At 38.6% G+C, this 72089-nt stretch overlaps 3 protein-coding genes across 3 annotated transcripts in view; 2 read left to right on the forward strand and 1 right to left on the reverse strand.

The window, feature by feature from the left end:
* Positions 1–1601: 1601 nt before the first annotated feature.
* Cggbp1 (CGG triplet repeat binding protein 1) lies at positions 1602–6038 on the reverse strand. The gene is made up of 3 exons (XM_059277216.1): positions 5879–6038; positions 5097–5307; positions 1602–2188 (listed from the first exon to the last, which is right to left on the reverse strand). The coding sequence occupies exon 3, from the start codon at positions 2166–2168 to the stop codon at positions 1665–1667; it is 504 nt and encodes a 167-aa protein (XP_059133199.1). The 5' UTR covers positions 2169–2188; positions 5097–5307; positions 5879–6038; the 3' UTR covers positions 1602–1664.
* A 51-nt stretch (positions 6039–6089) lies between these two features.
* Positions 6090–57725, forward strand: Znf654 (zinc finger protein 654). The gene is made up of 9 exons (XM_059276802.1): positions 6090–6687; positions 27458–27603; positions 35633–35714; positions 46553–46688; positions 49175–49377; positions 49931–50070; positions 53130–53271; positions 54394–56689; positions 57507–57725. The coding sequence occupies exons 1-9, from the start codon at positions 6247–6249 to the stop codon at positions 57512–57514; spliced, it is 3594 nt and encodes a 1197-aa protein (XP_059132785.1). The 5' UTR covers positions 6090–6246; the 3' UTR covers positions 57515–57725.
* A 9879-nt stretch (positions 57726–67604) lies between these two features.
* Positions 67605–72089, forward strand: part of C12H3orf38 (chromosome 12 C3orf38 homolog) — a 5821-nt gene continuing 1336 nt past the window's right edge. The window contains exons 1-2 of the mRNA XM_059277348.1: positions 67605–67843; positions 69374–69612. Of these exons, the coding sequence (XP_059133331.1) occupies positions 67717–67843; positions 69374–69612 (366 nt within the window). The 5' untranslated portion in view covers positions 67605–67716. The remainder of the gene's footprint in view (positions 67844–69373; positions 69613–72089) is intronic.

Below are 72089 nucleotides of genomic sequence, written 5' to 3' on the forward strand. Positions count from 1 at the left end.
TTTAAAATAGAAGCAGCAAGTGGTCACTTTGACAACCTGAATTGGGAATGTTAAATCTACAAAGGACCCTAAGACAAGCTGTTCTTAAAAACACAAATTATTGCTGGGTGTGGTGGTGTATGCCTTTAATCCCAGCACTCAGCAGGGAAAGAGGCAGGTGCAGGTGGATCTCTGTGAGTTCAAGGTTAGCCTGGTCTGCATAGTGAGTTTCAGGACAGCCAGGTCTATGTAGAAAGACCTTGTCTCAAAAAAAAAAAAAAAAAAAAACAAAAACCAACCCCACAAATTATATTACTTTTTACTAACTTTGGCTTTTTGTTTAATGGAAATTTGCGGCACAATGACCTGAAAGGTAACTCCAAGTCACACAGGGCATCTTGCCACTGATTTACAGTAGAAATATAACTTCAATGTTTTCAACTATTTGATTTTTTATTTTTATATTAAAGCTCTAACTAAGTCTTCTGTTACTAAACTTTTAAAAAATATAATTTGGATCTGATGAAGAGGACTTATCTGAGCTAACTTCCTTCTAATAAGCTTGAAGAACAGTCAGGTTCAGAGAACCTAAGCATGGTTGACCTTTAACAGAACTGATTCTTTCTGACTCAAACAGCTAAGCAGCATCCTGCTTATCTCTACTATAAAATTCTTGCCTCATTTTTTAGACAACTGTTTAGCATCCAAGTTTTAAAACCTGTATCACCAGAGGCAAAGCAGTAAAAGTCAAACTAAAACTCATTTCTAGTCTATTTACCTAAATAAACTCTTATGGAAAAATTAATGTATAGAAAGCAATTTTCTTATTTGCTGTCAGCCAAAAAGGAACTAATTCCCTGTCAAAAGGAAACTGAACCACAGTGTATTTAAATGAGAAAAAAAAAAAAACGTCCTGTAGTCTTTTAATACCAAGACATAAAAAGTTTGCAAATCCAAGATGGTATTTAACATGAAAACTATGGTTCAAAAATTTGTGTTCATAGTTCGAGACGAAAATCTCATCACTGCAAAATCCCCCATGGCTTTTGGCAAAGACATTAAGAGATTTTAGTCTTTTGGTCACTTGAAGCTGCTACTAAAGTACAAGTCTTTAAAAAGGCAAAGATGACCGTGAGGAAGTAAAGGTTAGGCAATTATTTCACATACAAATAAAATGCAGTTTGAATAGTCATTTCTCCTAGAGATCTCAAGCTCTAAGAACATTTCCCGCCTTCTATTTTGAAAAGAACTCAAACTTCTTCAAGTTCCTGTGAGGGTACAGCCTGGCAGCAGCTTCAATTTTCTAGGCTAGTTCTCAATCCAAATAATTCAGTAACCTCACAAGAAATAATCATATATGGCAACACGGCTACAGCGCAGGGCAGTTCTTCCATGCACAAACATTTCAGGAGAAAAGCCATCAGGTTTAAAGATAACCACCAAGTTTCAGATATCCTAATACACTCTACAGCTAAGTTTTGCTTTATACCATCGGTGACTAAAATTAGCAATACGTTTTGCAGTGAGGTTTTTTTTTCTTTTGCCTGCAACTATATACACATTGCAAAACTATTCTGTATCACATGATTTTAATGAAATAAATATAAAAATGAACCACACAATCAACACATTAACTTTAATACTCCACATTATTTATCTTGATCACAATGGTCAGAACTGCCTTGTCAACAATCTTGTGAGTTGAGGAGCTGATTTTCATTCTCATATCCATCGGGCAGATAGGCTCTCCTCAGCTGGTCTGACTTAGGTATGGATCCTCCGTTCTTCACATGTCGAGACAGGAACGCTCGGACTGCTGGATGATCAGCCTTCTCCAAGGGGATGTTGGCTTCCAGGCACATCTTCACAAAGTCCTGGATAACACTGACTTTCTCTGTCTGCGCAGTACTGTTGCACTGGAGAGATGCAGTCAGGGGCCTCTGCTTCTTTCTCACATTCTGCTCTTCAAATTCTGCCTTCCTCTTGGTGTGAGTCTTTGACTTGAGGTGGTCACTGATGGCAGACTTGCGAACATGATTCAGAACCACATTGCAAGAAGTGCAGAAGAGCTTTCCTCCATCTTCATGAAGCTCACCTCCAAATTCAGTGACTCGATCCAGAGGGGTCACATACAAAGCAGTCTTAGAACGATTTCGGGCAGGTGGGGCTGTTACTACAAACCGTTCCATTTTGACTGAGTAAGGTTCTTCTACAAGAGAAAGATGTAAGTATCATGAAAATAGTTCATTCTAGAAGTGTTTAACAATAAAAGGTAGGGTTATAAGTACTATATATATAGTATATATCTATACTCTTCTTTTTGAAGAGTAAAGATTTAAAGGAAAACCAATCCCTCCTCCTCCCCCGCAAACCCCAAACTTAATTCAATGATCTTCAATATCCCCCAAATGCTTAATTCAATTTGGCAGGTTGTACATCTTTTAAATCTTATCTGAAATACTCAAGGAAAACAAAACTAAACCAAATTAGCAGCAAACAACAAATGTCCATTCCTTGACATCTGTGTGTCTGTGGTATATGCCCATGTGTACACCTTAGTTTTTTTGAATAGCTTCTCTAACTGCACCCAGAACTGGGATTACAGACTGCTGAGACCAGCTTTTACATGGATGCTGGGGATCTGAACTCAGGTCCACATACCTGTACAGGAAGCAGTACACCTAAGCCAACTTCCCAATACCTTGACTTTTAAGACAAATAAATTAGATTTATGAATAATTCAAATTATTCTAGATATTTCCATTTTTTAGGAAATCCCAATCACAGTAAACATTCAGAGTATTTTTTATTTTTATTTTTATTTTTTTGGTTTTTCGAGACAAGGTTTCTCTGTGTAGTTTTGGTGCCTGTCCTGGATTTCGCTCTGTAGACTAGGCTGGCCTTGAACTCGAACTCACAGAGATCCACTTGGCTCTGAATCCCCAGTGCTGGGTTTAAAGGCGTGTGCTACCGCTGCCCGGCCATTCAGAGTATTAATAGCACTAATGAATAGCCCAAGGTAAAGTGTTTCTTGTGGGATACTGATTTTGAGAACTCAGCTGTGCACAAACTTGACAGCAAAACTTGTTTTAAGAGAAAAACAAAGAACATAAACACGTGCAACTATGCACAATGACATTAAAAGTTGAGGCTTATGTATAATTGAAAATAAGTATTTATTTATTTAAGGAAGGGTCTCACTGCCTGGTGGTGGTGGTGGTGTACACCTTTAGTCCCAGCACTGTGGAGGCAGAGGCAGGCTGATCTCTGAGTTCTAGCCCAGCCTAGTCTATAGATACAGAGTTCCAGGACAGCCAAGGTTACAAAGAGAAACACTTTTTCAAAAAAATGGACAGGGCCTCACTCTGTAGACATAGAGATCGACCCATCTTTGCCTCCTGAGTGCTGGAGATTATAAGTGTATGACACCAGGCCTGGAAATTTTTTTTTTTTTTTTTTTTTTAAGCTGAGGATTGAACCAGGGCCTTGCGCTACCACTGAGCTAAATTCCCAACCCAAGTTATTTTTAATACACGTTTTTCTCTAAGTTCTTTTAACGGGAGATAATCAAGAGAAGCCAGTATGTTCTTTAACACTTGGTTTCATTTCCACTGAAGAATAATCTTTATTTCTCTTAGCATAGTGACCAATATGTGACAGAGTCAATCAAAACTTGATGTTTGAAAGAGTAAATGAATGGCTGGGTGTACAATTCAGTGGCAGAGCAATTGCCTCGCAGGAGCTAAGTCCTGGGTTTGACCCCAGCAATGCAGAAAAACCCAAACCAAAATAAAACACAAAAAAAGCCAAAACCAAATGAACAAAAATCCCCGAGTAACCATTTATCCAAATACATAATTTAGAAGCAGCTTAATAACTCACTTTAGCCAAATAACAAACTTTAAAAACCAAAAAACCTGTTGTCCAGCCTGGTTTTCAATGTGAAATCCTCCTGCCTCAGTGTCCTGAGTAGTTGGGATTACAGGTATGTACCACCATACTTGGCTGCTTTTTACTTCTTACAGTTACATATATGTATGTATGAATGTGTGTGTGTGTGAGCCTCTGTACCAGCACATGTGTGGAGTTCAGAGGACAACTGGAGGGAGTTAGATCTCCCTTTCCACCAAGTGGTTGCAGGGACTGAACTCATGGTTCAATCAACCCCCCCCCCCCCCCCCCCCCGAAGAATTAGTTTTTATAAGTATAATTACAAATCACGGAGTATCCCACTGTATTAGTTTACTTGCTGGATAACATCAATATTCTTTCATTTTTTTTTCAGTATCTTAGCAAAAATCTATGGACCCAAATTAGAGGACTTAGCAAGTTATGAAAATTCTGAGCCAGGTGGTGGTGGCACATGCCTTTAATCCCAGCACACTCAGGAGGCAGAGTCAGGCGAATCTCTGTGAGTTGGAGGCCAGCCTGGTCTACAGAGCGAGGTCCAGGACAAGCACCAAAACTAGACAAAGAAACTCTGTCTTGGGAAAAGAAAAAAAAATTCTGTAAGGCACAAGAAAGTCTAGAATTTAACAGGCTTAATTTTTGTGGATTTCTGCCCCATTGCATCTTTGATACAAGTCTTGTCAGATATTGTGTTAGGCTAGATTTTCCATGACAGAAAAGACAGACATGTCAATGAATTCTGCCTAAAATACTCAGTGAGTATCAATGCAAATATTTGCAATTTCTACATGTATTCTATACCTATAAAACCAACCTGTTCTAGTAATAATGAATAGTTATAAGACAGTTATGAAAAATCCTGAATTCTTGTTTTGGGTTCCCCTTAGATTTTTTTTTCCCGCCATGTAAGTATATTTAAGTACTTGGACTGCAATCTTAGAAATAATGAATCTGTAATTCTTGTACTAAAGTGAGGTCTGAACTTTTCTGATCTTTTAACTTGAAAAGTTTGCTCCGGATGTTTCCGGTGCAAATATCCACCCTGTAGAGGGGTGACGATCTCAGTTACAAGTATTTTCAAAAGTCAGAAACATTTTAAACAAATGAGGAAGTAGAGAAGTTAAGCGCAAGAACTAGCTAACAAAAGCGAAGCCAGCAATTTACTAAAGCAAAACTAAACTCAGAAGTTTTCAAGTCGAAATGTTTACCGGCTTAATTTCCAGTTTTTTTTCTTGTTCCTTGATATTAAGCAGTGAGGGTTTTCCGGTGCAAAACGAGAGCCGCATCCAATCCTAGCAACTTTCCGTTTGTTCAGACCCGGAGACGCCTTCGAATCAGTTTTTCAACAGGTGGTGGTGGGGAAAGAGTTTCTGGGCTTGCACCCTATTTTCCCTGCGGCGCCGGGCAGTCATGCCTTTACTGTAAAACACAAAAACAAACAGAAAGGGAAGATGGTGGAGGGGCGGGAAAGGTCGACCGCGGGGCCCGCCGCCGAGCGTCTAGGGCACGCACGACACGACCCGGGGGGGGCTGCAGCCCTCCCGTGCGCGATCCGGGGTGGGGGTAGGTGGGGTGGGATGGGCCCTGACCTCAAGGCAGCACCGCGCCGTGCGGCCCCGGGGCGGGTGTCCCCGCGGCCCGCGCGCTCCGCAGGCCCGAGGCTCCGGTGGGGGCGGGGAAGGCGGGCGCGGGCCGCCCGACGTCTAGACAGCCTCCTCCCGCCGCGCCGGCCGAGGTGGCGCCGCAGCGCCGAGACCCCGCCTGCGGGCCCCGGGGCCGCGTCCCAGCTGCCCCGCGGGGGCCCGATCAGTCGGCCGCCGACTCGGTGGCTGTCCCTGGGGAGGGGGCCCGAGGCCGTCGCTGTCAGGTCGCCCGTCTCCTCCTCCTCCCTCCTCCTCCTCCTCCTCCTCCGGCCGCCGGCCCCGCCCCCGGCTCCCGCTCACGGGGCCCAAGGCCCCGGCCCGCCGCCCGCACCAACGGCCAAGCCCACCTTCCGTCTTCCCAAGCTCTCCGGGACCGTAGGATCGGGCCGCCGTTAGGGGAAGTGCACGAGCCCTCGGCGGGGAACGGGAAGAAGAGGAGGAGGAAGGGAAGGCAGAGCAACGGGATGAAGGAGGTCCCGTTGCGGCCGCCGCTGCTGCTGCCGCCGCTGCCGCCGCCGCTGCCGCCGCCGCCGCTGCCGCCGCCGCCGCCGCCGCCGCCGCCCGAGCGAACCCCGCCGCCGCGGCCGCCGTGTCCCCCGCCGCGCCCCGTCCTCGGGCGCGCCCTATGGCAGAGCTCGTAGGCGGTCCTCAGCAACCGCCGAGCGGCCTCGGCCAACCGACGGCGGGGCTGCCCGACAGACGGCTGGCCTAACCAATGGGAATGGAGGGCGGGCGTGCTTATGATTGGCGGCGCCCTTCCTCCAGTGAAAACTGGGGGCGTGGGTGGGCGGAGCCGGAAGTAGAGCCCAGCCGAGTGGCCCCTGTCCGGCTGGGGCGGAGGGAAAGGAGGAGGGAACTAGAGGAGGAGGAGGAGGAGGAGGAGGAGGTTAACCCAGGCAGCGGCGGCGGCGGCGGCGGCGGCAGCGGCGGCGGCGCAGGGGCTGGGTACGCGCTGGGCGGCGAGAGCCTCATGGCGGAGGAAGAGAGCGATCAAGAGGCCGAACGCCTCGGAGAAGAGCTCGTGGCCATTGTGGAGTCCCCCCCGGGCCCTGTGGGGCTCAGAGCTGCGGGCGACGGCAGAGGGGCCGCCGGCGTGAGCGGCTGTGGCGGCGGCGTCGGGATCAGCAGCCGGGATTACTGCCGACGCTTCTGTCAGGTGAGGCGCCCGTCGGCCGCCCCGACTTGTCACCGGGCTCCTGGGCCTCTGCGCGGCTCCTGGCCCTTGTGGCCCAGGGATCTGGGCTTGTGTCCGGGACTGATCCTCCAGCCGGACGGGGAGCGGAGCCCGGGAAGCCCCGGTGCCCTCTCTGGATCTCTCCGGCTCGGCGAGGGGGACGGGGAGCAGGTTGTGTGTGGGGGGTGACTTGCGGACTTCGGGGTGAGGAGAAAGTGAGTTTTGTCGTGGCGGTGGGTGGGGAGGGGGGACGGGACCGGGAGCAGGACGGTCAGCTGGAAAGCACCGCGTCCTGACATGTCCCTGCCTCACGCAGACCCCCTTCGTGCCCGAGGGTCCCGCCTTTCTACGTTGCCTGCCCGGTTCCTCTCACTTCTGCCGAGCTCCCCTGCCTTTCTCTTCAGACCCTCCCCCCCCCCCCCCCCGTCCCCGGCATTCTCGTTTTGGGAGACACCACGCATGCTATCACCCCACTACCTGCCCTCCTGTCATCCCCACCCCTCCCCCTCTGCTAGGGTCTCCTGTCATTCCCTCACTAGGTCCCTCTGGGCCGGTTCTTCAGTTGGCTTTGGCACTGACCCACCGTTAGCTACTTTTCCCCCTCCCCCGGGTGTGTGTGTGGGGGGGTGTTTGGGGTGTGGGACGTTGGTGGAGTGATTGTCATCTTTCCCTTTTTTGACCCCCCCCCCCTTCTCTGACAAACACAGTTTCCTAATTAACTGCACACAGAGAAAGTCGTTTTCCTGAAACTATTGCCCTGGTTACACCGCCCCTCCCCCATCCTTTAAGTTACACGTTTTTTGGTTAGTCTGTTACATTCAGTGTCGGAAAAGTGACAGTAAATTATTTCCTTTAGTCTGCGGACTGCTTTTAGGATTGAATGTAGTTTTGTATTGAGTTGTGAGCAAATATAGGGACAACCTACATGTTTAGGAATAGTTTATAAAATCTGCATTCTCATCCGCATTCATTTGTAATACACGTCTTTTTTTTTTTTGCATTCGCAACTCTCGCTTCTTAAAAAAAAGATACTTTTTCATACTACCTTTAAAAAATGTTTCTTATTGTTCACGGCCTTGCGCTACCATTTCTTAACTGTTTACCTGTACAAGTTACTTAACCTCTGTGCCTTAGTTTCCTCTTTTTGTCAATTGGGCTAGTTGCTAGCTGGGTAAATACATGAATGGTTTCCATCAGCTAGCCGTTAATTTCACTCAGGTCACAGGTGCGAAATAAAGCGAACAATGAGTGGGCATTAAATTGGTTGACATTTCATTTTGTGTCCTTCCAAGCATTTAAGGGGGAAAAAAAAGGATAAAGTTGATATTTTTGGATAAGTTACTAATGGTTGGATTTAAATTTTCTTTTGGCAAGTTTTTGCCAATGTCAAAGGTAAATTGGTTTGAAGGTCGAAACGGTCTGGGTGTGCACAGTGTATATCTTTAACATTTTTTTTTCTCTATTTAGTGACTTTCTTGAAAAAGTGTTTTCATCTTGACAGTTGATGTTCACTGAAGTTCACTGTCTTGATTTTTAGAGCATTTGTCTTCTAACTACGTGTTTAATATTCAGCAACCGTTATGTTTGTAGACTATGTACTTAGGAACTTCAAACAGGCAAATTAGCATGCATTTGATATTTTAAATATATTCCGAGACAAATGGTATCGCACCTTTCTTTTTTTACTTTTTAAAAGAACAACTTTTCTCTTTCTCTCTGTTTCTCCCCCCCCCACCCCCACCCCCTGTGTGTGTGTGTGTGTGTGTGTGTGTGTGTGTGTGTGTGTGTGTGTGTATACACTGGGCATTGAAACCAAGGCTAGATCTCCCATCAGTTCTACCCGCAGCTTGGTAGTGTTAATTTACTTGCTCAATGACTCTGCATTGCTGAACAGTTTGAGTGCCAGAGCATTTTTTGGAGAACTTTTACCTACCCTTAAATTTCTTCTTGAAGTAAATTTTTTAAGAACAAATGAGCAAATTTAGCTTATGAAAAACTGTGACTACACCTGAGGGAGGGACCCCAGGAGCACAAGTTCAAGGGTTGCCTGGGCTACATTGTGAGACCCTGAGTCAATAAACAAAACAAAATCAGATTCTGATAGTTGACTTTAAAATGTTTTAAGAACAGATGAAGTTGACTGTTCTTTGAAATTCTAACTTATGAGTAACCAAGACTAAAACTGAACAGGAAAAATGCAGTGAACTTTTATACAACTAAATTATGAATGTTATATTGACATACCTTCAGATTACCAATTTTTTTCTGAAAATTCATTACTTATTTTGGAGATCACTAATAGAGCTGTTTTTGAATTCCTGTTCTGGTTTTATTTTCCAAGTGATCTTTATATTTATATATGTTATTTTTACATATTTTAAATGGAATGAAAGAATCACTTAATGAATGACATTTTATCTATTACTTAATAAAATAGAAGTATATTTATTCTTTGATTTTCCAGTAAGGAAAACAGTGGCCTATATAACTGCATTCTTAAAGATCAATTCTTTTAAACAATTAAGATTCTATTATTTACTAATAGTGATAATAAATAACTTTCATTTATTAGCAAATTACCTAATCATGAGTAATTCTTAAAATAGATAATTTACTCTTATCTACTGCCTGACAGTAAGTTAAATATATGAATTATGTATACAGCTTAGTGATATTGAGAAGAAAATCCACAACTTATCAACTTTTTGGAGGGAAATATGAATCAAAATTTTTTGGCAGTAGCTGCTAGGGTTATGGGAGAAAGGAATGGAACAATTCTTTTAAGGGAAAGTAAAACAAAAGACTCCCTGGACTAATTGCCACTAATTACCTCCTCCCTTGGCCTATGTTAAGTTATCTGCGCAAGTAATGCTCCAGTAGCATGGGTACTAACCCATACTTATTTGCTTTGATAGGAGCAGGAAGGGAAGGCAACTTTTACTAAGAGCCTAGTAACTTTTCACCTTCAGATATCAAGTTACAAAGTAGAATTCGAAGCCTAAACAAGTTAACTTTTCTTAGATTCCAAAGGATGGGCAAGCAAGGATTTGAATGCCACTTCAATATCTACTGCAAGGCAAATAATCAAACACATACTTTGAATTGTGTGGTGTGGATGGGATAGAGTGGTGAAAAGTTAGTAACCGGCAGGGGGCAAAAATCCTGAAAGGACTCAAGGAAGCACAGATACAAAGTTTCAAAGAGCCAGGTGTTGTGAAGCGGCACACGCCTTTAATTCCTGCACTCAGGAGGCAGAAGCAGATGGAGCTCTGTGAGTTAGAGGCCAGCCTGGGCTACATAGTGAGTTCCAGGACAGCCAGGACTATGTAGACAGACTGTCTCAAAAAACAAACAAACAAACCAAACCAAACCAAAAGAAAACAAAAACCACCTAAAGTTTAAAAGAAAAGTTTAAAAGGGATGCTTTATTATACCATAGTAGTAAAACTTATTTCAAGAAACATCATTTTATCGCCCTTGACTTGTTAAGCGTAGGAAACATTCACTCAGTTCCTAAAACCTACAATAATTTGACTTTGGTCATATATTGTCAGGTAAACAAGTTAAAATACTTCATTCTTGGTTTTAGTAGCAGAATGATTATAATGAGACACATAGCTGGATCTGAGAGGTTCAAGTAGACTGTAAAATTATTTTGTACTACAGTGGGCTTAACAGCACCTAAGGAAGACGACAGGCGTATAAAATGAGGGAATGGACATAATGAACATAAAGCTCTCATGTTCCTACCTAGCACATAGGTAGGAGTAAAGAGACAGAAGCTATTAATATTTCTGTGATGCAAAATCCCCTGCCAGTTTAAGAGGGGCATTAGAGATAATCCTATCTTTGGAGCTGATAGCTTTTATTTCATAATGAACTTCAGAGAATATTTTAAAATGTTACCATCTTTAAATTTTAGTGTTTGTAAATATTGTCATAGCTAGACGCTCCTGATGAATAAGGCACGGTGATTTGCAAAGCAATTACATTTTCTTTCTGGTGGGTTTTCAGGAATGTTGTTTCCTGCAAGGGGCATTTGGCAGTCTCAGAATGGATTGTCCTGACAGGCAACTAGTGGGTGGGGGCTAGACATGCTGCCCAGCCTCCTCCAGCGCCCGACACGAAACCTGGTCTAACATGCAGGTGGCGCCTAGGTGAGAAAGCCTGCTCTACCTTTAAGTTTGACTTTGTAACGAGCTGGTTTTCCATTTGCGTTGTTCTTAGCAAAAGGTACTAATAATTCTTCAGTAAGTTTAACAGCAATTGTGCTTTATGCAAGACATCTAAAGAGATAGGTCTTAACAGAAAAGGGGTTTGCCTCATTATTTTATTTTATTTTTTGCAAAATAAATATTTAATGTCTTTTCAAAGAAATTCAAATTGTCTTAGAAAACAGCCTTGATATGTTGGACTTGGTGCAAAATTTACACAATATTTACACTTTTATGAAAGATTTCTGAGGGTGTATAATTCACTATTTTTATTATTAATTCTTGCTATTAATTGGCATTACCTTTTAATTTATCTTTAATCAATGTACATATTTCAAAAAGTCATATATAAGGCCTAAATATGAGGAATTCCTTTTTGCCGCATGTTCAGACCTGATTGCAGTGGCTTAAACAATTGTAGCTATTTACTGCTCATGTAAATGTCTTGACTCGATAGTGCAGGAATCTAGTCTGTAGTCTCATTATGACTGCACAGTTGCTGTTTCTTAGCCACCCTTCTCTTCCTGGTTTATCCGATAAGCAAGATATGTGCTGGGATTCCAGCTATCACAGCTGACTTTTATGTGACAAGACCAGGGTATTTCTGTGGGGTAACTGAAAAGTATCTTGCTGGGCAGTGGTGGGCCACGCCTTTAATTCCAGCACTTGGGAGGCAGAGCCAGGTGGATCTCTGTGAGTTCGAGGCCAGCCTGGGCTATAGAGTGAGTTCCAGGAAAGGCATAAAGCTACACAGAGAAACCTTGTCTGGGAAAACCAAAAAAAAAGAAAAGAAAAATATCTTGCTCTAAATCTTCTTCACGGGCTTCTTCCAGCTTTTTTAGGCATCCCCCATCCACAAAGAATGTTAGAACGTATTAAAAATGATTAATTGGTGCTTATGATTCTATTTAGTAAGTAAGGAAGAAAACAAGTTTGGGTATTGAATTATATAGGCAGCCAACTTCTTATTTGCAGGAGGGGAGCATAACTTAAAAAAAAAAAAATTTTCTTCCCTTTCTTTTCAGAGACAGTCACTTGCAACTTATACACACACACACACCACGTACCTACTTATGATTCCCCCCCTTAATTTTCAGTGTGATCAGGTAGCCTAGGTGAGGGAGAAAGTAGGGACCTCCTTGCCCTTCTGTTACTGAGTAGTACATCCAGCATGAACTCTTGTGTCCACTCATTTTCTTCACGTGTCCCTTATGGAGACCTTCTCTCTGTTTATTTTGAGTCCCTTTCTTACAGTTCTCTCCACAGAAACAACTAAGGGTTAGATTCCATTTTTGGGAAGGAGACCTGGGGGAAATTTTTATCCCATTTTTGTGATTTTTTTTTTTTACTCTTTTTACTTCCACTTTTACAAGTATGAAGTTCCTCACATTCCTGTAATCCCAACACCCCCTCTCCCACCTCCCCCCAGGATTGTTCCTGAACTTCCTCCACTGATGATTTATATTTTATCTTCCCAGGTCTCAAGCTAAGAACAGCTTCATCCAGCTACTTTCTAGCTCCTAAAATGTAGTCCTACGTTTTGACATCTTTGTGTGTTTAGGTCTTTTAAAACAAAAGCATTTTAACTCTTATTTTAGTTGAGTTTTCAAATGAGAACAGAAGTAAATGTGTGTTTATTCTGCCACATCTAAATAATTGTTGAAAATTAGCTCAGTAAAGATAATAAATATATATAAATAAAAATAAATACAAGGTTGAGCGTGGTGGTTCCCACCTTTAAATTCAGCACTTGGGAGGCAGAGGTAGTCAGATCTGTGAGTTCGAGGCCAGCCTGGTCTACAGAGTGAGTTACAGAACAGCCAGGGCTACATAGAGAAACCCTGTCTCAACAAAAACAAACAATAAAAACAAAAGAATAAATGAAGATGAAGGCAAGTATGGACAGTAACCAAGTAGACTCTATGGTCTATTGTATTGTGAGTGTTCAAAGCTACAAATCAATTACTGCATCACTTTATATGATGCACATGTTCCTTTTAATCTTTTTAAAAAAGTGGTCTTTAAACAATGGTTTTTCAGGAATTTGAGTATTAGAGACATTTCCAGTGTTCATAAAAGGTGAAGTTCATGAAAAGCTATTTACTTATTTATTAATAACTAGGGAGCACAAAACAAAATCAACTAGTCTCATGTTGTTCTTTAATACTTTTTAGGTTGACTTTCACAGTGAAGTCTAATTGTTGCTAATGATATAATAGCAAATTACTGAGAAGAACTTCAGTGACAAATGGTGTGGGAATCTATGTCCTCTCCCTCAAGGCATGTTTGTAAAGAACATTTATTCACATGCGAAACTGTTTTAGCAGGCTGACTAACTCTTATCCAAGATGCTTAAGACCAGATAGAAGTGTTTTTCATTTAGGATTTTATTTTTATTCATTTACTTTTGTTTGAGACAGGGTCTCAACATGTAGCCTTGGTTGGCCAGAAACTATGTAGAACAGGTTGTGTTTTGAAATCACAAAACCTCCTCTACCTCCTTCCCTCTACCTCCTAAGTTCTAGAGCTAGACTCTAGAACTTCTAAGTTCTAGAGCTAGACTCACACTATCCCCCTCAGTCCAATTTGGTGGTTACCCCCTAGATTTTAGAGTATTTGCATATTCCCATATGATACATTGCAGATGAGACCTAGATCCAAACCCTAAATTCATTTGCTTCCCATACACCTTATTCATAAGCTGAAGACAGTTGTATACCTTTTTTTCAGTGTATAGCGTTTCACTTTGAACCCTCACATGCAGACAAGTGTGGAATCTCTTGGTGATATGTTTATGGCTTAATTTTATTATTCCTTTTATCTGTTTATTTTCTTTATTAAAACCTACTTCATATTTTTTCTTTTTCTTTCTTTCTTTCTTTCTTTCTTTCTTTCTTTCTTTCTTTCTTTCTTTCTTTCTTTCTTTCTTTCTTTTTTTTTAAAGATGGGGTTTCTCTGTGTAACTCTGGCTGTCCTGGAACTCGCTCTGAGACCAGGTTGGCCATGAACTCAGAGATCCACCTGCCTTTGCTGCCTCCCAAATGCTGGGATTAAAGGTGTGCATCATCATGCCCAGCTCTTAAAAACCTACTTTTTTTAAATGAAGGGAAATTACAGGATAAAATTTATTTTATTTTCTTGCTTAGATAATTTTCAAGTGCAGTCATTTAGCATAATGAAATTTTCTCTTATTCCCAAGGATGACTGAAATACCTCCACTTTGGGGTGGGTATAGGGAAATGATAATTTGCTTAAGTGAATGTAGTAAAGGTTATTTTTTACATTTACCAGTGAAATCCTAAACGGAAGTAATTTATTGACCCAAAGTCTTTCACATGTTTACCACTGTCTTCCAAATCACTAGTTACCTGGCTTTGAAAAGCTATCTCCGGCTGGGGTTGCGGCTGTGTGACAGACACATCGTTTGTCTAGAATATTAGTTTATAGCTCTTAGTTTGATCCCCAGTTTTAATTTTGTAAATAATATTTTAGAAGGAAATACTTTTACGGAAGTTTATTGCTTTATGTTTTTAAATAATTTTTATAGTCTTGTCAAAAAAAGGTTATTAGTTGTACTCTTGTTTTTGGCCTATTTTTTTTTCTTGCCAAAATGTGCCAGATTATACCCTAACCATTAAGAACACACACACACACACACACACACACACACACACACACACACATTCAATCAAGTTGAAGAAATTTGTGTAGCTGGGTCTGATGATACAGGCGCTAACAACTAAAGTAGATGGCTTGCCAGTTCGAGACCTGTGTGTACTACAGAAGGAGCTGAAAAGCTAGCCTGGGCAACTTAGTTGAGACCTTGTCTGAAAAGCTAGCCTGGGCAACTTAGTGAGACCTTGTCTGAAAACAAAACATGAGAACGAAGAAAAGGCTGCAGATAGAGCTTAGCTGTAGAGAGCTAAGCTGACAAATTCCCGGTACTGCAGAAGAAAAACAAGAAATTAGTATGTAGTAAATTAGTAGTCAATATAATCTAGTTGATTGAATGCCATTTTAGGTGCATATTAATATGTAATGGTAAGGGACTCAGGAGATGGTCAAGCAGTAAGTAGTACCAACACAAATGCGAGAAAAAGTGATACATAAGATTCTAAAGTTGAATACATTAATACGCTGTACGATCAACTTCAAACCAGCAGTGAATCAGAAAAGAATGGAAAACTCTCCTCATCTATGTAGTAGACAAACTATTGATGTCAGTGGTGATACATGTTTATAAAGGCTTCTTGAGAAGGAGGTGTACAGTTATATACATGGAGCTAATAGACATGACTGTTTTTGGATTCTTACACAAGTTGAGCTCTGCTGAAGTTCTTTGGTTTAAGCATGAAATTTACAGTATATTGCCCCATTTAAGTTGAGTTCAAAGATAGCTGGGCATCCAGAAATCACAACTCAGCCAGGGAAGTCTGTTTTTTGTAGCTATGTGGATGGTATTTTATACCAGATATGATATAATATGATACCAGTTATTTTCACATAGGGAGAAAATAACAACGAGGTTCATAAGACGAGGAATCACAACTGAAGCTCTTGGAGGAACTCCACAATCAAATGGTCCATGGGAAGACTATTCTGTAAATGAAGTCTGAGGAGAGTTAATTATTGGAGAAAACCAGGGAACAGAAGACAAACTAGCTAAGTTTCAGGAAGATAGGGTGGTTACCAACAGCAGAAAACTTGATTTGTTGAGAGTTGGGATGCCTGGAGATAGAGAACAGAGGTCTAAAATGGCAGCTGCTTGAGGAGGTAGTTTGAATTGATAGACAGAGGATCATTGGAGTTTATTGATACTGGATATAGAGTGGCACTAGTTTATACCTTACACTATCAGTGCTCATCTGTCCCAGTAAAGGCAAGGAGGACATAACTCCCAGATGCAGGAATGGGGGACATACTGTATAATTGATCACTTAATTAACTTTAAGAAAAGAGGTGGACAGGCTTATTTTCTGGCTTCATGTAGGACAAAACAACAGAGAGAAGTGAAAGAATAATACAGAAGTGCTTATGTCAGTAGTGATTTGTGTTTAGGTGCAGAGCATTGCTCTGTATACTGTGGAAATCTGTAGTAGTCTATCTACATTATCTGTTGTGTCAACTTTTCCTGAAGAGCCATGAAAAAGTGTCTGTTCACTCCAGATAGGGAACCAGTGACAGACTAAAGTAATGATTCTACCAAAGTCAAACTTGCCCAACTAATGAGTTTATTAAGGTTATTTAGCAGAGTATGGATAAGGGGTTTTGTGCAGGACCATGGATGACTCATTCCTGAACCCCTAGCCCCTATGGTGATGATTCATGAAGGCTGCATCCTTGGAGACCCCTGCATAACTTGCAGATAGCTCAGTCATTAGGAGAGTCTCCTCTTGCAGAAGTTAACTGTCTGTATAAACTTGGGAGTCTTGTAAGCTTCAGCTTTGCTGAATTTAGGAGGGTTGTTTACTTCCTGAGTCTAGGAAGGAATCTTTCAATTATGAGAAAATTGCTGATCAACACTATCCCAATACATATCTACTCTGTTTGTTAATAAATATTTCTCCTACTAAAGTTGACATTTCCAGGGTATTTTCACTACTATAAGGTTTAAATGTTCTAAATTCTATTTAATGTTATTGTATTGATTGGCATGGACAATGATTTAAAAAAATACTTACGATAACAAAAACTTAATATTGTCTTAGTATATTTTCTGTTGCTAAAATAGATTACCACAGACTTAGGTAATTTATAAAGTCAAGAGATTTCTTTCATTTCTGGAAGTTAGCCATTACAAGACCAGAAGCTGCGGCATCTGGTTAGGGCCTTCTTACTGAATCAAAACTCGGTGGAAAACATTGTGTGTCAAGAGCAAGGGAGCATGTATACTAGGGTTTCCTCTTCTTTTTTGGGGGGAGGAATGTAAAACCACTAATGCAATCATGATTGCCCCATTGCAAACACCATGAGAAAGTAAATTAAGTTTCCAGAACACAAACTTTACAAGAGATATTCAAACTAAAGCAGTTTTAAATATCCAGAACATTTTTTAGGTTGAACTCTATGTATGTATACATATTACTCCTATTTTCAGTGTTATCCATGTATCAGAGATTTGGTAATTGCTTTACCCATTGTAATGCATTTATTTAATTTGCTGCCTTTCATGGTATGTGCCATTATTTTCATTTTATAGATAATAGAACTAGGATTGAGAGAGAGAGAGATGATTTAGCCAAGTTATGTTGCTAGTATGTGATAATCAGACTATATATAGCCTGGCTGGTCTTACTACTAAAAACCAGCCTGTACATTTTGGCTACTATGGTAGACACATAAACTGTATTCTATATGAGACAAGCATTTGACATATGTTATAGCGTTTAAAATTCATTATTGAGTAGAAGTAGGGTCATGGACACCAGTTTTATAAATAACACAAGACAACAAAACTGCAGCTGTTCATCAATGTTTGTATTACTTCCCTGTTTCTGTGATAAAACACCAGGACCCAAAGCAGTTCATGGAAGAAAGAGTTTCTTTGGGCTTACAGTTGCGGAGGGACAAGACTCCATCATGTCTGGGAGGCATGGCAACAAGCAGCAGGCATGGGGACAGGAGCAGACAGCTGAGAGACCACAACTTCAGATCCAAGCAGGAGCAGAAAACAAGCTAGCTGGAAGGGGCACAGGCTTTTAACTCGCAGAGCCTTCCTCCAGCGACACTTCTCCTTCAGCAAGGCCGGACTGACTAACCTCCCCAGACACCACCACCAACCGAGGAACCTGTGGGAAACACTTTCATTCCAGTCACTACCGTGTGGAAGAGAAAAAAGGGAAAAGGGAGGAAAAAGAAAAAAAGAAACAAAGCAAAATAAAACAGAAAAACCCCCAAGCCCCAAAACCCAAAACATAAGCTTTCTGAAATTTCTTACAAAAAATAATTAACTCTTATTCCATGTCCCCTATAAACCTACGTGAAGACCCATGTATCCCAAAAGCAGTGGTTTATGGCAGGAGTTAGTCTCAGTGTAAATGTTGTGATGATTTCAGACCAGTAGAAATTATGTCTATTATCTTCTTAAAAGAGGAAAATATGGAAGATTTTAAATATTAATAAATGATGAAAGTTTTATCTGTCCATGCTACTTAGAATACCTTAAAAGTCCCTACCAACTCTAAATAAAGTGGATATGCGTTTTTCTTCCTTTATTGTCTTTCAGTTTAGCACCCTTTAGGAACTATTACCTATGATCTTCTAGATTATAGATGTTACTTATAAATTTGTAAAATTTGTACTTTTTTTTTGGTTTTCTGAGACAGGATTTCTCTATGTACCTTTGGAGCCTGTTCTGGAACTCACTCTGTAGCCCAGGCTGGCCTAGAACTCACAGAGATCCACCTGCCTCTGCCTCCCGAGTGCTGGGATAAAAGGCGTGAGCCACCACCACCTGGCAATTTGTACATATTTTATGTATATAATAGTGGTAAAATTGTTTCTCATTGTCCTCTGAAGGATCAAAAATCACCATAATTTTTTGGACCATAATTAAGACACTTGCAAAATAATTTATGCATTTTAACTTTCTTTCAACTCTCATGACCTAAAACATTTTTATCCAGAAAACTGATGTTTTAATTAATATGTAGCAACCTAGAAAATACAATAACGCAAAAAAAAAAAAATCAAATGAAACAGTTCATTTGTAGTGGGAATACAAATCAGCTCATCCCTATTGTATTTACATCTGGAATTTAAGGGCAAAGGAAGTATTTTAAAGAATATTGAGATGACATATTTGACTAGAAAGAGGATGTCTTGAAGTCTCGAGCCTTCTTAAATTGAAATGTTAGAATTCCATTTTTTTTATGAGCTATGTTGAAGTTTGCAAGTTAGATTCTTGCCTTAGAAACATACCCCAGCAGTAATCCAAACACGCACAGTGGTGAACCTCTGCTGCCCATGGCGTGGCACAGCAACACTGCCTGTCTGTTTGCAAGTCAGCATTGGGGCAGTCGCGCCTGGGTTCATCTCTTTTCTGCTGCTGTCTTCATGAGGACCAGCGACGGGAGCAGCTAGGGTAGAGAATGTATGCAGCCCTTAAGCCACCTGCTGGTCTTAAGAAAAAAAAAAGGGTCACTCTGTCTTAGGTTCTTATTTATTATTTGCAACAATATTAAGCACTATTTTTTTTTTACTTATTTATTCATCATTCATTTATGTATTTATTTTTGGTTTTTCAAGAAAAGTTTTCTCTGTGTAGCCATGGTTGTCCTGGAACTCACTCTGTACGCCAGGTTGGCCTGGAACTCACTCTGTACACCAGGTTGGCCTGGAACTCAGAGATCGCCTGCCTCTGCCTCCTGAGTGCTGGGATTGAAGGCGTGCACCACCACCACCCCTGTTAAGCACTATTTTTATGTTTATTTTATGCAGCTGAGGTTTAGAGAGGTAAAGCATGTTTCCTTCCTTCCTTCCTTCCTTCCTTCCTTCCTTCCTTCCTTCCTTCCTTCTTCCCTCCCTCCCTCCCTTCTTCTTCTTCTTCTTTTTTTTTTTTTTTGAGACAGGATTTCTTTATTTCTTTATTATGTAGCCCTGGCTATCCTGGAACTTACTTCATAGGCCAGGCTGGCCTCAAATTCACAGAGGTCTACCTGCCTCTACTCTTTGAGTGCTGGGATTAAGGTGTGCTCCACCATGCCTGAGTAAGCACCTAGTCTTAAGACACATAGATATATACAGAAGTATAGCAAGGTGTTAGTAGTGGTTATAGGTGGGTAAATTAATGCTGGATAATTTTTTTCTCAAATGTTGTTCAAATTAAATAAAGAAATATATGTGTATAACTTGTAATCAAGGTGGGAACAAGGTCTAAAGATTAAGTAGACAACAATTATGAGAATATTAAAAGCAATGCTTAAAAAATTATTACTTGAGTTTCATGTGTGCCATCCTGTGTTTATAAAAAGAGCAGATATGCATTCATTACTTTACATTCCATTGAATGTACATTGAAACTGGAACCAGAGTCTAGGTACGCATGCTTTTCATGATAAGATGTCCATATTCTTATGTGGACTAGTGTGAACTGGGTCTTGCTAGTCAAAGAATTCAGTTAAAGAATGGAAAGCCTAAGAACAATTTGATCAGCAATTTAGAGGAAAAAAACCAACACACACAAGCTGTAAATCTCAGCAGTTTTGGAAGGAGGGAGATGGAGAGGAGGAAGAAGAAAGCCATGCTACTTGAGTTAAAGAGTCTGAAAGCTGGCATGTTCAGCAGGGAAGGCTGGTAAACAGCTGCCTGGCAGAAAGGTAGACACTTCAGAGACAGGGAAACAGCCCAGAGAGTTAGGGTTAACACATCTAGGGAGTGATCACTGTCTGAAAGAAGATACAGAAGAAAAGGGAATAGGTATGCTTTTTCCTCTCCTCCTCTTAGCATTTTTTTCAAGTAAATCAAATTTCCTGTGGCATGGACTCCTGGCCAGGTGATTGACAGGCTTAGCTGGATTGCCTCTTTAAAGAGACAATACTATATAATGTTCTAATCTTTAGAACAGATCAGAATGTCATGGTCTCTACCCAGGGCCTGAGTTATTTTATTCTTTTGACCAGGAGGCCCAAGAGTGGCAAAGCTGATATGTTTACCTTTTTAGAGTTACCAGGGAAACAGGAAGTACAATGCAAAGCTTACTTTGAGGGAGGAATCTATCCTCAATGGACTCTAAGACTTACAGCATCAGACTGGAAAGATGAATTCATCTAGAACTTGGCTTAGGAGTTTGAATTATATGGAACAGTATGCACAGAGATTAAAGCAAAGCCATCTTTTTGGGAACCTTAAATGTTTTAAGATATATTAGAGAAGGTAAAGTATGAAAGCCTACCCAAAAAAGGGTACCGTTGTTGAGTAGCTAGAAAACAAATGATTGAAGACCGGACAGATTAGTGAGAGTGAATGGAGTGAGAGGACAGTTACTAGAAACATTAGCATTTTGTGAATGAGGAGAAGATGCCCAAAAGAATTTCTTGAAATTCCACCAGGTTCTAATCTGAATACCTGGAGATATGCTGTTAATAAACAGTAGAAGAAACAAGTAAGAAATGGAATGAGTCAGATGATTTGCTGGCTCAGAGAGTTAATATATTCCTGTTTCAACTATTAGTATATTCTTTTAAGAAAGACCAGAAATTGTTTATCATCTAGCGATAATGTATCATGTAGGTACGGTAACATATTTATTAATTTGAGGATGTTCTTCCTGGTGTAAGAACAATGAAGTTTAAAGTAGCTGATGTGTCTATTGAAATGCAGAACTTGTTTTCTTTCCTTCACTAGTGCTCAGGTTCTGTAGGAGTTACCATTATACCCAGTCAAATTGGTTGCATTTTCCTTTGGCTGCCCCCTTGTGGGACTAAGGGTCGGTCAATCCCAGACCCTGCATTTACCGAGCTTTTTTTTTTTTTTTTTGGTTTTCCAAGACAGGGTTTCTCTGTGTAGCTTTGGATCCTTTCCTGGAACTCACTCTGTGGTCCAAGCTGGCCTGGAACTCACAGAGATCTGCCTGGCTCTGCCTCCCAAGTGCTGGGATTAAAGGCGTGCGCCATCACCACCTGGCCCAAGCTTTTGTTCTATCACCAAGCTAACACTGCCCACTATGATCACTTGTTAAGTTTAAACTTCCTTTCAGGTTTTAATTTGGGGGTTGAATAGCTTTGGTTTAACTGATTAAATGTATCAAATTTAATCTACTGATTAACGTATCAGTTTGTTTAATTGAATTGTCTCCTGTTACCAGAGATTTCAGACCATGGTTGGCTGGCCATATTGCTTGGGCCTGAGATGAGGATTGGTGGAACAGAGCTCAATTCATGGTAGCCAGGAAGCTGAGCAGGTGGGAGGAGCCAATGACAAGATACAATCATTAACAACATGCCTCCAATGACCTATTTTCTCCACCTAGGCCCCACCTCTGAAAAATTTGATAACCTTCAATAATGCCATCAAATTATGAAACTTAGTGGATTAATGCATTTATTAGGTCAAGACTCTTGTAATTTCAGCACATGAGGCTTTGGGAGATACTTTGTATCCAAATCAAAACAGATCAAAAACTATATGAAGTAAGTAAGTTTGTTTGCAGCTTTAGCAGTCATTGTTATCAACTATTTGAAACCATAATGTTTATTTACTTGCATGTATGTGCACATCATGTGGGGGGGCAGAGGCCAACTTCAGGTGTCTTAATGTTGCTCCACCTTAATCCCCCCACCCCCACCCCACCCCCGCCCCACAGACAGGGTTTTTCTGTGTAGCTTTGGAGCCTGTCCTGGAACTCTCTCTGTAGACCAGGCTGGTCTCGAATTTACAGAGATCCGCTTGTCTCTGCCTCTCGAGTGCTGAGATTAAAGTCATGTGCCACCACTGCCCGGCAGTTTTTCTTTTCTTTTAAAATACAAGATCTCTCTATGTAGCTCTGGCTGTATTAGAACTCTGTCTGTAGACCAGATTGGCCTCACAACTCACTGAAATCAGACTGTCAGCCTCCTGAGTGTTGGGACTAAAGTGTGCACCATTATGCCTAGCTCCACTATAATTTAAAACAGGGTCTTACTGAAGCTGGAACTCAGGCTGGCTGAGAGAGTTGGTAGAGAGCACTGGACATGGATTTGTCACTCACTAAGGCTACAGACTCATGCTGCTGTGCCCAGTTTGCATGTGAGTTTAGGGATCTGAACTCAGGTCCTCATGCCTGGGTGGCAGGCCTTTTCCTGACTGAGCTCTCTCTCCTCTATTTGCATTTAAATTGTAGTCAAAAGCTTCACCAAGTGGTTTATGCCACTGTGTGTGTGTGTGTGTGTGTGTGTGTGTGTGTGTGTATGTGTGTATATATATATATATGTGTGTGTGTGTGTGTGTGTGTGTGTGTGTGTGTGTATGTTCCTTTTGAGCAGAGATTTCTTATCCCAAACATTTTTACATTCCTGCAAGTAGTTTGAATTTTTCCTTTACAACTTCTACGAACTCAGTGGTTTACAACCACAGGTACGAGGTCTTAATTGGTGTTTCCTACATTAGCAGGAGGGCATACTAAGGACTTTAATCATAGTTTTTCGGTGGGGTCCTGGTACTTTTTGCTAGAGTAAGTGTGGTGTGTGCGTGGAACACAGCACGTACTGTGCAGGTGCAGCTCTTGTCCTCCAGTCGCCCAGTGTCCGGCCTCGTGTCTGTTTTCAGCCTGGTGCTAAGACACTTTTAGCACTTGGTTACCTGGGTTGTCGCTGCATCCTGACATTTTCAAACTTACTGAACTAAATCATGAAAGCAGTCTTCTGCTCCATGTTCACATCACTTACATAATAACCAAAACATGAAGTTCTTTTAGATGTTTTTGAAGTATTTTTTTTTTTTTTTTTGGAATCTAATGAAGGAGTGCCTTTTTTTAAGAACCCCCGCCCCCATTGTTTTATTTCTAATTGTGTTTCAGTTTGTGGATATGTGCGTGTGAGTGCAAGTACCCACAGAAGTCAGAGGAGGCTGTAGGATCTCCTGGAGCTGGAGCTACAGGTTATGAGCTACCCAGTGTGGGTTCTGGGAACTGAACTTGGGTTCTTGCAAGAACAGTATACTGACCTTGTCTATTCTATATATTCCTTTCAATTTTTTGTCTACTTTTCTTTTAATTGTTCTAAGTCCTACATAATTTAACTTTATTGGCAGGATAAACATCCCCTTTGTCACATTTCTGTGAACGGTAGTAGGTATAGGATGCTTCACTTCAATAAACGTCACTGAGTTTTGTTTGTACTTTTTAGACTACTTGTGAATTGGCCAGCCTCTCCCCCTCCCTGCCTCCCTCCCTTCTTCCTTTTCCTTTCTCTTTGCATTTTACTCCTCCCACTGTCTCATACTTCTGTGATGCCAAGAGACTAAAATGTCAAGGAGTTTGAGTCAAGACATCTTCAGGATCAAACAAAATTTACTCACTCTTATCTTCTTTACTTATGAAAATCTTATTGGCTAAAGCAGATCTACTTTCTCTTCATTGTTGCTTTTCTTCTCCCTAGGCCTTTCCTTGTGACACTATGCTGATTATATAATTGCCATTGGTATTAACTATTAACTCAAAATGTGCTTGAAATGCTCAGGTGATTTAATAGAATCTCTCTTTGCTACCTGTCAGAACTATACACATTTTATGTTACTTTTATAGATTTCTCAGTGTTCAAGGTGAGATTTTCTACATTCTTTTATTATCAGTTTTCTATCAGTTTTTAAAAGACCACTTTATCATAGTTGGATTTCCGCTCTGACTCAGTTTTGAGATTTCTGTCCTATAGTTAGCTTCGTTTCCTCAGTTACATACCTTTGAAATCATCAGTGAAATCATCACTGAGTTATTAGGTACCTTTGAAATCATCTTCCTAATGGGTAGCAACTAGTGTTTTGTTCCTCCCTAATTCCATCTTTGAGAACAGTTGGGTGTGGTGTATATATTCCTTGTTCTCTCTTTCTCTCTCTAGACTTAGTATACTCTCTAGTATACTCTGTAAGGAAGTCCGGGTTTTTCCCCATCTTAGTAAGCATGCCTTCTTACTTTTCTTTAATTCTTTCACTATGAATATAAGTGTATCATCTCTTGTAAAATTTAATTCATCTGGAGACTGAGCAAACCTGGTATCAAGAGTTAGGATTTATTTTAGCTTTCATTTTAATTTAATCTTAAATTGTGCATATATTTGTATTCCAGGCACCAATCTGAGAATTTATGAAGCAAACAATATGTTACTCTCTCCCTTAGTTTGGGTAACAAATGAAAATTGGCATCACAATTGATGTAAAACCTTTACTATTTATAATAGGAAAGCCAGATCTTTACGCCGACCTCCATTTAGGTGCCCTGACCTGCCTCATGTACAATGAATGTAGAGAACTTGAGGAGGAACATGGAAAAAAACCTGTACAGATAACCTTGGCCTACTGTTGTAGAATATTATTTCATGATGTGTTACATTTGTTTGTGCTCTGGATCATTTGTCTTAATGATGCAGAGATGTGTTGCATTCTTTTATATTGCATTTGTTTAACTCTGTGAAGCTGTGTTACTGTGCCTGTCTAAAACACCTGATAGTCTAATAAAGAGCTGAAAGGTCAATAGTGAGGCAGGAGAAAGGGTAGGTGGGCCTGGCAGACATAGAGAATAAATAGAAGGAGAAATCTGGGAGGAGAGAAGGAGCAAGAAAACACAAGAGAGGAGGACATCAGGGACCAGCCACCCAGCCACCCAGCCATCCATGGAGTTAGAGTGAAAGTAAGATATACAGAAGTAAGAAAAGGAAAAAGCTCAGACAAAAAAGGTAGACAAGATAATTTAAGATAGGAAAAACTGGCAAGAAACAAGCCAAGATAAGGCCGGGCATTCATAATTAAGAATAAGTCTTTGTGTGTGATTTATTTGGGAGTTGGGTGGCAGGCCCCCCCCCCCCCCAATAGAGCAAAAACAACCAACAACAGCCTACAGCTGTTGGATCTCACTAATCATTGCAGACATCACCCCACTAAGTGACTTTTTTGGGAGGAGTTGGAATTTGTCTTCACTATGGTATATTTTGAGAAGGACTAAGTTCATATTTTATAGGCAAGAATGTAGTGAAAAAGAGTCATACTATCCAGAGTTTGAAAGTACAACAAAAGTAGAGTATGAGAATTCTGACTGCTGTTTTGGTGTTTACCCTTCTCTTTTTCATTAGCTTTCTAGTATATAGCTTTCGGTACACGCTTTCTAGCTCTTTCCTGAGTACATAGAAAGTGTTGGCTACAGAAGTGAAAAAGAAGAAAGTTGGTCCTTACTTTATACAAAGTATAGATAAAAAACAAAAATATTTTTATATTGTGGGAATGTAAGAAAAAATTGATTGCATCTGGATAAAGTTACCTTTTAAAAATAAAAAAGCTAACTGGAAACTGCTGCATATTATTTGTGTAAACTAGCAGAATGAAGTTTAACAGAATATTTAAAATATGAAATCACAGCTAATTTTAAATGTTGCAAATATCTTAGTTCAAAGAGTTATTTACAGTGTTTCAATGGCAGTTACCTCAAACCAAAGTTGCTTGTTAGTGTGGAGATAGTGTGGTGTAGTCTTTTTGTTTTTTTTCCTTTCCTTCTTCCTTTTTTTTTGAGACAGAGTTTCTCTGTGTAGCCCTGACTGTCCTGGAACTCACTCTGTAGACCAGGCTGGCTTTGAACTCATAGAGATCTGCCTGCTTCTGTCTCCCAGGTGATGGGATTAAAGATACATACCATCACCACACAACTTTGTCTTTACTTTTTCAAAAAAGTGTTTTTGTTTTTTTGAGTTCATATATTTATACAGTGTGATTATAACACATCTACCACTCTCCATTTATAACTCCCTCAAGTGCATACGACCTAGTCTCCCTCTCACTTTTATGTCATCCTTTAAAAATTATTATTAATAACTCTCTGAGTCCAATTAGTGTTACCTATATACATGATGTGGGACTATAAATGGGGCATGGGCAACCTCCCAGTAGCCAAGTACTCCAAGGAGGGTGACTCTCCATCCCTCAGCAGCCACCAGCTGCCAACAAGTCTTCACTAGGGACCTTGGGAGCCCCTCTCCTACCCATGTTGGATCATGTATAGGTCCTGTGTAGGAAACCATAGCTGCTGTGTGTAACATCCATGTCATCTCCAGAAGGCATCGTTTCTGCTCTCCTTCCTATCCATTGGCTCTCACATCTTTCTTCCCCCTCTACTTCCACGGTCCCACACTGTGGACTGGGGAGGCTGATATAGTTCAACTACTTTTGTGCTTCTGTTTTGTGGGTATACACACAAGTATTTAGAAACCCGCTCCCCCCGCCAAAAAAAAGCAGTAGGTTTTCCCCACTAAGGCCTATGTTCTTCCCAGTCATGGGCTTTTGACCGGTTTACTGTACCAGGTATAAAGCCCCTCCTGTGAGACAGGCCTAATATCTAATCAATATTTTAATATTTCATGATTTACTGAAGTCTTTTATTTCATATATTAGATTTTAGTTGAATATTTTCATGTGAAAATTATTTTTTAAGTTGAAATGCTTTAAGAAGTATATTTGATAATGATAGTGCTAAATCTGGAGTTTGTTTCCAACTTTTATGTGTAGCTATTTGATTTCTGTTAGAAACTAGTTTTGATGTCTTTTCTTTCCTTTTGAATGGAATACATTCTTATAATATGATTTTACTTAATTTCCTTCTTTCTTGTGCAAATTTATTATCTTTTGTTAAGTCGATGAATATATTCATTTAATGCATTTCTTTTCCACTTTCAAAGACAGTTGATTTTGTTTTCAGATTTATACCATGAGCTAAACAATATAGGATGCTTTTCCTTCCTTCTCAGGCATTTGTGTTCACACAGAGCTAGTGTTTCTGCATATCTTTTACGTTTAGTCTGCAATCGAAAACTTCAAGTTGGCACCATTCTCCATAATAATGTGCTTTTAAATCACTTCTCTATAAGGTGGTTGAAGATTATGCTGGACGATGGCAGGTCCCTTTGCCACAGCTTCAGGTTCTTCAGACTGCACTTTGCTGTTTCACCTCAGCCAGCGCATCCTTCCCAGATGAATGTGAGCACGTGCAGTATGTTTTGAGTAGTCTTGCTGTGTAAGTATTCTTTACTTCTTATCCACTCAGTTTTTCGCTTTGATATATTGGCTTTTGGTGTTTCTTCTGAGGAAAGAACCTTTCCTAATGTCTTACTTCAAAAAGAAATTACCATTTTTCACTTCAGTTATTTTGTTTTAATTTTCAACATTTAAGAACGATTTTACTTTTATTGGGGTGAAGTGGATTTGTGGTACACACATTCTTCTGGGTTTTAATTCTCCACGTGGCCTTGGAAAATTCTAACGGTAAGTCTCAGAGTATGGTAATTGAGGCCATGGTAATAAGCAGAGAGGGACCTTAAAACCTTCCAAAAAGAGGTTAGGAAACTCCTGGTTTTAAAAAATGCTTGTGGGTAACATTGAGTTAAAGTTATACACTGGGCTTTGTGCTAGGAATTAGCTGCTTTAAGTAGAGTAGTAGTTGAAGGTTCTCCTTCAAGATCCATGATTTCACTTACCCTGAGTTGTTGGCTGGGTGTTCATTACTAAGCATGATTTCCCTCTTGTTGAGTTGGTCATGAGGCCAATTAGAGAGCTATTAGTTACCACCAAGGTATGTGTACTGCTAATGCACCCTTAGGATTATCGTGCTGTGCTGGTTGTTGATGTGGTTCATAGGCATCATAGTGGGGTTAGGACTGTTGGTTGATTTCCCTCCTTTGGAAGCTTACATGGCACCTTCTGTTAATATGAAAGCTGATCCTCAGGGAAGAAACACTCAAATCCTTTCAAGCTCAGGGAGCCTTTGAGCCATGTGTCTGAAGTGCATGGTGGTCTTCAGAAATAGAAACTTCTATTCTACTTCTGAGGTGACCAAGGACAATAGCAATATTCTCTGATGTTTGAGGAGTGTCTTGGACAACCCTGACCAACAACTCGTACTCATATATAGAAAGGAGTCAGTCATCACTTTGAGCTTTCCTAACTAGAATAGTATTGAGGTTTTTTATTAGGTGGTCTTGGGCTCTTGGAGGGAGCATTGTCAGCCCATATGAGAAAACTTCATTTAAACTATTCATATTTATACAAAGACTTAAAGTATATTATAGTTTTCTTAGATAGATAGTATGATTTTTTAAGACATCCCTACTGTTATTATATCCTCCCTCCTGTATTTATTCCACTCCCTATTTGAGTCTCCCTTTCCCATTATTTAAATGTTATATAGTGATTTTTATTTTATTGTTTGATAGCATATTTACTGCTGCTCAGATAAAATACAATAGTTTAAGAATCAAATCTTAAACTATGTGCCCTGGGTGTGATTACACTAGTCTGCAATCCTAACATGTATCTTATAGAGGCAGGAGAATCAGAAGTTGAAGATCATCGCTGCCTATATAGGGAGTTTGAGGCCAGCATAGGTTACATAAAACCCTCTCTCAAAAAACAAAAATTAAATGTTATGTAAGATAGAGAATGCTGGGTGAAAGAATTAGTTATTTGAACTGCTTATTAAGTTGTGCTGTGTTTTAAAAGGAAAAGTTTATTATTGGAATTTACTGTAATAGAAAAGAGAGCTGTATTTTCCATACTAGAAGAAAAATAGGGAAACAGCAAAATGGTTGTTCCATTAAAATAGTAATAAGTTTGTGATGATGGTATTTTATTTTTCTAAAATAACCAGAAAATTATAGAAGTCCATAACTATTTTTTATTTCCTGTAAAGCTCTGTGTTTTTTTCTTAGGCCAGAGTTGGAAACAAGTAAGTCTTATTCTTAAAAATCTGGCAGAGAGTTTAGAGATACTAAATCACCAGTTATACTATTATGTAATTGTAATTTTGAGATAATTGCAGTGTATAATGAAGGGGCATAGCAAAGGTTTTACCTGGTATTGGATGCTATGGGAAATCTTCTGGTTGAGTTAACACTTACAGACTTCTGAAAGAACATGAGGAATAGCTAGATGGAGCAGCAGAAGATGCTCCCATAGCCACATAAAGTACCTATACAGAAAGTCAGAATATTCATAGAATTCATTATACTTAGTTTCTGTTTGAAGACTTCTGTTTCATAGTTTATATCATGTATGTATAACTTTTATTCAATTGAAAAGATATATATATATATGTTTTAAGACTCTGCTTTATATGCATGTAATTATATGCATATATGCTATATATAAATATGAAAGCTACTGTAATTTATATATGCCCATCTTTACAAAATTCTCTATTAACATGATTATGCCTATAGGAAGACAGGCCATCTCTAGGCTGCACAGTTGAATTATAGCCTTAAGGGATCTTCACAGAGAATGAAAACGAATTCTGTCTTTATTTACAGGAGTATTTTTCAAATGTTTTGGAAATGAAGAGCCATGCAGAAACTTACTTTAAATCAGCAGCTACAATATGTCTGGCTTTACTGGGGTTTGCTTCCTTTGTAAGCTGTATTTTATAAAGAAATGAAAGTGTATATATATATATATATATATATATATATATATACACACACACACACACATATACATAAAATTAAAGTATACTGCAAAAATTCATTCTTGATAGATAAAGAAACTGAGGATCGAGAAGTTTAGAGACTTGCAAATTTCAAGTAGCTAGTTATGACTATCTAGTCTTTTTCTCTTCTCTTGTAAATTGATTAAACAATTTCTTCCTTCCTTTCCTCTCTCCCTCCCTCCCTCCGTCTCTCCCTCCCTTCCTTTTATTGAAAATAGATTCTTCTCTCATACAGTACACCCCAACCACAGTTTCCCCTCCCTCCACTCCTCCTAGCCCCTCTCCACTTCCCCTCTACCTCAGATCCATTCCCCCTCCATTTCCCTTCAGAAAAGAACAGGCCTCCTAGCCATAATGGCCAAACAGGACAAAACAATATACAATAAGATAAGGTGAAAGCCCTCATATTGAGACTGGACAAGGCATCCCAGTAGGAGGAAAAGAGTCTCAAGAGCAGGCAAAGGAGTCAGAGATCTACCTGCTCACTGTTAGGAGTCCCACATAAACACCAAGCCAACACCCATAACATATATGCAAAGGACATGGTGCAGACTCCTGAAGGCCCTGTGCTTGCTGCTTCAGTCTCTGGGAGCCATGTTCTCCTGGTGCCATCTATCCCCTCTGACTCTTACAGTCTTTACTCCCCCTCTTCTGTGTGACTCCTATGGAGACCTCCACTTTAGACTCTCTCTGCATAATATGTGGCTCTGGATCTCTGCACCCATTCCCATCTGCTGTTGGAAGATGCCTCTATGATGATGACTGGACAAGGCACCTATCTATGAGTATAGCTGTAATTTCTAACTTTCATAGATAAAACACAATGGCATATGAAACTGAGAACAGATAGCTACCAGTTTTATATAAAATTCACATATTAATGTTGCTTTCCCAGTATTTTTTTTTCACCAAGGAAAGAATGTTTATGGATTTTAGCATACCAGACTGAGATGAGCAAATAGGATGTTGTTAAGTATTTGCCTGATAGACATCAGGTCCACAGATATTACCAGAGGAGTGGACTGGTTAAACTAGTAGCATCCATATGTATAGTGGCCAAAAAAAAAAAAAAAGCATATACCCATGTATATCTTAGTATGTCAAGTTGCAGTATGTATGTATGATTAGCTTCTCATTCAGAACAATTAGACATTTTGGGGCTGTACCACATGTGTAATGGTAGATCACCAATCCTTTTTGATTATTTTACTTTATTGCACTATATTTCAAACTTGGTTTTCTATTATATTGCAACCAAGTTTTATTTGATTCACTTATACTATAATGTAGATGCAAGTATCAATCAATTTGTAAATCAAAGGAAGAAAGAATATTTGTAAATCAAAGGAAGAAAGAATAATTATGATGGTACATTTGTCTTCTTTTTAAATTACAGTGTGTATGTGAGTGTGTGTGTGTGTGTGTGTGTGTGTGTGTGTGTGTGTGTAACTTGTGTGGAGGTCAGAGGACACCTGAGGTACTGTGTTCTCTCCTACGGTGTGGGTCCTGGGGATTGAACTCAGGTCATCAGGCTTGGTGGTAAGTCCTTTATGCACTGAGCCATCTTGCAGGCCCCATGAAGGAAGAGGGAAAGGTTCTAATCTGAACCCCTTTTCTACAACAATAGCACTCTTAACTGTGTCTTAACTTTTAATTATATTGATCAACTCTTATTTAGTACTGTTTCCAATTTTGCATGTATTCTCTTCCATAATTATATTTTAGAGAGAACTATACATCATGTAGATTTCTACTTTCCTATTTCTTCTCCCTCTGAAGACAAAGAAATGTTTGTTGCTTTTGGAGGCAATTGTTGGCTTTAATTCTATTTCCTTACTAAACTCAGCTCCCCTCCACCCCCATTGCCACTGGTACTGGGGATTAAACTCAGGGCCTTGTATTTTCTAGACAAGTGCTCAAACACTGAGCTATACCCCCAGCCCTTTGCATTATTTTTTATTTTTTTCAAGACAGGGTTTCTCTGTGTAGCTTTGGAGCCTTTCCTGGAACTCACTCTGTAGCCCAGGCTGGCTTCGAACTCACAGAGATCCGCCTGCCTCTGCCTCCCGAGTGCTGGGATTAAAGGCCTGCACCACCACTGCCTGGCGCATTGTTCTTTATTTACTATTGCACTAGAATATTTTTTTTTCAGTATTTGTTGTACCTAAAGACAATATTAAACAAACCTGTATGTATTATCTTGTTCATAGTTAGAAATTGAGTGTTTCATACTAGTTGGCACTAGTATGACTGGCATTTTTATATCTGTAATTTTGATATTTATTTTATATTTTGTGCATTTTGCACTTAAAACATAATAAAAATCCAGGGCTTTGCTTAAACTACATTTCCAGCCCCTTTTTCATTCCCAGCTGTATCAAATGTACTAATGAACTCATCAAAAACACTAACCATTGAGAATGACACTGTGGTTTTAGTTTCTAGCATCTAACTTTGAATAGTATATTGCGCATTTCTGTGCTGAAATCTGTAGCCTGTTCAAGCATGTTGCCCATCTATTGGAAGATTTTTACATGAAGCCGTGCTGTTTAGTATAGTAGTTAAGCTAAACAGATTTTCAGTGTAGATGGAATAGCCATCCATTAGAAGATAATGCTGTCTAGGGGATAGTTTCTGAAACTATGCTGTGACCACACAGGGTTGGTAACTTAATGGGAGGGTTGTGAAAAAATTGAAAACATTGAAGTTTGTAAACATGAAATGATGAAAACTTAATTCAAGTTCAGTGTGTGATGAATTCAAGGTATTTCTGGTACTGTTCACCTGTGTTACATCATACAGCTTCACTTCAGCCTTGGTTCTGAACACACAACATGCATATGTTGTACTTACTGCTTACTGACTGTGCTATCACTTTATGCAGTACCAGCAAATACGGCCTCCAACACCTTGGCTCAGAATAAAAAATACTGATGTAATAAATTGAAGCATTTTTACTATATGTACAAAATTTTCTACTTAGAGAAACATAATGATAGAATTCTAGAAAAAAAGACTTTAAATAGTTTCCCACCCTTCCTCAGCATGTTAAGTATCAAATTAGTATATCTTTGTATTGTATTGTATTGTGTTAGAATTTTTGACTATAATAGTTGCTATTTGAGAGGTGGTTTGAATCTTACAGAGAAATGATAAATGAATTTGGGTTTGGGATTAGGACAGGATTGAAGGCAATTTCTGAAAGGCCCCAAACATACTTCTGTCATTTTGTACTATGTATTTTTATTAAGGAGCATTCTCAACATTGATGATTATAAAACCAAAATATCAGTCAACTCTGAAGAATACAACATATTCTATGTCTTACATTATAAAATATTCAACCAATATATAATTTTCTATGTAACAGTAAAGAACGTGTATGGAAATTTGCTTTCATCTTTAGTAAGTGGTAAAATTAAATGTATAATGAATTATTTTACAGTGTTTTTTTCTGATTATTATCAATAAATGATTTGTATACCTCTACACGCAGGATCATGTAAACATTTTTTGAGTGAAAAGGAATAAGTGTAGTGGTATTTGCTCTGCCCATGACCTTAGGGTATGGGGGGGGTGGGGCAAAGGAGGCGGTGCTTCCTGCTGTTTGCTTCTGGCAGTGGTTCAGAACCAATGCCTTGTGAGTCACCTGACCCTTCTCCAACTCCTTATAAGAGGTCTCATACAACAGCGGGAAGCACTGCCTCCTTTGGGCCTTATAGCCCATGGTCATGGGCGGAGCAAATACCACTACAAAAAAAAAAAAAAAAAAAAAAAAAAAAAAAAAAAAAACAAGAAAAAAAGTTTAAAGAAGCTCAACCGTGAGGTTCAAACAGCTAAAGAAGTTTGTACCAAGCCAAGCTGACTCTTAAAATAACTAATATGGCTGGTGACTCTGTGTTGAAGCCTGTCTATCATTTCTGAAAAATCTAGGGTCTTTAAGGATTCTACCAAGTATCTACCAAGCTCTACCAGTAGAACAATGCCTGAATGATGGCACGTCTGTTTACAACATGGCTTGATGAATATTTTAGTCCAGTTTGGAGACCTACTGCTTAATGAGAAAGATTCCTTTCCAAGTATACTGTTTGCAGTCAATGGACCTGTTTGCTCAGATGAAGGTTTACAATGAGATTAATGTTATTTTAATGCTTATATATCTATTTTTCAATGAGCAGTAACTTAAACTTTCATGTCTTATTATTCGAGAATTTTATTTTGTAAGGTGATACTTATCTTAGGTAGTGATCCCCTGATGGATCTGAGCAAATTATATTATAAACCTTCTGGAAATGGTTCATCATTTTAGGTTGCAATGAAACAAACACTTGTAGTTCATGGAGAGAGAGAGAGAGAGAGAGAGAGAGAGAGAGAGAGAGAGAGAGAGAGAGAGAGAAAGAATATGTATGGGAAAGTTGATTCTAACCTTCATGGATAACTTTTGAAAGGTTCAAGACTCCAGTAGAAGAATTAGCTGCAGATGTAGAAAGATCAAATTAGAATTACACATGAAGCCTGGAGATATGAATGAATTGCTATAATCAATTTTAAAATAGGAAGAGTTACTTGTTATGAATAAGTATAGTGCTTTTAGATGGCCCTGGGTAGGCACCTATCAGAGCTATTTGATAAGCTGACATGGGTAGGTTTCTTGAATCCAGAAGTTCGAGGTTAACCTTTGGGCACAGGGAGACTGAGTCTTAGTGCAAAAAGAAAAATGGTTTTTGAGATAGAGTCTACTCTTGGTGAAGAGTAGATTAAATAATGCTAAAAGGTCAACAAAAGACTAATATACTACCAAACTCAGTTTATAAAGAGGTTTGAAAGTTTCATTCCAATTTTTACTAAGATCACAGATTTTCTCCTCCCTGGTGCTAGGGATTGAACCTAGGGTGTTGCTCATGCTAGGCAAGGACTCTACCACTGAGCTACATCCTTAGCTCATTCCAATTTTGTGAAGTTCTACTTCATGTTGTAGCATGGTGATGCTGTCTGAATTGCATTCCAAAGAAGTCTTTGTGAAAAGGAGAACCAACTGATGTGGCAACTTCATTATTTTTTTCTCTCTATTTTTCATTATTAGAGTATATTCATTGTACAAAATAATGGGTTTTATTATAAGATTTTTTTTATACACAGATATAATAAACTTTGCCTGTATTCATCCCATCAGTACACTCACTTGTTCACCCTTCTTTCTCCCACTAGGTGTTTTTTGGTTGGGGGGTGGGTGGGTGGGAGGAGGGCAGTGTTTCATCTATTCAGGCTGGCTTCAAACTTACGTGACTGAGGATGACTGTGAACTTCTGATCTTGTTTTCACTTGCCACGTGCTGGGATTAGAAACATGTACCAATACACCTCTTCTGTGTTGTGCTAGGGACTGAAGTAGGAGGGGCTTTATGTATGCTAACAAAGTACTTTGACAACTAAGCTAAATTCCTAGTCCTTTAATGAGCTTTTTAAAACCAAGTATTTATAAGTAAAATACTTGGTACTAGATAGATGTTACAACTTGGTAGAACAAAACCACAAAGCAATGAAAATGACATTTTCTTTTTCAGGAGTTTCTTTGAGTTGCTCCTGTTCTTTGGAAGAGATGAGTTTTATGAAGAACCCTTAAAGGATATTCTTGGCTCATTCCAGGTAAAATAATTCACTATTTTACATTTTATACACACACACATCAGTTTGATTCTCTAAAAATACTTTGTCATATTAAATTTTTGCTTAAAAGTTGTTATGGTCACTATAGTGACAGTTTTAACGATTTCCCTATACTGGCAGATGAAGAAAGATCATAAATCAATTTTAACTGTATTCCCAAGCAGCTTATATCCAGGACACTAATTCTACATTAGGTAGGCCAGTGTGGTTACCATGCTTAAAGAACCTAAGCACATGTGGGAATATAGTGACTTTCCCCCGTCTAGAGCTTTCCCTTGGTGAAGAAGCAGTCTTGATGATTACAGAAGCAAACTGCTTGCCCTAGGTTGCTTTTTTTCTTTGCCTAGTTGATTTTCCCATCTCATAGTAACCTTTCCAGGTTGTTTGTTTTGGCCTCTAATATAGGGGAAGAAAAGAAACAAATCTAGACAAGAATGACCAGTGAAGTGAGATGGCTCAGTTGGTAAAATGCCTGCCCTTGAAAACATCAGGATCTGAGTTTGGCTTCCAACATCCAGAAAAAAAGTTAGTGTAGGGGCTGGATAGATGACTTAGGGGTAAAGGTGATTGTGGCCAAACTGAATGACTTGAGTTCAACTCCTGGATCCTCCATGGAAGCAGGAGAAAACAGACTCCCAAGGGGTTGTTGTCTAAATGTCACATGTGTGGTTTGACATGCAAGTGTTCACACATGTACACAAATTCTTGTAGAAAAAGTGCTAGACATAGTTGTTATCCTTCCGTATTGCAGTGCAGATACTCGTAGCTCAATGGCTACCCAGTGGTCTAGCTGAACTGAGAAGCTCCAGGTTCAGTTGAAAGACTCTCAAAAATAAGGTGGAGAACAATTGAGAAAGACATCCACCGTCAATCTCTGGCCTCCACACTCATGAGCACACTTCCATGTGCACCTGTATGAACTCACACACATGAATATGTACGTCCAGTGCACAAACATAGGCTGCTAAAATATTTCAAGACCGCCGGGCGGTGGTGGCGCACGCCTTTAATCCCAGCACTCGGGAGGCAGAGCCAGGCGGATCTCTGTGAGTTCAAGGCCAGCCTGGTCTCCAAAGCGAGTTCCAGGAAAGGCGCAAAACTACACAGAGAAACCCTGTCTCGAAAAACCAAAAAAAAAAAAAAAAAAAAAAGATTTCAAGACCTCTTCTATACATCTAAAATATTTTGGTGCTTTTAGCCATATATTTAGTAAACAATAGTCTTAGGGTTGCTTTGAAGAGACCCCATGACCATGGTAACTCTTCTAAAGAAAACATTTAATTGAGGTGGAGGCTCAGTTTCAGAGGTTTAGTCTATTATCATCTTGGCGGGAAGCGTGGCGGCATGTAGGCAGACATGGTGCTGGAGAAGGAGCTGCTATATGTTGATATGCAGGCAACAGGAAGTAGACTGAGACAATGAGTAGTATCTTGAGCATATATGAGACCCCCAAAGCTGCCTCCATAGTGACACACTTCCTCCAATAAGGCCACACCTCCTAATAGTGCCACTCTATTTGGGGAGCATTTTCTTTCAAACTGCCACATTCCACTCCCTGGCCCCCAAAGGCTTTTAGCCATATCATAATGCAAAAATGTGTTCAGTCCAACTTCAAAAGTCCTCATATTCTATAACAATCCCAAACTTATTTAAAAGTCCAAAGTTCAAAGTTTCTTCTGAGATTCATGCAATCTCTTAATTGTAATTACCTGTAAAATCAAAATCAAAAAGCAGATCATATATTTTCAACATATGATGGCACAGGATATACATTACCATTCTAAAACATAGGGAAGGGAACATATTGAGGAAATACTGGACCAAAGCAAGACAGAAAACCAGCTGGGCAAACTTCAAACTCTGCATGTCCATGTCTGATGTCAAAATGCTCTTCAGATCTCCAACTCCTTTCAGCTTTGTTGACTGTAACACACTTTTTTCTCTTGGGCTAGTTCCACTCCCTCTTAGCAGCTTTCCTGGCTCTGGCATCTCTAACATCTTGGGGTCTCCAAGGCAATCCAGGCTTCACCTTCACAGCTTGACGAAGTGGCCTCTCTAAGTTTCCATGTAGGGACACCCCTGACACATGCCTGGACTCAGCAGCTTTCCTTAATCACTGAGGAAGGTTCCACAACACCTTTCTTTTATCTTTGAAACCAGTACCATGTGGCCGAAGCTGCCAAATTCTGCTGCTTCCTGGGGCTGGAAAATGGCCCCTTTGTTCAATTAGATCTTCACCAACTTTCTCTTTTCAATAGTTCCTTTCACTGCTTAAACTTGGCTCTCCTAAAACTTGCTCTGTAGACCAGGCTGGCCTAGAACTCAGAGATCTTTCAAATTACATTTTCACCAGCTTTCTGTTTTTGATGAATTCCTTTACTGCCTAAGCTTGGCTGTTCTGGAACTTGCTCTTTAGACCAGGCTGGCTCAGAGATTTACCAGTCTCTGCATTCCAAGTGCTGGGATTAAAGATGTTCACCACCACACACGACTCTAAGCTTTTCTTTAATTCCTTTTCACAAGTTGGAAACAAGCTGGGTGTGATCTTACTCTGAGGTCACCACTCCTTTTATTTTTATTTTTTCAATCCACACCACAAACACGCAGTACTCTGCTCATCCATGTGTTTTCACTATTCATCAGCACTTCTTTGAGGCTGGAATAAAACATGGCATACTTGAAGCACCTCCAGGGGCTGATCTGCAACCTGTTATATATACTATTACTATAGTGTTGAAGGCTTACGACCATTAAGGAGTTTAGCTGTATTATGAAAATTATATTCAGCATTCTACTGTGCCTATTCTTAATTCGACAAAATAGATCAAAAAACCTGTTTTCCTAATATCAGCACTTGGTAGGCAGAAACAGGCAGCTCTCTGTGAATTCAAGAGCAGTTTTGTCTTCATAGTGATTTCCAGGTCAGCCAGAGCTACATAGTGAAATCCTGTCTCACAAATACACAAATAGGAAATAACAAAAATCAAAGCAAAACTGTTTTCATGACATTCACAATCTATTCAGATTATATATTCAAGTTTTTAACACTTATTAATTTTCCATTTCACTTTGTGTTTGACACTTGTTTTTGGTAATGTACTCTTGAACTTCTCTGCTCAGTGATGTTTATTGAGTCTACACACTGTGCTCAGCACTGAGCTCCATGAAAAACAACAATAAGCAGAATAGTGAACTCCTGTAGTTGTGGCAGAGAGATAATAAGTCAAAACTTTTAAAGTGAGTATTTTGGAAAGCAGCAGCTACGTTAGAGTTAAACCAGATAGGAGCTAGAGAATGCTGGCACAGTGGTACTGGAGAAAGGACATGTCAGTGTTAAATGGTGGGCTCGGCGACTGTGGCTGTGCGCTGATACTGGGAACCATCTTAGTGGCTGGAGACATTGAAAGATTTTTTTATTCCTTTTTTATATGTACATATATACATATATATAGTTTTGTTTTATGTATCTGGGTGTTTTTGTCTACATGCATATTTTTCCAACTCCAACTAAGGTTATTTTTTACTTAAAATGTATGTAAATATCTGTGAAGAAATATATCTTGTATTTTTTCTCTTGTGAGCAGAATATCATCAGTTATTGAAAATCTGCCACAATCAGTCCCCACACCCCAAAAAAACCCTTAAGGGAAAGTTAGATGTGTGTGTGTGTGTGTGTGTGTGTGTGGTGTTACAGTCAAAAGGGGCTAGATCAATAAATAATCTATGGGATGAAAACCTCAAATATTTACTGAAGAAGCCTAATTTTGACAGTGTATGTAAAAATGGAAAGTAAAATATGTTTAATTGGCGGCTAGAGAGATGGCTCAGTGGTTAAAAGCACTGGCTGTTCGTCCAGAGGACCTGGATTCAATTTCTAGCACCTACATGGAGATTGACAACTGTCTATAACTCCAGTTCCAGGGGGTCTAAAACCCTCACACAGATATACATGCAGACAAAACACCAATGCTATACAGTAAAAATAAATAAAAATTAAAAAAATGTTTAATTGTGAGAAACAGAGGAAAAGATAGTATCATCTATGAAAGAAACATTTGCCAAGTGTACCATACATGTAACATTGGAAATGAAAATAATTGATGTTAGAATTAAGTTTAGATTCCTTTTTTTAAAGATTTATTTATTTATTTATTTATTTATTTATTTATTTATTTATTTATTTATTATGCATACAGTGTTCTGCCTGCATGCCAGAAGAGGGTGCCAGATCTCATTACAGATGGTTGTGAGCCACCATGTGGTTGCTGGGAATTGAACTCAGGACCTCTGGAAGAACAGCCAGTGCTCTTAACCGCTGAGCCATCTGTCCAGCCCAAGTTTAGATTCTTAAACTATTTTCTGAAGACTATATTCTTAGTTTTATTGGATGGGATAAAGCTTTAGTAACTTTTCATTGGCATTTATCTACTTAAAGTAGCTAACTGCTTCATAATTCTTATATATCGTTCCCTGAGAAATGCTTGCTTTTGGTGTTTAAAAATAATCTTGTTTGAAAAATATCATATTATATCTGTTGAATTTACATAACTTAGGGAGGTATAAAAGGCAGAGTTATTTTTAAGCTGTTTTTCCTCCCAGATAAGGTCTGTCCAGGAAGTCACTATGCCTAGACTGGCCTCGAACTCACAGAGATCCATCTGTCTCTGCCTCCCGAGCGCTGGGACAAAAGGTGTGTGCCACTACCTCTGACTGAAGCATAATTTTAAGTAAGAGACTGTTAGCCCAAGAAGCTAAGTTCAAGTGTTTAAAAGATTGAACTGTCACCACCAATGTATTATTTGTCTTCTGAAAGAGCAGAATTCTGGCCATGGAATAGCAGTTATCTCGAGAGGATATTAAATATTGTGCAGTAATAGTTTTTCCATACAGTATCTAATTTGTTAATAAACAAAGATATTATATTCTGACCACCTTGATGTCTGCTGTCGTCAAGAGCAGGCATGTAAATGACCAAAAAAATGATAAGATTAGCATTTTGTAAGTGGTTCTAAGAACATATTAGGGTTGAGATATTCGTTGTTCACTGAAAACAGACTTAATGTTCACTGTAATACAGAATTAAAATTTTCGACATATTAATGCTTGAGGCAGTCCATATTTTCTCAGATAACATATATCACAGAAAATTAGGCATGCAGAATAGTATATTAAGGCCAGTCCTATTTTAACATAGTGAAACAAAGAGATTCATTTATTCATTCATCCATTCAGACAAAATTGAGATTTAGTAAGTTGCCCTGCTGGTGGCAGGCAGCATAGAGAGCAATAGGACCTCTTTCTTCTCCAGACTGCAAGTGCTTCTACTAAACTGGATTTTGTATGTATTTTTTTGCGTGGCCTCCTGTGTTCAAGTAAGTCTTACATACATATCTTAAGTCTTCAGGTCTTGTGTTATGAGTTAGAACAATAAGATTAGCACATTGTCTGATAGTTATGTTAATTCATTATTTATTTACAACATGTTGTGTAATAATGATGCCCAGTTTAAAATTCCTTGTACCAATTATAGAAAGGTTTTGTTGAAATCTGTTGACCTCTAAGTTTCTATTATTTCTCCCACACCCCTGCCCCCAGTCCTTTGTGTGCAGTGATGTGCTGTGTATGTCTGTAGTATGTTGTGTGTATGTTATGTGCTTGTTAGAGTGAGTGTGTGCATATGTGTGAAGGTGCATGTGGAGGCTCGAGGTCAACTTCTGGTGGTGTTGTATTCAATCACTCTTAGTCCTTGAAGTAGTAGCTCTCACTGAGCCCCAAGCTCATTAATTTGACTAGGTTGGTTGGCTAATAAGATTCAGGGATTCTCTTGTCTCATAATGATGGACTCCTCAGGCAGTCTCCCTATCTCTTTTGACTTCTTTGTCTTAGAGCAGGTCTGCCTCTGGGCCCTGACTCTGCTGTCCTTCCCAAGGGACTGTGATATGTAAGGGTGAAGAACAGGGTGTAGGTCACAGAGGGCAATCCAACATCTGATTTTTCAGGGATCCAGACTCAGTTCCTCGGGCATGGTAAGAACTCTAGTGGATCAAGCCATTCTCCTGGCCCTAGTTTCTGTTATAGCTGAACCACTGCACTACCTTCCTTGTCTGTAGCTGATGCTCAGGGCCTGACAGATGGGTCAAAAACTCATTAAAAAACTTCAGGTGAAAGGCTTTCCAACAGTAAATTCTGCCGTAAAAATGTAAAGGTAGCATGCCTATAGTAGTAACAACCATAGGATGGAAATATACATTCACTGAAAATTTTCTCCATTAAAAGTATTTTTTCTAAAACAGTAATGTTTTTATTATTATGAATGTTCCTTTATATTAGAAAACATAGAATATTTTAGTTATTTTCAAACTCATCATGGAAAAGAGGAACAAATTAATTTATTTTAAATATATATAACGGCCATTAATATTACATTTTTTGCCATGTGGTAACAATGAAATTGTAATATAAAAATCAGTGATAGGTAAATGATCTTTAAAATCTTTTTCATTTCAAAGTACTGTAAAGATTTTTGTTGTGGTTTTTTTTTTGTTTTGTTTTGAAGGCGGTTTTGTATGCTAGCCTAGTTTCCAGCTCTCTATGTAGCCTGAAATGACACTGAGCTTCTGATCTTCTGTTGCATTCCCAGTGCTGCAGTTTTATGTGATTTTAAGGATCAAACCCAAGGCCTTGGGCATGCTGGGCAAACATACCAAGTCTTGATTTTACTGATCTGTGTTTTTTGTAAATAACCATACGGAAGACCATTTACATTTTTGCTTCCATTTGATATGGTAACTTACTTACAAAGAATTTGATACATGATATTATAAGTAAGAAAAATGCCCATGATGCTTTCATCTACACAAATGCCTGTGAAATCTATTTTGATCAAAAAATTAACACTAAGAATATATTTCTGGGTCTGGAGAGATAGCTCAGCTGTTAAAAGCATATGCTGCTCTTCCAGAAGATCCAGGTTTGATTCCTAGTACCCACATGACAGCTCGTAACCATCTGTAACTCCAGTGCCAGGGAATCTGGTGCCATCTACTGGCTTCCATGGGCACTGTACTGTACACACATGGTGTAGGAACATAAATGCAGGCAAAACATCTGAAATAAAAGAAAATTTTTAAAAGGAAAAAAAAAGGAGCTTCTTTGGCATACCTTTCCTGACTTTGAACCCCGCCCCCCCAAAAAAAGGTTGTGTGTGTTTGTGCAAGCATGTTGTGTGGTATATGCACAAATGAGTGAATTGGTGCTTATCCTCATGTGCTCACATGCATAGGACAGAGAGGATATTGGGTGTCCTTTATCACTCTCCACCTTATTTTTTGAGACAGGGTCACTCTTTAAACCTGAAGTTGGATGCCTGGCCAGTGAGTTTCCTGAAGCTGTCTGCCTTTACCCTCAACAATGTTGTTACAGGCATGCCTGATTTTTTTTTTTTTTTTTTTGGGCAGTGCTTGGGAATTAAATCCAGGTCCTCTTGTTTACACATAGCAAGTGCTCTGACCCCTGAGTTATGGCTCCAGACCTGAATAAGCTCCTAATTACTTAAGGAAAGTAAGATACTAACACTCAAGACCCTCTTCTTAATATATAATTAAGAGTGGATTAGTATAGATTTACAGTAGTTACATCTTGTTATGGATTGAAGTAGATAGTAAACACTTCTATAGAAGTGGAAATATACACAGACAATACAATAATCAATTATTTGACTTACTAGGATAGTTTCAGATAGCCTCGTGGAATTTGGAGAAGAGTGACATGAGAAAAAGGCACAGGTAAAATACAAGGTGAATTGGAATTTGTTGAAGACAAGGATGGAGAAAAGGATGCAGGTTGGGCCTTCAATTTCTAGTTATGACAAACTTTAATTATGAAGGGGTCAAACCAGTTTGTAAAAAGATCTAGACCCTGAAATACTGCTTTATGACACATGTGGAATTTAAAATGGCATCCATTGTAGGATGGAATAAAATCTTCCTTCAGAACATCAATCCCATTTTCCAATCGATTCTGAAAGAAAAGTGAGTAAAAAGTTGTGTTTTCTTCATATTCCTGCAAAGGCACCAGATTGACAGGAAATATCTGAAGGAATTGTGATCAGCCCACTGCACTAAGTACAACAGGAAATAGTTAAGGTAGAGGAGTGTGTTTGTGTACACCTATGTATTGTTTCAGAAACATTCTAAACATATCCCCCATGCTCTAGGAGAGAAAACAATTCTATGGTGCTCTATGTGCTTTCTTACTAACTGTGGAGGTGTTAGATTAAATACCATGCAAAAAGCCATTAGTACTAGTTAAAGAAGGGAACTATTTTCATATTTATTTATTCTCTTTCACTATGTCTTTTAAAAAATAGACCACACTGTAATGTTTCATTTTTATTACCTATCATATTATTTATCATAGGAATGCTCTCTAAAATGTAACATACTACAAAAGAAGCACACACATAAACATACCAGGAAAATCACATTGATGGACTGCACATTAAATGAGGAGGGTAGAGTTAAAAATGTATCTTATGAGATGCAGAGTGTGTATTGTCATCCTAGTCAGGGCGGAAGCTGAGCTAGGTTTGTTTGGCATAGGAGTCTGGGAGCAGTCTGGAAAACAGTAATATCTCCTCTCTTACACACACGTACGCACAGCTACAGCTACCTACCTATCTTACTCTTAAATTTTCTTGGGAGTAGTAGCTGCAAAAAATAAAAAGATTGTTATGGCTTTCTCTGAGGAACTTTCAGTGGTCTAAATAGGGGGCTTTGGAACTTTTTTTTTTTTTTTTTACGTAGGGTTTAAACTAAATCTCCATTTGTTTCTTTGGAAACTGACAGTGTACACTAACAGACGCCCAGTTCTAAATACCTCAGCATAACTGACAATTGGCTGGTAATTCATGTGCCGTTACACATACTTTTTCTTCCCACATACTGTTTAATAATAAATGTTTTAGCATGCTGATGAGAAAATGCACATTGTTTTTGATGCTCAGGCAAGTAGGTATCCTAAAATATATTATTTTATACATGCACACACACTTTTTTTTCAAAATGTTAAACTACTGTAAGAAATGAAAGCTAACATTTATTGATTGCTTACTATATGTGAGGTAATATCCCAAGAACCTTTTAGTACTGTGTATTGTTATTTACCCCTCACAACAATCTTATGAAATAGGTTCTTTTTAGTAGACCAATGAACTGCTAGAGCACAGGAGCTTAACTAATTTGCCCACTCTAGGATTTTTTTTTTACTTGCTTATTTTAATTTGGGGACACCCTTGAATAAAATTTAGGAGTTAACTTATTTCCTAATGTTTGAACTTAATGATCCTTTGACCTACTTGATATTATTTTTTTGTTATTTAAAAAAAAAAAAACAAACAACCAAAACCCAAAAAACTTGGAGCTCTTTAGTGTGGTGCACTCCTCTAGTTCCTGCTACCTGGAAGCCTGATGTAGGAGGACAGATTGAGCTAAGCAACCTGAGACCAACCCAGGGAAAAGGGATACCACATTTGAAACTCTTTTTTTTTTTTTTCAATTTCTCCCAATTTCTTGTTCTTTAATAAAATAAAGAAAACCCCCTTTTCCCTTAACTAGTAAGTGTATATAGAAATGTTTAGCCTAAAACGTAATGCTCAAATGATATAAAACATGATAGTTTAATACAAGTAAAGTAACAGCCACCATGAATTTATTAGTTGATGATTCATCTAATAAGCAAAAATTTTAACACCATTTAAAAAACAATGAAGCAAAATTTATAAGATGCTAAAGTATCTGCCTGAGGCATTTTGTAGGTACAGAAAAACTTCTGGCAATTGTGCTTTAATTGCTATGCAGATAATATTCAACTATATTCAGGTACTGCCAGCTTCATTATTGTCTTTTTTCTTAAGTGTTCAAGCTCAACTTACTTTTTAAAAATAAATTTACTCAGTCTTAGTTCATGTTTCAAAAATCTATGACTAAGTGTACCAAACACCGTTTCAAACTCTTAGTGTATAATGATCCAGAGTGAACAGTACAAGTAAACAAACGGTCCATATTTAAAACTAGTCCCTCAAACGCAGTCAATAGGATTAAGTGAACCAACTTAATTTCCTTAACAGATTTCACAATGTAATGAATGATATTGAAAAGCACTGTATATACCTAAAAAATACAGGGGATGGAGAGTTCTCATTAATTACTACTCACTTTATCATCTTTATCTAAACTTGATGTAAACTGCTCCTATCACAGGTTTAATTCTTTCTTCAGCTGTTGTTTCTTCTGCTAATTACAAATTTATTTCCAAACAAAGGGAAGTGGAGTTTTCTGTTTTGAAACCTGTTCCTGCACCTTAGATTTGGCATAAGTTCAGGACAAAGCAAGGGACCTGTGTCTCCTGTGCATAGAGTGTACATTCTGAGCAGCGTCTCCCCTTAGGCGCTTGCCTGCCATTGTTAACAGGAAATTTTTGAATCCATATGTAAATTTAACAGAGCATTTAATTTCCAGCTTTTTGCAACCTGGCTCTTTCCCTACAAGTGATTCACCTGTAAGTTTCACCCTTTGGTTACATTTTATCCCTGTTTTAATGGGACTTTTCTCAGTCTGATCATGTATATCTGTGTAACCTTTGGCATTAAGCCTATTTGTTACTAATAGGGTTTTGTCACCCTTTAGGTTGCAATGGTACCCTTTTCTCTTACAATTTAGTAGCTATCACATGGCCATCAGTCACTTTATGGACAATGATGATCAAGTAGTTTTTAACCCCTTTAAATTCACAAAGCCGAAATGATTTTTCTCTCGTAGGAATGCCAGAATCACCTCCGCAGATATGGAAATGTGAATCTGGAACTGGTGACTCGAATCATTAGAGATGGTGGCCCATGGGAAGATCCAGTGTTGCAAGCTGTTCTTAAAGCCCAACCGGCATCTCAGGAGATAGGTACTTCAGGAGAGTCAAAACCCCAGCCATTGTTTTTCTGACTTGGCCCAACACTTCTTGACGCCAGCGTTGTTACAGTTCTTCCTAGTAATGGGACCATGGCTGCTGACGTATTTACTGGATGTTACAGGGAATTTGTTTTAACCCTTTGGTTGCATTTAAAAAATCGGTTTAAGTAGGAATGCTTTTTTTGTTTTGTATTTTTGTTTTGTTTTTAAAGCCCAAACCCTAAACTTCCTTTCATAAAAAGATCATGCAGAATATCCATTGCATAGGAGTTCTCTTGTGAAGCTTGGAACTCTGAATTTATTATCCCTGTTACTATTTTAATATACTACTGTATCTATATCTATAGTTAGTTCAATGCCCAGTGCACAGTAATTGCTTAATACTGACACATGTTGGTTGAATAATCACATGATGAATGAATGAATGAGTTAAATTTCAAATAGGATAGAAATAGTATTTCCTAAACTAATAAAAAATTGTCTCATCCCCTCATTACTTACATCCTTCTTTGATATCAGCTCCTGTCATACAGATCCACAGTGGACTCTTAGGAGCCAAAATTTCTTTCTGAAGCCAGAGGCTCTCTTCTCTACTCCTCCCTGTTAATTCTTTAGTTTCCCAAAGTATTAAAATGTTGTGAGTTCTAGGATATGTTACATCACCAACATTTAGGATGTAAGCTTAACCATTAGTGAATAAACACAAAAATGTAAAAAAATATTTTGAAATCGTGGAGAGAGTTTATAAAGTGCAGTTATAAGAAAGCGCAAGAGAACAGACAAGCCCTTCCAACTTGGGAACAGTTTACACTAGCATGTGTTGAACATGTTAGGATATTCCCATTTGCACCAGATTAAGAGGTGGAGTGTGTGGAGAAGGGACTATGATGCTGGGCTTAATACTGAGTGTGGAGAAAGGGAAACATGGGAAGCTGCTGCTTGATGTTTTGATCTTGGAAAGCACTTAGAGAAGATCAAGAGGGAGACAGTTGGAATTGAGGCGAAACACTTGCTTATTGAGGAAAGTTATAAAGAGTAAAATATAAGAAAGATAAGGGGCATAATGGAAGGAAACTAGGAAATGTGGCCAGAGAAGATAGAGGGTGGCATCAAGAAAGCCATACACGGGAGAAGGCAGGAGCTAGCTTGATGGCTCAGGAGGGAACGGCACTTCCCGCACATGCTTGTTAATCCGAGTACAATCACATTGACGAGCTTGTTAACCTGAGTACAGTACACACATGCACGCACACATTCTCTCTCCCCCTTCTCTCTCTCTCTGTCTCTGTCACACACACACACACCCCATTAACAGTATTTTTTTGTTTTTTATAATTTTTTAAGAGTGCAGAAAAGAAGAAAATTTGTTAGGCTTTTAAGGGAGCTTTTAGGCTTCACTGAGTAAGAGCCAGACCTGTTGTTAGCTGGTGTGAAGGCTGATGGCTCTTCAGGTGGGCATCACATTAAAGTAATGAACATGCCTTTTCTAACTAACTAGCATTCCTCCTTTGGGCAGAGGTTCTTTCTCCAGAGCCTCTTTAATATCGATGACTCTCTTGGTAGTAGTCATTATGGTAAAGTTCAGACTGAAATTTATTTTTGCATTAACTCCAAGTCAGCGTTTACTTACACATTTTAAACAGAAGTATAAGTAAAATGTTTAAGTCAAAATAAAATATAGTCCATCAACACTTTAGTAGCTTTTGATGAAACTTCAATAATTGCAAAATGTTTGGATTTAAAAATCGTAAATTATAGGTTCCACTTTAGTCTCTGCCACTGATTTCTTTGTTATTGGAAAAGTCATTTAATCTCTAAATTGAATAGCATAGCACCTGTCATAAGGTTGTTGTTAGGCTTAAATAAACTTACAGAGTTAAGTGTGTTTGTATATTATGAAAATGAAAGTAAGCATAAATTAGTAATTATCCTTGGTGATACATGAACACAGTGATAGACCTCTTTGGCACAACTTTGCATTAATTTTATTTAATATTTATTTATTCATGATTCAGCTTTTTCATTAACTTAGCTTACACTTCTCTACAGTTAATCTGATTTAATGTGGTTTTAATGTACTAATTTAGCATTCAGTATTTTATAATAATGAGAATGTGGGACTACAAGAAGCAAAAGTGTGTAATCTTAGACTAGAGGAGCATTTTACACTTGCTACTTGAAACATTCTAATGCATTGATGAACTAAAGAACATTTGATTTTTTTCCTTTTTCTAAAGTTTTAATTCTGTTTTTACCCCTTTTTTTAGACTGAGAAGAAATCAACTAGTATTTCTTGAGCACTGTTTTAGTGTTTTATTTTCATTTTATCAGCCATATTAACTGACTGTGCAAAAATAAAAATTTCATTATGGAGCATGTTACTTAAATGTTAATTAGATAGGATGTTTTAGTTGTAAAGTTTCAAGCAAAGTTTGAATATTTTTGAGAGTAATAATATGTTTTCTTTTTTTAATATAGTGAACAAATACTTAAGTTCTGAAAATCCACTGTTCTTTGAACTACGTGCCAGATACCTAATTGCCTGTGAGCGCATACCTGAAGCAATGGCTCTTATTAAATCTTGTATAAATCACCCAGAAATCGGTAAAGACTTGTACTTCCATCAAGCACTCTTCACCTGTCTGTTTATGTCACCCGTAGAGGATCAGCTATTCCGGGAGGTATCATCTGAGATGATTTTTTTCCTCTTACCACTTTCACCTTACTAAAATTAAAACAGAAGCCCACTGTTAGGGAATTTCTTCTGCAGTAATACCAAAGATTTAGAGATCACATTATCTGAATGTGTTCTCTTAGGACCATTCTTTAAGTTCATGTGAACTAGTCAGAATCTGGTATTAACAAATGATTGAATTAATACAATATATTTACTAAATTTGTGGTATGATTCAGACATCAAATAAAAACTGAGAAACATGATTTTCCTCTTAAAGTGCTAAGAAGCTAAATGCTTATGTTTGCTTTTCATAATAAAAGAAGGAATTCTTTCCTAATCTGAATCTTACTTACCCATAAGCATTGATGACCTTGCAAGTACTTGTGAAATATATGTTATACTCTAAAACTATGAGACCATGAAAGTATTTCAATATAGTATATAATTGTAAAACAAACTAGAAATCTACCAGTACTTGCAAGTATTTTAAACAGTAACTGCAACTAGATTTTTATACATTGTGATGACAGGAACTGATTCTTCCTTTCTTCTTATAGCATTTGTTGAAAACTGACTGCAAGAGTGGAATTGATATCATCTGTAACACTGAAAAGGAAGGCAAGACTTTGCTAGCCTTACAGCTCTGTGAATCCTTTCTTATTCCACAGCTCCAGAATGGGGACATGTACTACATATGGTAAGTGTTTCTGATCATAAGTAGAAATGGAGAAATGATGAACCGAAGGAGGATTGATTAGTGGATTTGGACTTTATATTTTCCTTACAGTTGTGTGAAAGTGTTCAACTACTTAAAAAGGTTTAGATTTATTAATTTTTAATTAATGTGTATGTATATGGGTATGTGCATGTGAGTGCAGATACCCTTGGAGACCAGAAGAAGGCATCAGAACGTCTGGAGCTGGAGTTGACTGGTGTTTGTGAGCCATCAAACATGGGTGCTAGGAACTGAATTAGAGTCTTCGACAACAGCACTCCAAGTTCTTAACCACCAAACCATCTCTCCAGCCACATGTTTTTTTGGGGGTGGGGGGTACAGGGATGTATTTTGCTTACCAAGTCTAACCCCCCATCCCTGATTTAACACAGACAAAAGGGAAATTAAACTTTTACCACCTAAGAATTAAAAAACAAAATAAAACTTGTGTGTGCGAAGAATGTCCATTTAAAATCTCATTATTTTGGAATAAGTTGGGAGATATATATGTGTGTGTGTGTGTGTGTGTGTGTGTGTGTGTGTGTGTGTGTATACACACACATATATATGTAATATGTTCATTTGTAAAATACTAAATGAATTATTTATCTTATGGTTTCCAGCATCATTTTGTCTTATAAATCTGTTGCAGTTAGGCCATATATGCTCCTAAATATAATTCAGATTGATCTGCTTGCTTTCTTTATCCATCTCCCTTTTACAAAAACACTCCTTATTTAAAATGTTTACCATCATCTTTAATCTCATTTCATGTGTACACTTACCTTACTAAATTCCTCAAGAAGCTTCAGCATTTAGGAATATAATAGCTACCAGATTATCTGGATGGGGGTAATAGCTTAGTTATAGAATAGTTGATTGGCATCTGTGAAACAATGGTAACAGACCAAAAATAAAATAAATACCCCAGATTATCAGCTAACAAAAATTTATTGAACAAATGTTATTTCTTGGTATCCTGAAGGTTATATTGAATGTATGTAGGAAGCTAGTGACTTATTAAACTTTAGTACATTACCAGGCAGTTCACTAGGGATGTCTTTAAAGATATTGAATCTTGGGCTAGAGAGATGGCTCAGTGGATAAGAGCGCTGACTGTTCTTCCAGAGGTCCTGAGTTCAATTCCTAGCAACCACATGGTGGCTCACAACCACTTGTAATGAGATCTGGCGCCCTCTTCTGGCATGCAGGCAGAACACTGTATACATAATAAATAAATCTTTAAAAAAAAGATATTGAATCTTTATTGTGAACATTGACTTTTTTAGTTTTTAAGTGTCAGTTACTGTCTCCATCATACACTGTTACTGAGGAGATTTGTGTGCATTAGTCCTGGGAAATATGATTCATAAAATACATAAACAAGCCCATCCAGCATCTCAGGAAGGCAGTGCTTCAGGAGATTTAAAACCAAAATCATTGTGTGTAGCAAACACATTGTTGCTTCCTCACTAGAGCAGTGATAATCATTTAAAAAATTTTCATACTACAGAATAATGTAGTAATGATTTTTTAACTGAAGAATGTTTGTTACTCTGTCCTGGCCCAAAGCACTTTTTGATACCAGATTTGTTACATTTCTTTCTAGTGGAATTATATTTACCTGTGTTACTTACAAGGTAACGCCCTCTTATACAGATAGAGGCCCAGTGCCCAGTGAGCCCAAATCTGTTTGCATGTGTTGATGTGTTGGGCTCACAAGACAGAGTAAATAACTTGAAAAAAGGAAAACTTTCTACCAACTATTTTATTAGTTCCAAATTACAATGCTTTGCATAACTTTAGGGCAGATTTTAAAGTATGCTAATTTTCTGAGTTATATCCTTATGTTCTGCCTTTACCTCAAAACCCACTGCCTTTATTTGTTCTTGTTCGTCCTTGACCATGGATTAGAAAAGAATCTATCTATAGTTTGTCTCTTCAAAAGTATTGCATGTTACCCGAAAAGCACATGATTAAAGATGATGTAAAGGATACAGTTTCAAAATCAGTACTATAATAGTGCTAAAATTTTAAAATTACTTTTAGTATCTTAACAGAATGAAATACTCTACAATACTCGTTTCTAAATTTGCAAGTAGTATGTTTATTGCTCTAGTTGGCGCTGGAACCTGGGAGAATGAAGCCAATAAATGAGGTGGACTAAAGTCTCATGCAGTAACTAACTTTATTGAGAGCATCAGACAGTTTATACTCTGAAGGTTAAGAGGAATCACATGACTACAGTGTACAATCATAAGGGCAAGCCACACATGGCAAAAACATGTTTTTCCATAGAGGCGTATAAACAAATAACAATAGCCTGTTGTAATGAATAATCAGAATTAAACTCACTCCTATCTGCTATACCTGGGAGGGGCATGAAAACACATTCCAAGAACAATTCTGTGTTTTTGAAGAAAATGGGGTCACAAGACTTTTGTCTTATTTTCTTGGAGTTTTCTCACAAGCACTCAGAATTCATCTCACATGACTCCATTCTTGGATGGTGTTTTGACAATAGTATACTAAAGGTCAATGTGTGTGTTTTAAAGTTATAACATCAGTATTAGTACATTAAAATTAGAACTGGCCGGGCGGTGGTGGCGCACGCCTTTAATCCCAGCACTCGGGAGGCAGAGCCAGGCGGATCTCTGTGAGTTCGAGGCCAGCCTGGGCTACCAAGTGAGTTCCAGGAGAGGCACAAAGCTACACAGAGAAACCCTGTCTCGAAAAACCAAAAAAAGAAAAAAAATAAAATAAAAAAATAAAAATAAAATTAGAACTGCTTTGATTCAATACTATAGATTTCTTAGATGTGCCAACTTATTGGAAATCATTACTATCAATGTAAAATTATAATTTCTTTTTTATTTTTCTCTCTTAATTTATATTAATCTCAAAGGTAGGACAAATAATGTGCACATTTATAATTACTTTATGTATATCCTAGCTATGATAGTATAGAATCGGGGAAAGGTAACTAATGTCTGTACTTGAATAAACTATTTTTTTGATATATGTCTTTTTCTCATTTACAGGGAGTTGATTTTCATATGGAGTAAACTACAGCTTAAATCGAATCCTTCGAAACAAGTGTTTGTAGATCAATGTTATCAACTTTTAAGAACAGCAACTAATGTGAGAGTCATATTTCCTTTCATGAAAATCATTAAAGATGAGGTACATATGATATTTATCCTTTTAGTTTTAGCTTTTTAAGGCTGCATTCTCTGTATGTCACAGTCTTTTTCTCTCCAGCTTCAAACATTCAGCATGGTACATGAAATAGAGGGAAAAAAGCCAGTCTGTTGTTACTTAATTTGAGAACAATTGCTTCAATATGAAATGCTTTTCTTATGACTTAAGCAAATTTATCATTTTTACCATTATAAGTTCTATTTTTGAACATTAATTTACAAATGATGTGATCATACCCATTCACTGTCTCAGAAAATCTTAGTTGATAGTAAAACTCTATCTAGTCAAGTGAGATTACCATAATATAAGAGACAAAGAGAACAGGAGGCTTGCAAATAGTTACTTTTTCCTATAATCCATAACCATATGTAGGCAGTTGACATGCAACACACACAGATACCTTATAACATAAAGACATTCTGATTTCTTGTCCTATTCAAATAAGTATTGATTATTAAATTATTGGAGGCATAAAATCAACTGCAGTGGATCATTAAAAATTCTGCAGTAAAAGCTAATATAATTATCATGAGCAGAAGTAAAAGTTGACTTGTTTTCATACAATTTCTAGTAGGCTTATTATTCTTATACTTTATTAGATTTGTACGATGCCCCCTTTCATATTTGTATAAAGCACTTGCCTATCATATATAATAGTAACAATAATAATATCTTATACCAGCATTATAAGTACTGTTTAATATGACAAAATTTGTATAGATCTTAAAAAAATAGTTACTTCTTGGCATCTATTCGAAATGGTATGCATTAGCCTTTCTGTCAGAGAATGAGAATGATCCCCCAAGTGAGCTTAGAATGGAAAGAAATTCTACAATTTGCAAACATTTTTATACTGTGGTTATTGGTCTTTTCACACTTGAAAATTAAATATAAACCTATATCAGGTTATTATCATTTAATAGAAGATATATGTTATAGAAGAGTAAAAACCTCATATTATTGAAGAGATGTACAGTAACAATTCTTCCCACACTTCAGAACACTGTTTATAAAGCTTTCCCTTTTGAAGTTGTATTTAAAATGCTACAGCAGTTAGAATGATTTTTTAAGTTATATTTAGTGAGATTATTTTTGTTTTTCCAGGTTGAGGAAGAAGGCTTACAAATTTGTGTTGAAATATGTGGTTGTGCCCTCCAGCTTGATCTTCATGATGATCCTGAAACTAAATGTCTAATTTATAAGACAATTGCATATTTTTTGCCAAATGATCTGGAGATTGTCAGGGTTTGTGCTCTCTCAGTATTTTTTCTTGAGCGTTCCTTAGAGGCCTACCACACTGTTGAAGAGCTTTACAGACGTCCTGATGAAGAGTATAGTGAAGGCACAAGTACTGTTCAAAATCGGGTTCGCTTTGAATTACTGCCAATTTTGAAAAAGGGATTGTTTTTTGATCCTGAGTTTTGGAACTTTGTAATGATTAAGAAAAACTGTGTGGCATTACTGCGTGATAAGTCAGCAGTGAGACTTCTGAATGAAAATACACTGGAGAATTCTGCAGGTAGTCTAAAAAAGACAGTGGGCCAGCAGAGTGTGGATGAAGGGCTTGACACAGTCCCAGATCAGAGGCCTGGAGAGACTGATCTTGATGATGTGTCTGGAGTGCAGCCTAAAGGGCATGTTAATGTGAAGAGAAGCCTCACGGCTCTTAACACTTCCAAAGTGGATCACAGTGTCCCAAGGCATCGGTGCATGTTATGTAACAAGGAATTCCTCGGTGGCCACATTGTAAGGCACGCCCAGGCTCATCAGAAAAAAGGCAGTTTTTCCTGTGTGATCTGTGGTAGGAAATTTAGAAACAGAGGACTTATGCAGAAGCATTTAAAGAACCATGTTAAGAAGATCCAGAGACAGCAAATTGCTACAGCACAACAGGATGATCCAGAAGTCATCACGCTGGAAGAAATAAACTGTTCCAAATCGTCCATTTCTTTTGAAAATGGAAATTCAAATACTAAGGGTTTAGAAATAGAGACATTGACTGCTTCCAGTGATAGAAACAAAGAGGTCATCCGTGAACACCTGGCTGAATTCATTAAAATTCCCATTGGTATACCAGAGAATGCTATTGAAAATGGCAGACCAGACACTTCTTTCAATAATATCTCCGAGTCTTTACCTCAGTGTGATGATGACTATGAAGAGGAAGAAAATGAAGATGATTATGAAGATGATTATGACCTGAATCAAGAAACATCAGTACTTCATAAAATCAATGGAACTGTGTGCCATCCAAAAGATGTATATGCTACAGACCAAGAAGGCAACTTCAAGTGCCCTGCTCTTGGCTGTGTAAGGATATTTAAAAGAATTGGATTTTTAAATATGCATGCAAGGACTGTACATCCAACTGATTTAAATGTGCGGCAAACAGTAATGAAGTGGAGCAAAGGAAAATGCAAATTTTGCCAAAGGCAATTTGAAGATTCTCAACATTTTATAGATCACCTTAATAGACACAGCTATCCAAATGTGTACTTTTGTTTGCATTTTAATTGCAATGAGTCATTTAAGCTGCCATTCCAGCTTGCTCAGCATACAAAAAGTCACAGGATATTTCAAGCTCAGTGTAGTTTTCCAGAATGCCACGAGCTTTTTGAAGATCTTCCTCTGTTATATGAACATGAGGCCCAGCATTACTTAAGCAAAACACCGGAATCATCTGCACAACTGAGTGCAGCAGTTCCTAATCATCAGGAAATAGACCCATCTAGTAATGAGAACCAAATGATTTATCAGCCAGTTTCTACTAGTAAATCAAGGAAAGATTCTACAGAACCAAAGACATGTATAGACACTATGGAAAAGAAAACAGACAGTTTAGTTCAGAATGGAAATGAACATTCTGATGATACTGTTTCAAATATAAGCTTGATAGACCAAAAGATGCCTGCCATAGAGCCAAATCCTGAAAACAGTCATAGTACCAGTGACTTAGTCAATGGACACAGTGAAATAGAGCAAACACTGTTAGGTGCATCAGATCCTAATCTGAAAACAGATAGAAACAGGACAGAAAATGGTTCTATTTTACCGAATGTTGTTTCACAAGAACACAGTGCCCTGTCAGTATCTCAGGCGCCATCCAAACCAAATCTTACAAGTGAACATACTTCATATGGCTTAATTTTAACAAAGCCATATGTCAGACCATTGCCTCCCAGTTACCTTGATGAACGATACCTTAGTATGCCAAAACGCAGAAAATTTCTGACTGATCGAGTAGATTCCTGTTCTGATCAAGATAACATATGTAAAAAACCAGTAAAAAGATTACGATGTGGCAAATGCCTGACCACCTACTGTAATGCAGAAGCACTTGAGGCTCATCTTGCACAAAAGAAATGTCAGACACTCTTTGGATTTGATTCAGATGATGAAAGTAAGTCTTATGTGTTTTCAGTAGCTCTATCTATAGAAAGATACTATCAATATAGCCATAATGTATCTTGGTACTATTAAAACCATTAACATCTGTGTGGCCCAGATAATAAAGCACTATTTCACACGTTTCCTTTAAATCCACAACCACTATGATTTTATGAGATTAATATCCTTGTTTTAGATTAAACAACAAATTCACAAGTCGTTTGTATAGGCTTATGAACTTGTGGAATCTGGTACTCGGTCTTTTTCACTCTTTTCTCCTGATTTTCTTATAGTACTATACTCTTTCTACTACCAGTGGCTTTTCTTCATTCTGAGTTTCACATAATAGAATTTGTAGAAACAGTCATTTTTACCAGCATGGTAGTATATAAAACAAGTGAAACTAAATTGCTGTCAAAATAGAAGAGTCTGGAGAGATGGCTCAGCAGATAAAATCCTTCCTATGCAGTGGTGAGGACTAGATTCAGATCCCCAGCACCCATGTAAATGCTAGGCTGGCATAGTGCCTCCTCGCCTGTAATCCCAGTGTACAGGAGGCTCAGATAGGATCACCAAGCAAGCTGGTTAGCTAGATAGGCAATATCTGTGAGCTATGGGTTCCAGTGAGAGAGCCTGCTCAAATAACGTGGAGAAGGATCAAGAAAGATAATCCACCATCAGCCTCTGGTCTCCACATGTGCCCCCATACAGGCATGCATACACATACATGTACACTACAAAGCACATGCACATATGGACACCAGAAATATAAGGCTTGCTTTTCTACTATAATCTATAAAATTTGAATTAACACGTATTTTATTTTACAGGTGCCTGATAATGTCTCAGATCTGTTGATCATGCAGTAGTGTTTTAAAAAAAAAAACACTACAAGAAAATGCATCATCAGTTTGCTATTTCCCTGATGGCCTTAATTTTAGAGTGGTCTCGGATTACTAAAGAAAAGACAAAGCACATTTTCTGGAATGAACTTGCAGAGGAGATGTGCCAGCTAAGACTCCAAAAGGGTTATAAAACTCCCAAAGTACCAGTTATCCATGAAACCACACTTTTTAAAAGTTTATGATGATTAGTAGCAGCATGTTCAGTTTTGCTTATGTGAAAACTAGTCAGAAATAAAAAACCAGCTATGGCCTTACTGAAGAAAGGAAAAAGTTGATTCATTATAATACAAGGTGGAGGGGGAGCTGGTTTACAATAAACAATGTAAAACATTCTGAAAATGGGAATTGTTTTCTTGTTATGCATATTCATTATGTCTTCCCTTCTGGTCAAACATATTTTATAGAACTGTTCATTGCTCTTTAGTTTGTGATATAATTTAGAAGCTGATACATAGAAATGAAGCTTGATTTACCACCATGCTATCTACTAAAGATTGTAACATTTTTTTCCTGATAATTAAGTAGACAGGTCAAAGTTCAGTGAATGGCATGCCACCATTGAAAAATTAAAATCAAAACAGAAACAGTGCTTGGCTAATAAGCTCTTGATAAGAATGTTCAGCATTCCACTTCTGTAAAGTCAGTTAGTTATATTTAAAAGGCAGCAGTGTTAAGTAGAAAAGTATCAGTTACTTTGGGGGGATGCGAGAAGAATCTAAGACCATCACATGCTAGACAATTGAAGGAAAACACTGAATTAAAAATTCTTCAATGTGAATAATGGTAAAAGCACACTGGGATATTTCTATCTGTACATAGTATTAGGACATTGCTTGATGATTCATAGTAAAGTCCTGTAGACATTAGTGTGAGTTATCTAAGTATGGTCCTATGAAAATAATTGGCTTAAAAGTATGTCAGTTAAGAATCAGATCAAGAGTTCATTTTATTCAGTTAGGAGAATTTATTCCAAAGTAAGCCATACTAATGTACTTTCTTCAATAGTGATAAATTTGGCTCGCCTAATAATTTTTATATTTAAGGAAGTATTTACACCAGAATTTGCACAACAGGAACACAATAAGATGTTAATGCATTACTGTCCTTGGTGACCATTAATTTTCCTAAGGAAGATTTTAACTTAATGAATTATTAAAACAAATGTTTTACAGATTAAAAAAATCCTCTAGATATTTCCCACCTATCTATTATTAAAAGAAGATGCTTACAGATCTCCTTTACCTAATTGTATATTACTCTACGGTGAGATAAAGAGACTACAAACACAAAGGCGAATTCTTTAGACACATTTTACATCACTGTCAACTGAGTGTTCCAGTTATTCCAGCAATCTCATCACACATATTAAAAATTTTTGGAACATTATGGCTACTTGAATGAGGTTATAAAAATGTGACATTACTTTCAGGGTGGCATCCAGACTTTTAGAAATTATGTTTTCCAATAATCTCTATCAGAGGATTGTTTTAAGGTTCTGCATTTTCTTACTTTCCATGGGCATTTGCGACTATGCAGTGACAGTCATCAGTCCATTCCAGTCAGAGTTCAGTTTGTTCTAGTTTTGTTATGTAGCCTACATTAGGCTGTGGAATTTACATACAGATAACAGAAAAGTACAACTCATAAGTTAGTTCTAAATCCTTGAAGTTCAACTCAAAATGTTTTCCATATTTCCTGACACTACAAATGTAATAATTGACTTTTAGTTCACCTTAAAAGTATATCTTGTAATAAAAATTCTGTTTGGAAACTGGTTCATTTGCACAATGAAGTTTTTTTTGAAACGTAATTTCTGCTTTGTACATTTTCCAGTTAATAACATTTTACCATTTCTTTATTTTTTATAAGTTGTAACCACTGCTATAAATATAAGTCCACAAAGTGTTACATTTTCATGAATTTTGAAGTTTGTGTGAAGATGTCTTAAACAAATTCCACCTGTTGTTTTGTCTTTAAGCTTAATTTGAAGGTTTTCTCTTGACTTGTGTTGCTAGGAGAAAATTTTCTTATAGATAAAACTGGTTCATATATAATCAAATCAAAATGTCACGTAAAGTTCTGTTTGACCACATTTTTCTTACCTCTTTCTATATTTCTCAGTTTTACCTCTTAAAGAATGTGTGCATTTTGCTCTTGTGTGAACTTGCAGCAGTTCTGGTTTGGGATTTAGAAGGAAAGGAAGCTTTGTCTTACTTACATCCTTGCCCCTCTCCTTTCTTCTTTTCTACTTTTGTGTGGAGGATACATGGACCAAGTTTCACATCTTTGTTTTAAAATAAAATCTATGTCAGTGAGGTCAGGACAAGTGCATACCTGAATCCTTGCTGCTAGACGCAGAAGACGCACAGGAGGGAGTCTCCATGGACAAGGACACTGGTACTTTGGGCACTAGCCATATTCATGTTTTTGAAACCACCAATATAGAATGAATACATAATTTATATCATTGATCTTGTGATTCTTTTCAAATCACACTGAACGTTTAGCTGTATTTTCATGTTTGGTTTAATATTGTTGTATGAATGAAAAGCTTAAAAGGGATGATAGTGTTTATTTTTTAATTTATTTGGTACTGTCAAACACCTTTTCAGAATGAGCAAATGCTGCATATGCATTTTGGAATTGTTATTATGTGAAAGATATTACAAATTCAGCAAGAAGGGAAATTTGTGCTTCCTTGTTGAACATTAAATTATTTTACTTTGCATTTTATAAAGTACAGATTAAAACTGAGCCATTGAATTGCAATAAATCAACAATAGTGTCTCATTTCAAGAAACTTTTTGTATTGTACATAGATTTGTTCAATAAAACATTGTCCCTGTTGATAATGCAAGTGTTCAGTTTTATGTAGTATACTGATTTCAAGAAGAATTCAGCCTATAAGAAATTTTTATGCCTCCTAAAACTGGAATACTTCACTTAATGTTATCACATTTAGGTTTTTGAAACTTTTTGAAACATGATAGAAAATGATGCAAGTATATGCTTTTGTTGATTTTAAGTCCGATGCAGGGGCGAGAGTTGATAGAGGGAAGCTGAAAATGTGGCTCAGAGGTTTAGAGTGCTTGCTGCTCTTCTACAGGACCTGGATTCAGCTCACAGCACCTATATGGCAGTTCACAAGTGTCTTAACACTAGTTCCCAGGGGTTTAAAACCCTCTTCTGGCCTCCATGGGCACCAGGTGGACGGACACACACACACACACACACACACACAGACAGACAAATATGCACACACATAAAATGATGGTTACTGAAGTCCCTTCAGGTAAAGGATACTAATGACCCTGCAGACTTGGGGCAAAAGGAAGTATCAGAGCTCAGCAGATGCCAGGAAATGCATATGTTAACATTTGTGTCTTCAAAGATGAAGTGCTTTCTGGAACTTAATGAGGGAGTCACTCAGTGTCAGGGTATATCTTATTCCCTGGGACACATCTTTTTTCCTGCCATGCTCAGGATTTTCATCCTTATTTTAAAAAGGATGTTTGGCATGCTTGAGGACCTGGTTTTAATGCCAATATTTAAAAAGAAAATCATGAAAATTAGTCTTTGTATCCAAAAGTGGTCTTGGACATGAGGGCTCCTCTTTTTGTTCAGTAGCAGGAAAAAACAAAAACCAAACAAACCCAACCTTGTACTATTAGGTATAACTTAAAAATTTGAAAAATGGTGTATAAGTAGAAAGAAAATCTTTGAAAGCAAAGGAATGAATAGATGAGTTAAAGTGATTTGCATATATTACAACAGTTTGATAGATGAAAACGCTAATGGAATATTCTAGCACTGAAATGTAGAATTTTCTGACTGAGGGACGTATGATCTTAGACTAAATGTGATCTATTTTCAGAACAATGAATCTATTGTGATATTTAGACAAGTTGTTGCTTAGGTAACTTTCCATTTTCCTTTTCTAGAACTGGAGGAATTTTGGGAAAATAGTACTAAGTTCTCTTATAAGATAATCAAATTAAGTTGCTTTCATATTTTTTCCATCTTTTTGGTGTTGCCACTATACCCAACATTGGATAATGTATAAATATGGTTTATTCAGCCCACAGTTGGGGGCTAGAAAGCCAAAAAAGCATACTGCCAACCCTGACTGTTTCATGATATGGTTAGAAGAGCAGAGGGAGTATGCAGACAAGGTATGTGCCAAGAAGGAGGACAAGTGAGAAGGAGCCATGCTGTTCTGTAACAAGCTCACAGGAGCCAACATAGTCCTTCAAAAGTTAATACTGTCAAGGATGACTAATGATCTGGTAATTAATGTTCTTTATAGTCATACCTTAGTATGACTAAGCTCCCAGCACAGAAACTTGTGCTCATGGCTCAAATCAAACATGCTCTATCTGAACAGCATAAAATTCATACTAATTTGAAGAATCAGTGGTTAACCAGGACACAAGTTCAGGTTATATATCAAGTTTTTAAGATGGTTATTCAATGTTATGTTCATCAAAAAAAAAAAAAGTTCATCTCATTGAGGAGTGCTACTTACTGAAGAAAAATGGCTTTTCATTAACTGTATTACCATGTGCCCACCATGTGTCACCTCCAATTCTTCTAACAACTCAAGTGTTAATGTGAACACTGCTCGTCAGATGCCTAAGAGTCAGAAGGGTTTTCCAACTGAATGATCAAATTTTTCCATTCTGCCATGCAACTTTACCTACAAACATGAATGGAAATAAGTCCAGAGACAAGCTTATCAGAGAATCAGTGATTTCAGGGACAGGATGAAGTCTGGTGGGCATACTTAGTGGACAATTCATTATCTTGTAGCAGGTATCTTAAAAGTTCTTATTAATAAAATCAGACCCGGGGCCAGTTATTGGGGTGAAATGCTTGATGGTCAGAGAGACAGAACAAGCCACAGCTAACCTCACCTGGCCAACTTCTCAGCTGGTCTTGTTTCCTCAGACTGGAAGCCTCTGTGTTCTCATATCCGAATGGCTCTCAGCTGAACTGTGCTGCTAGAAGCCTGAAAGCTTAACCAGCCAAATGCTTCTAGTTTCTGGTCTTCATGCCTTATATCTTTCCTTTCTACCATCACACCCTAGGATTAAAGGCTGGCTTTCTGGGATTAAAGGTGTGTGTCACGATGCCTGGCTGTTTCCAATGTGGCCTTGAACTCACAGAGATCCAGAAGGATTTCTGTCTCTGGAATGCTAGGATTAAAGGCGTGAGTGCTACCATTTTCTAGCCTCTGTATCTAGTGGCTTTCTGTTCTCTGACCCCAGATAAATTTATTAGGGTGCACAATATTTTTGGGAATACAATACCACCACATTATCTTCTAGCAATGACTTAAAAAGTGTGGTCCTTGGAGCAGTACAATTGGCATCACGTGGAAGCTTGTTAAATATTAGGTTTAAGAACACTTTGTTATTTATATTGTGGGGGTTCCAGCAACCCCTACTTCTAGCAGAGAAACAAACCTCAAGATTTAAGAAGGAAACTTGGTTCAGCACAACTTAACTGGGCTGGATCAAACCTCTGGAGTCTGACACCATGCAGTTTATTTTAGACACATTACGTTTAATTTTGGGGAAAAAAAAGTTTGCTGGTAACAATTATCTCAATCCCATGTGCACAATAAAACGTAAAGCATAACAACAGTGAGACTCTTCTGCAAAGTACAAGTGGCCTTTACCATGAAGATGGGTTCTATAGCTTACTGTCCTAGGATCTAGTGTGGTCTCTGACAAAGATAGTGTAAACGTCACTAGGATATAAAGTACATGGGACATCTCCCCTAAGAATGGCTCCTACTGACTGAGAAACAAAGCTAAAGCTAAAGGTCTAAGGAGGGAGAGTCTGGGATAAACATTCTGGGAGATTCACATCAGGCCTAGCCCTAAGACAGCAAAGTTATCACTAGGTTATTAACATCCACTTTCAGCCTTCCAGGTGGAAAATCCCTTCCAATGAAGAGATAAGCCTGTGTGATTAAAGGTTCCTGGTTTCCCCAGTGCTTATCTGTGAGCTAATGCCCTTTACATCTATCACAAATCTCTTACACAAGCTAAGGTTTGAAACTAGATAAAAAACAATAGTGTACCATATTTCCCTGTATGGTAAACTCCTCTTAAATTCAGAGCCTTCTCGAAAACTCCCATTGGTAGGCACTTAATGACTTAGTCAGTAGATAGTAAGAACTAATACCTGAAATGGCTTAACCCATGAGAAAATTGTATTTACCTTTCAAAAAATACACTGAGTATACTCTGGTATCTCCTCACAATGTATACGTCTTTCACCTCTTACAAAGAGTATTCAGTTCATAGTTATTAGAAACAGATAAAAGGGTATGTAGATAAGTTAAGACTGCACTGAAATTCTAGAATGGTAGTTTTATTCTGGAAATCTAAGCAATTAATAATATACCACTAAGTGGACATAATCACTTATCATTATGCATCTCCCAACCCTCATCAGAGAAGATTCTATCTCTGTAGTAGATGGTTATTACCACAGAGACTCCTAACTGGCCAAGATGTAGAGAAAAAGAAACTGTGAATGCTCATCACTTCCCCCCACGCCCAACACACTCAGTATTCTGCCTACCAAGACTCAGGGATCACTTCAGAAGAGGAGATGAAAAGAGTGTAAGAGACAGACAGAGGTGGTAGATGACAAGAAAACTGTCTTCTAGACACAGTGGGCAGCAGCAAATACGAAATCACAACAGACATAAGACATGTGCAAGCTCAAGCCAGGCCAAATCCAACAAGGACAGGAAAAGTTGGGGACATAGTCCTAATCTAGCTGAGGAGGAGCAATTTTAGCCCCTAGAAAGGGAAAGTCAGTTTTCTTTAAGAATTTAACTAGCCTCTGGTAAGTTGACCATGCTCCAGCTGAAGGCCATACAACCAAGGATACTTGGCAACACAAACTGGTTTTGACAGGTCTGAAAAATAAGAAGACACAAGATATGGGGAAGGGAGTTAATGTAATGATCAAAATGTTCAAAATGCTCACAGAGCTAATAAATCATTTTAAAAAGGATAGCCAATTGACTTTATATTTTTGTAAAATGGGACAACTATTGCTGCAAGGTTGTAAGAATTTAGTAAATGAAGGGCTGGATGCCAAGTCCTTCTTGTTATGTGTTTGCCAAATTCGTAATCATTACTATTCTGTCTCTGGCCTTATAGTCACGCTGGAAACTCTACCCGCCTTCATACTATTCTATTGCATGCACTTTTTTCACTGCTGCCTGGTCACGATTAATTCAGCAACCTTCTTTCTTTGATTTATTCTTTCTTAGGTACCATCACATGTTCCAGAAAGTCTGAGCTCTTAGCTATTATATCCCTCATTCAAACCTACTTTACCCAGTTTTCCTTTTCTCAGCAAATGGCAACTCTGGTGGCCCAAACCAAAGCCTGCAGTCATCCAAGACTATCAGATCTTCCACTCTGCCTGAGCTTACCATTTTCTGTCACACAGAAAAAGTAGTACTGGCCTCCCAATTGGGCTCTCTTTCCTCTTCGCTTCCTTCAGTCTACCCTTCATACCATTACTCAAGTGATCCTGTTTGAAACTTCGATCATTTCATCCCTCTGTTTAAAACCCTCCAGGCTTCACAATTTATTTATTACAAATGTTACTTAAAAAATAGCATATCTACTATGTGTCAGGCTTCATAAACATAATAAAACAAAAATTGCTTGCCTCGCAGAGCTCACCTTAAAATGGGCTGGGAGTGGAATGAGAGCAATGAACAATATAGTATACTAAATTATATAAACACTTTGGAGACAAATGAAATGGGTAGGAAACATAAGTAGGGTGTTGATGGTGATTTTGAATGGGCCAATGCAGTGAGGCTTCCCTGGTAATATTTTGAAGTAGTGACCTGAATAAACAGTAGGGAAAATGAACAGTTGAGATGTCTGAAGAGAAGACCATCTCAAGTTAATTAGCAAGAACAAAGGCTTTGAAGCAGAGACCTGGAATACGAGTCTAAGGAAGCAATCATAAGGAAACCCTTGTGACTTATCTGCACTAATGGGTTTTGAAAATAAAAACGAATTGAAGTCAGAGGTCAAACATAAAAGATACATGTCTACAGAATGGCCTACAAATCTTTAGTTCGGCATAATCCAATTTAGTAGCCACTAGCCACACGTGGATATTAAAACTTAACTCAAATTCAAGTAAAACTTGAAATTATTCAGTTTTACTTCCATACTGCAAGATCTCAAAAGACAGATGTGGACAGTGGTTAGTACTGGGCAATGCAAAAATATCTTCATCATCTCAGAAACCCCTTTGGAAAGTGAATCAGTGGTTCACTTGGGGATGATTTTCCTTCTCAGGGAACATTTGGTAGTCTGGAGGTATTTTCACTTGCATCAAATCAGAGAAGGGCACACTACTCCTTGTGAAAATGTAGGGATGGTGTTAAGCATCTTGCAATGCAGAACTAAGCCTCTGCAACGATAAATTATCCTGCTCCAAATCTCAGTGATTCTGTATTTATGAAAAACTCTGACCGAAATTATCCTGCTCCAAATCTCAGTGATTCTGTATTTATGAAAAACTCTAGCCTCTCCTACTTATACTCACAACACAAATCACTTTCTACCCAAGGTAAGTGTGTTTGTGTATCTATTTTTTTTTCCCCACACCAACCAAGCAACTATTACTGCAGTGGGAGGTACTAGCCACTAATTCAAATCTAATGGCGTCAGGCACTGCGGCTCTTCAGCTGCACATTCCACGCAAATCCGAAGCCTCAGGTTGTTTCAGTTGTACTTGTGACCAACCAGTTGCAAATTGGGGTTTCACTGCCTCATCCTTGGGCTCAATTATAGTCATCTACAAGGTGGGTATGAGACCAAAGTTCCTCCATTTTAAAAATAAGGCCTAAATGTTCTCCATTTTAGGTATAGGCCTCAATTTACTGGATCCAGTTGACCGGATTCCAGGAATTAGTTAGTGCAAAGTACAGAGTATCCCAACCCTAGTCTCTATGGTGATTGCTTAGCTATAGAAATGCCCCCATCTGAGGGCAGCCAATGAGGAATGGTGACAGGCATCCACTCCTCCTTAGGTGTAAGATAAAGATAAGGTTTCTGGAAAGTCCGCAGAAGCTAGCCAATCAGAATTGTACCCATACTAGCACTCCTAACTGATGTAAGCTTGTGGTTTTTGCCTTTAAAAACTGAGCTTGCCAGCACTCAGGAGGCAGAGCCAGGCAGATCTCTGTGAGTTCGAGGCCAGCCTGGACTACCAAGTGAGTTCCAGGAAAGGCGCAAAGCTACATAGAGAAACCCTGTCTCAAAAAAACCAAAAAACAACAAAAAACAAAAACAAAACAAACAAACAAACAAAAAAAACCCTGAGCTTGCAGAGGGATGGGTACCTCCTCCAGCCTTCACTGAGTTGGATGGCTTGACGGGGGTCCCTGCCTAGGCTTGAATTGCTCCCAAATAAAGCTTTGCTTTTGCATTCTGGTAAGCTTGTCTTTGGTGGTCTCTCACAACAGTGGGCAAGGATGGAATCATGGGTAAGTAAGCTATAGTTCTTTGAAAACATTTTCTCAGCATAGTGTTTAAAAGTTTAAGTTAACTTGCGTAGCTAAAGAATATCAAGGGACCAGCTCACCTAACTTAGCTGTGGCCAGAGACGACAAACATTCAAACGCTCCCGGGCCACCAGAGGGGGAAGGGGGAGGAGCGCTTCCACCTGCTAGCCCCGGGGGATGATGGGAGCTGGCTTGCGCTCTCCACCCCCACGCACCCGCCCGGGCATGCGCTGCACTTCCAGTCGCTCTTAAAGGAGGCAGTGCTGGTGAGTTTAAAGTTTCGTTTCTAACCAGCCCTCGTGTGGAAGGTGAACGTTCGCGATGCCTCTTTGAAGCGCCATCGGTGGAACGCTACTCCAAGACGGCCCGGAACCACAAGTCGGGATCCCCAGCGTTTCCTCGCCGACCTTCTGAGCCAGCACTTCCGCCCGGGGGGCTGGAATCTCCGAGGCCCTTCCGGCGCGAGCGGCTGGAAAGGCACTTCCGGTGCCTGTTGCTAAGGCGCCGGCCGGCCGGCGGGCCGAGAGGGCGACATTGGTGGCGTCGTCCTCTGCCCCCTTCCCCGGGGGCGAGATGTCTGGGCTCAGCCACTTAGAGACGGAGGGCTGCCGTCACCTGCTCGGCCTGCTGGACGATGACGAGATCATGGCCCTGTGCGACACCGTCACCAACCGCCTGGTGCAGCCTGTGGACCGCCAAGGTACCGCCTCACGCCGCGGGGGCCGCGCCGGTCCGCGCCGGTCCGGGGAGGCTGCTCGGCTCCCCTGGGCCAGAACCCGCCCGAGAGGCCGCTCCGGCCGCGGCGGCACCGCTCTGCCGTCCCCCACGCAGGTTCCGCCGCCCGCGGAGCCCGGTCCCGGCATGCCGACGGGTCGGGCAGCGGAGCGGCTCCCGGGGTTTTGCGAGGGTCTGATACCGACCCGGTAAAACTTTGTTGACATGATGGCCCGAGGACGAATCAGCCTTTTTTATTATTTATTTATTTATTTATTTTTCATGATTCCCACAAAGCCCCAGAGTGTGTGTTTCATTTTAAGCGCCTGTCATCCGAGGGCATCAGCTGCTGCTGATCTGGCGGTTTTCTTTCCACCAGAAGGGAGGACACAGACGCCTTTTGTGGGTCTCTTAGGTAAATACCTATTGCACCCAACAAAAGGCCGGTGGCTTTAATCCGTATGTGTCAAGGAATGCTCAGTCTCTTCGTCTGACAGATAAAGTTGAGAAGTGGCAAAACCACGAGTTTTTTTTCTTTTTTTTTAAATTAAAGAAGGTTATATGTAAGACACAAAGGATATATCTGTACGTTGAATTTATAAAACATTCAAAAAATACTTACTAAATACAGTAATGATACGTATGTTGCTGTAAAGAAAGGAATAGAAATGACAACCAACCCCCCCCCCAAAAAAAAACAAACAAACAAACAAACAATCGAATGTAGTAGCTAACCCTGAAATGGGTGGAAAAAGAGGATAGCCTTAGGGAAGTTTGAAATAGGGGCCTCAAGGATACTGTGTGTCCCTTGGAATAAGGTCTTTGGAAGACATAGGTAACGAGTGCATTTTTTAAAAGTTAATTTTTGCCACTTTGCACCCGTTGTGTATCAGAAAGATACATTTTAGTCTGTGTTTGTAGCACAGCTTTTAATTAAAAAGCAACTTCCTGATTATCTGTAGAATCCTGATTACCAACTTCGATTATCTGTAGAATCAGGAATTTGACAACATTCCTTGACATCTCAAATACTGTCATTTTAATTACTTTTTCAAGGTTTGTAGATTTTTTTTGATATTTGGGGCGGAGAAATAAATTTTTTCTGGGTCAAATATTTTTTATTAAAACAACTCATATTTATTTATTTTGGTTTTGGGGGACAGGGTTTCACTGTGTAGCCCTGGCTGCCCTGGACTTGGCTTTGTAGACCAGGCTAGCCTTCAACTCAGAGAACTGCCTGCCTCTGCCTCCCAATGGACTAAAGGCTGCATCACCATTCATTACCACCACATCATCCCCAGCACCATCACTGGCAAGGTAAAGGAAGTTTAAAGTATAAAGGATTTAAAAAGCTAACAAATGGATGAGCCACTTCTTGCTTTTCAAAGCCAGAGCCATCTTAATGCAAAAGCAAATATCGTGAGCTTAAATATTTTTCAGTAGAATTTTTGCTGATGTTGGGCAAATTTGCAAATGCCTTGTGATTGTCTATTAATTATGGTTATTTTTTTTCTAGATGCTATTCATGCAATATTAGTTTATAGCCAAAATGTAGAAGAACTTCTGAGGCGCAAAAAAGTCCACCGAGAAGTCATATTTAAGTATTTGGCAAAACACGGGGTGATTGTACCCCCAAGTACTGAAAAGCACAATCTTATTCAGTATGCAAAAGATTATTGGGAAAAACAGTCACCAAAATTGAAGGAGACAGCAGAATCAGATACAAAGACAGAGGACATCCAGCTCTTTGAACAGGTACACTAGATTTGTACTTTGTTCAGAATCCTTGTTCTGTCTGAAACTATGCAAATAGTCCTAGCTCTGAGGTGCATAGTTCATAGTACTTGTGTTTTCTAGTCTTTATCTCATTTATTATCTTATTCAAGACCACTGTCTTTGGTAGTCATGCAAAAATCTCATTTAAAAAACTTGAAGAAAATGATTTCCACTTCAGTTAATCCTGGCTGCTCTTGTGTGTGTGTGTGTGTGTGTGTGTGTGTGTGTGTGTGTGATAGTGAGTACTTAATGTTGCTAGATTGAACTCTGGATAGTTACTATGCTTTCATAGTGCAGTTAGGAAAGGATGTTTTAAGGTCTTTTTTGCTTAATATACTGAAAGGAGAAAAAGAAATGCTCATAGAAATAATATGTTATCAAGCTTATTGTGAAGACCAGGAAAATAAACTTAAATACCACATTCTGTGCCAAATATAGTGAATTACAGGCACTCCATGTAGTATAGAATAAGACATAGTGTCTTATTCTTGGTGAGGTACTATGTTCTGAAATACATAGGTGCATGGAGTCTAGTTTATAGGGTATGTTTTTATAGTATTATTCCCTTTTAATTAAAAAAAATAGTATTCTGGTCATGGAAAATTACCCATTTCAATCACCTTTAGGCGTATCTGTTTAAGAAACGTAGAAGGATTTTTTTTTTAATTTTATTTATTTATTTTGTTTTATTTTATTTTTTTGTAGAGGGAAATTTTTTAAAAAAGTTCTGACAAACCTTTCCTGATTAAAAAAATAATAGTCATTCTATGTTAAAGCAGATAGAATGAGTAACAAGAGCTTACTTTTCAATAGAATTTATGATGATGTTAGAAAATTGCAAATTCCTCATGAGTTTTATTAATTATTGCAATTATTTGTATAATCACCTTTTTTGACCTTTACATTCATTAAAGGATCCTTTTGAAGCAATTGTTTTAAAGTTTTGGAAGATGTGTACAGTCAAGGGAAAATTATGCACAAACCATTGTCATTGACTATTCATGCTGATATTGATATTTTAAAGGGCTTTGTTCATTTTTTTATTTTTTTTAACTTTTTCTAAGATCAAATCATCGGAATTGCAAATAACATTTCTATATTACTGTTTTAGAATTGGTTTTGAGGAGAACAGGGTATCAGAATAGGTGGAATGTTAGATGCCTGTAACCTCAGCATACAGGAGATAAGAAACTTGATGATTGTAAGCTCCAGGTCAGTTTTGGATACAGAGTAAGCCCTTTTCTTAGAAGAAGAAGATAAAGGTCTAGGGTATCTGTCTGGTTTGATACCAAACACATTGAAGAAAAAGAAATGAGAGGGGGTAGGGAGGGGAAGAGAGAGGGAGAGTAAGAGAATGAATGAATGAATGAATGAATGAGAGCATGCTAGGGCTGGTCTTGGGCTCCTGTGCTCAAGCCAGCCTTCTCCCTCAGCCTCCCGAGTAGCTGACATCTTAGCTGTGTGACACTGAACCCAGCAGTGGGCTTGTTAAATTTTACTTAGATAAAATTTAAATTGAAAATATTTTCTTTATTGTAAGGTGTGTTACTTTTGTTTATGTTGCATTTGTTTAACTCTGTGAAGCTGTGTTACCTTGCCTGTCTAAAACACCTGATGGTCTAATAAAGAACTGAACAGCCAGTAGCGAGGCAGGAGAAAGGATAGGTGGGGCTGGCAGGCAGAGAGAATATACAGAAGGGGAAATCTGGGGGAAGAAGAAGAAAGTTTGAGAGAAGGAGGAGGACGCAAGGGGCTACATAGCAAGCCTCAGAGTAAGAAGTAATGAAAGGTATACGGGAATAGAGAAAGGTAAAAGCCCACAGTCAAAGACAGATAGGATAATAAGTTCAGAAAAGCTGGCAAGAAACAAGCCAACCTAAGGCTGGACATTTATAATTAATATGCCACAGAGACAACTGAACCAAACTAATGGGAACTCATGAACTTTAGACCAACAGCTGTGGAGCCTCCATGGAACTGGACTAGGCCCTCTGCATAAACGAGACAGTTGGGTAACTTGATCTGCCTAAGGGACCCCCTGGCAGTAGCATCAGGATCCATCCCTGGTGCATGAGCTGGCTTTTTGGAGCCCATTACCTGTGATAGGACATCTTGCATAGCCTTGATGCAGGGGGAGGGACTTGGACCTGCTTCAACTGAATGTACCAGGCTCTGCTGACTCCCCATGGGCGGCCTTTCCTTGTTGGAGGAAGGAATAGGGGGTGGGTTGGGGGGGGAGGTAGGAGGGGCAGGAGGATCTAAGAGAGGGGCATCTGTGGTTGGTATGTAAAAATGAATAAAAAATTCTTAATTAAAAAAGATACATAGCCTCAGGGGGGGCAAAAAAGAAGCCTCCATGTGTATTTATTTGGGAGCTGAGTGGTGGGCCCCCAAAAGAGCAAAAACAACCAGCAACACTCTTTTGGAAGAAGTTGATCTGCGCATGGTGTAGTTCA

The sequence above is a fragment of the Peromyscus eremicus genome, chromosome 12, assembly GCF_949786415.1.
Source record: "Peromyscus eremicus chromosome 12, PerEre_H2_v1, whole genome shotgun sequence".
NCBI classification, from domain to species: domain Eukaryota; kingdom Metazoa; phylum Chordata; class Mammalia; order Rodentia; family Cricetidae; genus Peromyscus; species Peromyscus eremicus.

Bases quoted from the DNA above. Each gene is read 5' to 3' on its own strand.
- Znf654 (XM_059276802.1), top strand. From the start codon at position 6,247: ATGGGAATGGAGGGCGGGCGTGCTTATGATTGGCGGCGCCCTTCCTCC. The intron at 6,688-27,457 runs GTGAGGCGCCCG...CTTCTCTATAAG, and splicing joins ACTGCCGACGCTTCTGTCAG to GTGGTTGAAGATTATGCTGG. The intron at 46,689-49,174 runs GTACTTCAGGAG...TTTTTAATATAG, and splicing joins ACCGGCATCTCAGGAGATAG to TGAACAAATACTTAAGTTCT.
- Cggbp1 (XM_059277216.1), bottom strand. From the start codon at position 2,168: ATGGAACGGTTTGTAGTAACAGCCCCACCTGCCCGAAATCGTTCTAAG.